The sequence below is a fragment of the Bos indicus genome, chromosome 27, assembly GCF_029378745.1.
Source record: "Bos indicus isolate NIAB-ARS_2022 breed Sahiwal x Tharparkar chromosome 27, NIAB-ARS_B.indTharparkar_mat_pri_1.0, whole genome shotgun sequence".
NCBI classification, from domain to species: Eukaryota; Metazoa; Chordata; class Mammalia; order Artiodactyla; family Bovidae; genus Bos; species Bos indicus.
The window spans coordinates 37145560-37206507 of record NC_091786.1 but is presented as its reverse complement, the minus strand read 5'-3'; the positions used below and the strand labels follow the sequence as shown (position 1 = coordinate 37206507).

Here is a 60948-nt window from a genome sequence, read left to right as displayed (position 1 = left end):
TCAAAATTCTTCAGTGACTTCCAGCTGCCATTAAAATCGGCCCCTGACTCTTAGCTCAACATTCATTCCCTCCCTAATCTGACCCCACCCCAGCCTACCATTCAGGTCTAAATTCCCACTGTGTTCCTCACCAGTGTTTTCTAAATCATGCTTTATCACTCTCCAGTTCTTTGGGCCATTCATCAATATTACATGCACACGAGAGAAAAATAAAAGGTGTCATTGTCAAGTGAGTTGGGGAAACAGCGGATTTAGGCGGAATTAACCCAGTTTATTATCAAGGGACTTTCCTTCCTTCAGTAAACCAGTGCATAATGTGAATTTCTAAGAGGCACTTAAAGCATGAACCGTTGTTCCCCAAACTTCCTGTACATGGAACCCACGGTACTGCCTCCACGGAAGGCACTCTGTGAAACTTCTCGTCTGGCTTTCTTCTCCAACCAAACTTGCCTGCCTGGGATCATCCAAGCTCACCGTGCTGTCCTTCTGTTACACAGAGAAGCTTTTGTGAGACGGCAGAGAGGCAGCACGGGCTCTAGCACCGTTCGATTTCATCAAACGTTCCATTGCAGTTGGGTTTTTGAGTTTGTTAAGTCCTAACCAGAGGTATTATAAAAATAGACAGTGGGGTCTGAGTCATGTTGCAAAATAGAGAATCTGTTTTTTAAATACATTCACTAAATAATACCGTGAGAGGATACGAGGGGCGGGACCTCTCCCGTGCCCCCATGGCCGCACACGGGGCAGGGCTGTGGGCACAGGGGGTCAGCAGGCTCGTGGGTGACAGACACTCTTTCCGTCTTTCCTTCTTCTCCAAGGCAGCTCGCTCCCAGGACTCTTTGGGACCCGGAGGAAGGGAGATGCTGTTCCCTCCTGGCTCCAGACAGTCAGGCTGGATGGAAGGACCGCAGCCTGGCTGCAGGTTGCAGGTGGAAGGACGAATGTTAGCAGCAGTGAGATCAGAGGAGAAAGGAGGATGGGGCAGGGTGGGGTCCGGGGTTTCGAGGTCTGCTCAAGAGAAGCTGGATCCAGAAACTCGAGCTACACAGACAGACCTCCTTTGGAGAGCAGGAGGGGTCAGGAGGAGACAGCTGGCACAGAGCGCCACTCAGACTGCGTCCTGGGAGCCAGTTGGGTGCAGCCACTGAGCCTGGAGCACTCCTTTCCCCTCACGGGGGCAGCGGTGGCCCTGGTGACATCTCCTACATGCCGCCCCCCCGCATCCACGTCCTCTGGGCCTCTGCAGCGGAGGAAATCCAGCAAGTGGACGAGCTGCTGGCTATGCCCATGGAGGGCCACGCCTTCGGTCCACGGTGACCGTAACGGCTGCTGGAGGAGCGCGATCCCTGTCTGGGTGCCGAGGATGCCGGCGCGATGATGCTGGGGCCTCGGGCCAGGCGGCCCATGAGGGCCAGGGCCGCCCACCGTCACGAGGCCCGCTCCAGGCTCTGCTGTTCCTCCTCCTCCGACTGCAACCAGCTCCAGTCTAGAGACTGAAAGTCAACGGGCTCATTAACAACCCCGTGGCCACCCAGGTACCTGGTTTTCTTCTTTGGGAGGCAACCAGCGCAATTTAGAAGGAAGGCTAGAGCCTTTCACTGACAGTCAAGTTTCTGCAAGGGACCCCAGAGCCGGAGCTACGTCTTCAAGATCGTGCAGGAGCTTATCTTCAGATGGGCGTGGAGCCCCTCAGACTCTGGCCAGGCGATTTAAGTGTTATTCCTGCAGCTCACAGCACTGACCTATGCTCACTGCATGCCCAGGTGCCCAGGGCTCGTCTCAGCTCTCCACCTCCAGGCTAACCAGGTGGAACCGCCTGGCCAGACTTCCTTTCCCTCCGGCAGAAGCAAATAGGCAGTGCAAGGATCAAATCATACAGGGCCCAGAGGAGGAAGAGCAGCAAGAAGGAGACACAGAAAGCCCCAAACCGGAGAAGGACACTTGAAGAAATAAGAGGTGATTACCATTGGCAGTGACCTCTCCGATCCTTCCCCAAACCGAGAAGTTCCGGAAACACTATCACGGGACTGTATTGGCAGGAAATGGCCATTAAAAGACCCCAGTGAACGAATAAGCATCGTCTCAGCAACCCACTCCAGTACTCTTGCCTGGAAAATCCCATGGACGGAGGAGCCTGTAGGCTGCAGTCCACGGGGTTGCTAAGAGTCAGACACGACTGAACGACTTCACTTTCACTTTTCACTTTCATGCACTGGAGAAGGAAATGGCAACCCACTCCAGTGTTCTTGCCTGGAGAATCCCAGGGACGGGGGAGCCTGGTGGGCCACAGTCTATGGGGTCGCACAGAGTCGGACACGACTGAATCGACTTAGCAGCAGCAGCAGCAGCAGCAGCGGCGGCAAGTTCAGCTTTGCCTCGATGTCTCTGCACCTGGACTCATTTTTCTTTAGATCAGCTTCCCTAGAGCTAGGCTTGCTGAGTCCCTAAGCTCTGAGTCCCTGAGAGAGGGGGTGGTGACGGCTTTGTCCCTGGAGCCCAGCACCGCACCTCTGACGTGCATGCCCAGCAACTGCACAGAAGGCAAGAGCGGGAGAGAAGCCTTCCCACAGGGATGCTACCGGCCTCATAAGGACCATGTGCAGTGCGGATGAGAGGAGATAGAGCACGTAAGGTACCTGTGCTCGTTCAACAGTCGTCAGCCCTGTTATCACGATGAATAAGAAGGTTGTACCAGAAAATCGCAAGTGTACACTGAGATCAAGGCGGCAGGGCGTCACCTCTCTCTCAGCTTCTCCTCGTTTGCTGCAGAAAAGAAAAGGTGTGGAGCAGCAGGGGTCCCCGTGGGCCATTACCCTCAAACTCTGGTCCTGCTCCTTCATGGTGTCCTGCAGGGCGTTCTCCAGCTGGGTGCACAGGGTGTGAGCTTCAGCCACCAGGTCCTCACTGAAGAAAACAACTGGACTATTAGAATGCGGTCAGTGTGAATATACTTTTTCAAAAGTAATATATTACTGTGTACAAATATGCTAAAGGGCTTCTGGAAAGACTTTAAAAATTGAACGAATATTCTGAGTGTCTTAAAATACACGACACTGCCTCGCGATTTCATCTGTTCTTCTTGAGTGCTGTTACGGAAGCTCGAACCCAGCCGTGAGCATCGCCATTCACAACATGAGAAAGCAGAGGTCTGGCCTAATAAGAAAGCTCAGAGCCGAAGAGATTTCTTAGGCTCTCCCTAAACTGCCACCATCTGAAAATCTCTCCCAGATCACCCGTTTCACGGTTTTTGAAACTGACAAAGGCGTACAGACCACGAGACTTCCCCAGGTGTCCTCAGCTCTCTGAGACTGGGAGCGGCGTGTTCTAGGGACTGATTCATCTGCTGCGCTCTGGCCTTTCCTATGATGAGAAATGCACACGTCCCGAGAACAGGCCATGGCTGAGAAAGGCGAGACCAAAGCAAGCCATCTGTCCTGTTCTAACCTCGGCTCCAGGTGGGCAGACAGACGGCAGCCTGGGCCCCCAGGACACCTTTCCTAGAGCTTTGAGGATCTCGTGGAGGAACAGGACAAACCCAACAGAAAGGGCCTGCAGTTCCTCCTCTCACCGCAAAGGGGGCGCTGGTGAGAGGAGCAGAGCCCAGACTCATCCACCGGCGGCCACTGCCCAGGCCCCAGAGGCCCCGGACCTGGATACCACACTCAAGGAGCTAACTGGAAGTTGGGGAGAGAACTAAGAATCCGACACGGGGAATTCTCTGGTGGTCCAGTGGTTAGGACTCTGCACTTTCACTGCCGAGGGCCCAGGTTCAGTATCTGCTTAGGGAAATACATTCTGCAAGCCAAGAGGCCAAAAAGAGAAATAGAGAAAAAAAAAAAAAAAAAAACCCCAAAACAGTACAGGTTACAAACTCCCTAAGTACAGGAACAGGACTTCTTGAAAACAGCTTTACTGAGATATATTCACAAACCATAAAATTCACCTGTTTAAGGTGCACGACTACACCCTTCTGGTGCACTTACGGCGCTGTGCAACCACCGCAGAGGTCTAGTCCTTGACCGTTTTCATCACCCAAGGGGAAACCCTGTACCCGGTGTCAGTCATTCCTCTCCCTCAGCAATCAAGTCTCCTCTCTAGTCTGTAGATCTGCCCTTAGGAATCAATTTTCACTATCTCCAGTGCCTGGGGCCCAGCAAGGCTCTGAAGAAATGGGTGTGAGGCTGAACCAGAAACAAAAAAACCGCACAGGTGTCTCAGAAGACGGCGATCTGTGTGTATGTGTCCGGGCCGCAGAGAGGGTGGGAGGCAGGGCTGGGGTGGAGGGAAGACACTCCGGGGAGGGCTTCAGCAGAGCCGAGGACCCGGGGCTCCAGGATGCAGGTGGGTCGGCCCGGCCTGGTTACCCAGGGCTGCCGATCCCGAACCGCATGTCCAGTGAGAGCCCAGAACCCACTGATGCTGCTGGTCTGGACCAGGCTCCAAGACCCCCGGGCAGAGCCAGGAGCTTCCTGGGAGCAGGGGTGAGCCTGGAGAGAACGCTTGGAGGCTGGAAAAGGCTCAGCCTTGGCCCTGAGGCAGCTGGCTGCCATGGCTGGTCCCTGAATATCCGGAAGAATAACTCAATCAAAACAGTCTCCCATGAAGACGGATTTGACCAGAGAGGTCCTGGGGGCAGCACTGGGCTGGAAGCAGAGAGGGAAAGCCTCACGGGAAGGGCTCTGAGGCTGCACTCCCAGCTCTGCAGCAGCGAAGTACGCAGCAGGCAGGGAGGGGTGAATGGGGGCTGGGGGGAGGAGGGGCCACAGGAGGGACCAGCAGTGCGTGGCTGGGGCGCGGTGACCAGCAAACACCCTCAGGGACCTGCTTCTGTGAGCAAATAGCGAGGGACGGATGAGGGGACGGCACAGGACTGGCCAGCACTGGACGGAAGGTTCCCATCCAGTGAGAGCAACTCGGCCTCAGGTAAGGACGCCTGGCTGGGCAGGTCACAAGCAGCACTGTGAGCAACACACCACATCCACGCCCACAGTGCCCGGCACGGGGGACAGACACCAAGGGGCGTGCACGGCACCACTGATGGGAGACGCCGGCCGCCACCAAGAGACCCACGCTTCTGTGCCCAGAACCTCCTGATGCGCCCCGGACTTTGGTACTGGGCGCCGTGGATGAGGACTGACCTCTTCTCGGCGGCCTCGGGCAAGCTGTCGGGAGCCGTGCAGGGCTGTGACATCAGCTGGCAGGGGTGACTCAGGCGGGAGGCGTTCATACTGTCCGGGCTTCCGCTGACGGGACCCCGGACCTTGCTCTAGAGGGCAAAACCGGAAAGAGAATCAGTGGTCTGGGGGCAGAGGGATGACTGAAATTCTGCTTTCACGGCAGGGTGTTTTCTCGTGAAGACACCTGGCCACGAGACACATGCTCTTCCTGCAGAAATCAGGCAACATTGCCGTCTCACGGTTTGCATTTCGGCTTAGAAACTGCTTCTGCATCTGCAGGTGTAACTTTTTGATTGAGGGTTCTAAATACAGAGAGATCTGAGGGTTCTATTTCTTTTTTTTTTTTTTTAATCAACCATTGGCCATTTAATTTTAAATTTTGGGGGTTCTAAATACAGAAAGATTTGAGAGCTCTATTTCTTTTTTAAAAAAATCAACCATTGGCCATTTAATTTTAAATTCTGGGGGTTCTAAATACAGAGAGATTTGAGGATTCTATCTCTTTTTTTTTAAATCAACCATTGGCCATTTAATTCTGTGTTTTTTTGGCTCTGCAGGCTCTTGACTGCAGTCATAGGCTTCTCCAGTTGTGGCCTGAGGGCTGAGTTGCCCCGTGGCACGTGGGATCTTAAGTGTCCTGACCAGTGAACAAACCCTCGTCCCGTGTTGGAAGGTGGATTCTCTACCGCTGGACTGCCAGGGAAGGCCCTGAGGCTTCTCTTTCATTAGCTGGATTGCTTAACAAACCCTTACAAGGAAATGAGAAGGAAGGCGCGTTTACTCTTCCCAAGGAGAAGAGAAACACACGGAGGTCCTAGGTGACTTCCCGTGACTTGCGCCACATGGGGAGCAAGAGGCTGAGGTGTTTCCTGGGCTGCGGCAGCCGGCGCACCTGGAGCAGCGGGCCTCCCCGGCCCGTGGCCGAGTGGCTCTGCCATCAGCCTCCTCAGCCTTCCCGCCGCCTGCCAGCTCGATTCCAAGTTTTTCTCGGCTCTTCTCCAGTTTCTGTCCTGGGCTCTCTTCTGTGCTGCGGTTTCTCTCTGAGCAGCACTCAGTGGGATCACAGCTACACTGGGATGGTGGGCACACGCAGAGCGGGCCGAGTGCTGCACTGCACAGGCCTGGCTCAGGGCCCAGCAGGCACGCCCCTCGGGGGCTGCACGCAGGTCTCCAGGAACCCGGGGTGTGACCTCATTTGGAGAAAGCATCTTTGCAGATGTAGCTAAAGATCCTGTGATGAGAACACTCTGGATTATCTGGGTGGGACCTACACCCAGGGACAAGTGTTTTTACACACTCGACACAGAAAAGGATTTCTTTGGTGGTACAGCGGATGATAGTCCACCTCCCTACGCAAGGGACACGGGTTCGATCCCTGGTCCAGGAAGATTCTACGTGTGGCAGAGTGGCTAAGCCCAAGCACCCTGGAGCCTGTGCTCTACAACCAGAGAAGCCGTCTCAGTGAGAAGCCTGCACATCGCCAACTCGAGAGCATCCCCCACTCACGGCAACTAGAGAAAGCTTGACTGCAGCAACAGAGACCCAGTGCCGCCAACAAGAAACCAATTTTAAAAAGAGAGAGACGTAGAGAAGAGGGCCACACTGAGTCAGAGGCAGAGACTGAAGTGATGCTGCCTCAAGCCAAGGAGTGCTGGAGCCAGTGGCGTCTGAGAAGCGGCGAGGAGGGATTCTCCCCTTGAGCCTCCCAAGGGGGCCCGGCCCAGCTGATGCGTGGACACCGACCCTGCCGTCTCCAGGACGGGCCCGCCCGGGCTCACTCACACACGCAATCTTCAGGAGGTTCCAGAGCTCCTTCTGCCGCTTCTCCTGCAGCCGCACCACCATCTTCTCGTCCTCGCTCATCAGGCTGACCACCTCCTCCACCTTGGGCAGCAGTTCCAGGGCCTTCTGCTTGCAGACCACGGTCTTACTGTGAAGACCAAGTGCGATGAGCTCCAGCGCGCCCGGTTTGGGGGGAGCAGGACGCGGCCCCGGCGGGGATGACTCAGCTTGGCCACTGCGGGTGGGAGCTCCTACGGGGCCCAGGGGAGGGGACGGGGCCTCTCCTCGCTCCACCCTCTGAGGGGACAGCGGCCTGATACCTGAGCTGCGTATAAATCACTCGCACTTTCTTCTCAAAGCCTTGGATTGCCTGGAGGAGCAGCCGCACCATTTCCTGACTGTCACCATCAGTCCGCTGGTCTGCAAAGCGGGACGGAGACGCATGGTCTGTGGGGGGACCAGCCTGGTGCCCGGGCAGCGGGGGACCCGGGAGGGGGCCCACTCACCTCTGGGCTTCTCCCTCAGCCTGCGGTAAAGCTCCCGCGCCTGCTCTTCCCTGAAACACACAAGGCAGAGGCTCTGTCAGCGCCCGAGCCCTGCCAGCAGCAGCACCGCCTTCTGGAAACTGGGCGGGCAGTATGTCCCGGCCGGAGGCAAGCACGCTCCCTGGGGATGTCACTGGCAAAACCCATGACAGAGGAAGACCCGGCTCACTGTCGAAATGCCAACTCAAAGCTCACAGTCAAGACTTCCTGAGAGTCCTCAGGACAGAAGCCTCCTCTGTCCCTCAGCGTTCCCCACCAACCTGGCCCCTGCAATTCAGAGGTGCGGGTCCTGAGTTCAGAGAACATGGCCTCTGAAACTCAAGCCAGGAGCAGACATGCCCTCCCCAGGGCCCGAACACAGTGAGACAGGCTGACGTTTCCAGGGGTTGACTTTTGTTTGAAAACCAGAGTAAAATAAAACACTGAATAACTTGACGAAATATAGGCTACAAATAATCACATTTCAAAGACTGGAGCCTCCGGTCCTAAGAGTCCTGGCAGAAGCATCAGAGGCCTGGCTGAGCCCCAGGGAGGCTCTCCTGGCGCCCCTGTCTGCTCCCGGAATGCAGGAGGGGCTGCTCTGCCCAGGGAGGGTCCCTGTAGCTGAGGCCAAGTCCTGATCATGACTCAAATGAAGAGTCAAGGTCCCACCTTCTAAGACTTACCCGACTCCTTCCCTTCCTACTTCCTGCTTCTCAGGCCACACCCAGGTTGGGATATGCTGGGCAGCCAGGCATCTAACCTGATGCTTTGGAGTTCACGAACCATGGCTCGGGGCGTTATCTGAACTGGTCCCCACAACTGTGAGGTCAGACAGCTCTTCTGTATCAGATGAGGCTCAGAGGGACGGAGGTTTGCCCGGGCCCAGCTTCTAGACGTGCCGAGAGGCCCTCCCCGGGACCGGGCTGCACGGGAGGGCGTGCTCCAGGGGAACTTCGCTTGAACAGCCCACCCGCCCGCCCGCGCACAGACACACACACACACTCACAGATCATCCAGCGTCCCGCCCTGCTTCCGGCCCATGGGGCTGCGCTGCAGGTCCACGATGTCCGTCTGCAGGGCCATCATCCGCTCCACCAAGTGCTTCACCTCGTTCTCCTGGAGACAGTGCTGCGCTGAGACTGAGCCCCGACGGACTCGGCCAGGGACACCCGAGCCTCACCATGGACCTTCAGCTGCCCGGCTAGAAGGGACACGGCCTTGGGAGTCTGCGGCTGGGATCTGGGCCTGCCACCCGCCAGCTCTGTGGCCCTGGGGCAGGTCACCCTGGCCCCAAGCTGCAGTCTCCCCCACTGGAAACTGGGGCGAGATGCGACGGGGCCCAAGAGGACCCGGCCTGGCCCCGGTGTGGAGACGAGCTGGGGCACACTCCCCTCTCCTAATTCGTCCTTGATCTCAAGGGTTACGCCCACGAGGACAGAGATCGGGGGGAGCGGTGGGGTGGCGTGGTGGCTCACGTCCCTGCGCCCGAACAAGGGGTCACCCACCTCGAACGAGGGGTATCGGCACCGATTTATAGAAACAGACACTTCGACACGGAGGGGAGGCTCCCTGCCCGAGTTCACTGGGCAGATAAATGGTGGAAAAGTCCAGGAAAAGGCCTTGGGGCCCAGGCTTCCCCCTGAGCAAGGTCCACCGGGGCACCCCGCCTCCCTGCCTGGCCTCACGATCAACACTTCAGCAACACTTCAGCGGCATCTGATTCACAGCCCTCAGACTTGCCCCTTCAGGCCCGTTCCTTCCTACAGGCTCAGTGTCCCGAGGAGGAAGTCAGGGCAACTTCTGACATGGCGGAGTGCTGCTCCTTTATGCAAAGGCCCTTCTCGCGGGAAGAGGTCTGCACTCCCCGGGACGTGTCACGTCGTAAGCCTGACTCAGATCTGTGTGGCTCCTGGACCAGACACACTGGGGACCTCTGCCTGGCACCCCCTACCTTCCAGCAAGTGCTAGCTGAGGGCAGAGAGCCTGGAGAGGAAAATGTGATTTTTGACACAGAAGCTGGACCGAGCACTCAGTGAGAAAGGGGAAAGATGGCAGGGAAGAGGGTGCCCTTGGCCAGGCTGGGGACCCCAGGGAGCCTCCTACCCGTCCGCAGAGCTCCACGGCCTGCTCCATCTCCCTCCAGGCTAGCAGCAGCTTGTCCGACGCTGGAGGAAAAACACGGAGGTGAAAACAAAAGTTAAAAATAAAATGAAAACACCCCAAAACCAAGAAAGTAAAAAGGAATTCCGTTATAAGAGGACCAAAAAAAATACTTGAGAAAGAAGAGTTTAATGGTCTCTCCAGACTGATTGCTAAGGACACACTCACTGATCCCAAACTCCGTCTGCTCCCTGTACTTCTCCAGGTCAATCTGGATACTGGTCTTAAAGAAGTCCAGCTTGGCCTTGAGCTGCTGAGACATGGAGGCCATGGAGTTCTTCATCTTGGACAGACAGCTGTTGTTCCGCAGCAGATTCATCCTGCAGGGGCCCCCGAGAGACACACCGCGGGCATGTTTGGGATCCAGGTACCACTTCCTGGACAATAATAAAAGTGGCCTCCAACACCTTGGCAGGCCCCTGCTGTAATTAGTATAATCATAACAAGAGCAGCCACTTATATCCATCACGACAATTTCCTGGCCCGTGGCGATGGGTGAGGCTCTGCTTCGAAACTAGAATTAGGTGAAGTGCCACGCAAAGGAACCCAGAGCAGCCACAACCTGGGGAAGGAGTCAGCCTGGCCCGGCAGGGTGGCCTACCCGCAATGGAGCCAGGCCAGCCCTCCAGCCGGCTGCCCCCGCCCTGTCCACACCCCTGGCCTGTGCACTGACCACATGTGCCTGTTGGGTATAACAGGCCCTCCCTCCGTCCCGCCCACCGACGGCTTCCCGCCCTTCCACAGCAGCGTCTTCCCTCCTGCCCCTCCCGACGGTGGCTGACCCTGGGCCCCCGCCTCGGCCCCCGCCCCATGGCCAGGCACTGGGCACTCGGTACGCGGTGTCCTGCAGCTGGGCACCTACATGGCCGCGCGCTGGCCCTGCTGCAGGCGGCTGCAGTCTTCCTTCAGGGCCTGGATGCTGTGCCAGACTTGGCCCCACACCTTCCGCAGCTGGAAGAACGGGAGGTTCCTCTTGGGCTCTTGCACTGAACAGAAACACAGGCGACCGTCAGGGCGCAGTGCCTGCGGTGGACGACAGCATCCCACCCCTGGAGCCCGCTGGCTCTGTAACGGCTCGGCTATTACACAACTGCCTTGGGTGTTGAGCCTGCTTCCTGTTGCTCACATTTGCGCCCCGGGGTACACACACGTCCAAATTTACAGATACACAGAACACGTTGGAAGGAAGACTCAGGAGTCTGGTGGCAGTTTTCCCTGGGAAACTGGGGACATGGAGGGGCTTACTCTTCACCGTGTTATTCTATTGTAACCTTTTGCTATCTTGTGCATATATCAATTACTAACGTACAAAGACAACTTCACAAATAAGATGGTTTTGCGATTCAAGGTCAACAGCCTGTGGGCCATCTTCTCTGTCCTTTGTTTAGATGAGGATGAAATTAACTGAAGATGTCCTGTCCTGCCTCCGGCAGGGCTGCTCCTCACATGTGCGACTGAAGACAGCTGTCTGAGGACCGGGTGGACTCGCCTGCTTGGTGGGGACCCCTCGCTTGGGCCAGGGCTCTCCCCCAGCTTTGTCCCAAGAGCTATAAGTGATCATCTTTTTAAAAGAATAGGCCGTGCTTACAGATGCAGCTGACGCTTTCAGGCTGGGGCTGTGGGGAGACCTGGCTTTCATAGGTGACCCTGCTGTTGTCAAAGAGGAAAACGAGGTCCATGTCCAGCGTGCGGCCCTCGTTCAGCTGCAAAGGGACCAGAGGCAAAATAAGGTCTCGCGGCCCCCACCACACCGTCCCCCAAGAAACGGGAGACTACAGAGCATGCTCGGCCAGGACGCGCCAGGAGCCCACCAGGCCTCTCCCAGTGCCTCTGGCCTCTACTGCCCTCGGCTGCTCCCTTTACGCTTATTACCTGATGCACACCTCATCTACAGCAGTACCTCCTGCTCTATCCTCTGTCTTTACCGCGTAACTCAGATGCCTGCCATCTCCTTTACTGTCCAGTGCCTCTTCCCCTGTGTTAAATCTGCAGCTCATTTTGTGCGGTGGTCAGCACAGCACCGCACATGACAGGGGGGTCAAAAACAGTTTCGGCTGACGTGGAAGAATGAAGCGTCGCTTTGGCAGTAAGGGCAAAAGGCACTCCCAGTGGTCTGGAAGGTACAGCTAAAGCGTGGGGCGATCCGTGTCTCCTACCAAGCCCGCGGGATCTCGCGTTCCCACCTCGGAACGGGCAGGCGCCTGCCCAGTGGTGTGGCAGACGGGCCACCTGCCGCCTGCAGGAGGCCGGGCTCACCTTGCCGTCCGAGAGGCACTGGGCGGCAGGCTTGTCGGGGATCAGGGCCAGCCCTGCCTCCTGCAGCAGCTCCTGGTCCTCCTCGAGGATGCCTGTGTCCTGGCGGATGCGGGCCTTCAGGCTCTGCAGGCTCTCGTCCTCGGTCACGGGGTAGGTGTGCAGGGTGCCCGTGACCATGTTCAGGACATGAAGCAGCTGCAAAAACCCGGGGGGTCACGGGAGGGTCACAGGAGACACGGCTCAACGGGGACGCCTTCCTGCTGGCCCGGCTTCTCAGAGGCCCCGCTTGGGGTCCGCACGCCAGAATCTTTCCCTTCCTGTGGGTCCCCGGCAACGGCCTCACGACCCATCAGTCAGCAAGGGTCCCATCACACCCTCACAGGGGTCAGGGGGCCCATGGCCTGGGGCAGACTGGGCGCAGGCTCACCTTCAAGTTCAAGATGTCGTCCAGGGCCTTGAAGCAGCCGTTGGGCCCGTAGACAGGGTCGGTGCCCCTCTGGCGCGGGTGCCACATCAGCATCAGCTGCAGCCACTTCTCCAGCCGCTGGGCCAGGACGCTGAGGGGGCGGGGGTGTGTGTGTGCACCTGCGCACGTGTGCGAGGCCCAGCACCAGCTTCGCATCCCACGTGTGTGCGTGCACGTGCATGAGGCCCACCGCCAGCTTACCGGCGCACATGGGGACCGAAAAGCACACACGCTTCTCACGCCCCATGTGACCATCGCGAGACGGGGCCAAAGTGGTCCCTGAGGCTGAACCACCCTGAGGAAGGGTGAGCCTTCCCTTAACAAAATGAATCGCTCGGGGGCTCGACCTCTCCCCCCCACCCCCGCCATCGGATCTGCACAAACACCCTCCCGTCGGGGGCCTCTGGGCAGAGGGCCATGCGAGACCCTCCAGGCAGCTTTCCAGGTGCTGAGCAGCCCTGTCCCCCATCAGGAGCACTGCCCAACGATCTGGCCCCACACCGCCGGTTCGATCCATGTTGTCAGTCGCTCCCTGGAAAGCGTCTGAGGAGTTCACGCCGCACTGCTGGGCACCCCCAGCACCCCTCCCTGCCCCCCAACAGAAGCCCTCCAGAGGCCAACATCACCACCCGCTGCCTCTCCCTGGCCGCCCCCGAGGCTTTTCCCCTTGAAGAGCCTTCCTCTTCATCAACCTGCCCTGCCTATTGGTCCAGATCCTTCCAGGAAGTTCCAGCTCAGCTCCTCCACAGGGGACCCCCCTCCCCATCCTCCACAGACTCATGGAAACTGAGCCGCGTGCCTCGACATGGGGCTGCTGGCTGCTGTCTCCTGAACCATCTCCCGGTTCTGATAAGATGACCTGATGGCTCATATTCTGGTTCTGAGACCAGACTGCTATGCTGTTCAAATGCAAAGGTTTATTTATTGGCAGTAACACAGTGCCAGGCTGCAGAAGGATGGGCAAAGAGCATAAGGGGCAATTCCCTACCCTTCAGAGCTTACAGCTGACCAGGAAGTAAGCCCTCTGCCAGACCAAACGCCTGCAAGGCAGAGCCACCACGGCTGAGGAGGGCGACAAGCGGTGCTGGGAACCCAGGAGGTGACTCCAGACGGGTGGGGTGGGGACGGCGTGCTAAGACCGAGATGGACGATGGCAGGACCTGGGGTCAGAGCTGCCGGGGACGTCGGCCCCAACCCCCGTCTTTAGAAAGGAAGGACAGGCCGCAGAGGAGGAGGAAGAGAGGCCGGGGGCGTACCTGTTGAGGTTGTTGGGGTGCGGCAGTGAGCTGGAGAACTTCACGGCCCCGTTCAGGTCCTCGCTTACCACGATGTCCATCTCGCTCTTCTGCCGGACTTTGGAGTGCCTGTGGACGTGGGGGGACTGTCACGCTGCGTGTAGCCTTCACGCTGCGTGTACCGTCACGCTGCGTGCAGTGACCCTGATGTAAGCGGGTGCCCAACAGCCCCTTACATGGGTGACCTTCCATTTGACAACCAGAGAGGATCCCCCTGGGGGGCTATTGAACCACTTGTGAGGCCCAGCAACCCACTGGGATGCTTCTTTGGGAGGTTAAGGGCAGCGGTACTGCCCGGTGAGAGTCAGGAACCTGCGGGCTTGTACCGCTGTCTCCTGACCGCACCCCGGCCCATCTGGCTTGTTCTTTTACTTTCCATCTAACACAGAGAATGAAGACAGGACATCTGCACCACGGTTCCTTCACGTGCCATCTGCACACACCACGCACTTCCCTCTAAATGCAATGGCTATGCCTGACTTCTAAAGGCAAGTGAAGCACTAACGTCTTCCAACTAGGAGACCCTTTAGATGTATCTGAAGTAGTGTTTAAGAAAAAAGATTTTAAACTGGCTTCACATGTTCTCTGCGACGCTTCACAGAGAATCAAGAGCTGACAGTGAATGCAGCCTTCTCCACCCGAGACCTCTGTGGGGTAGGCAGTTTTCAGTCCCCCACCCCCCACCCTCACCAGGTCAGGAAACGACCTGCCCAAGGTCACACACTAGAGAAAGAACCAGGGACTTGGAGCCAAGGACAGGTGCTCCTCCTACTCCGTCTGAATGTCCGCGTCCTTCCTTTCCAGAAAGACACGGAAGATTCAGTTGGAAAATGCTTTAGCCTGAAATCTCATTGGCAGGGGGGGTAAACTGAGCCACGTGGAGAACACAGAGCCTGGAAGAGCCAGGGTGTGGCTTGAACCTGCCTGCTGGAATCAGGCTGTCATGACACACGGTGGGATGGTGTTCTGATAGAAACTCAAGTCTGTCCACGGGAAATCACACAGATAAATGAAAGGACGCCGAGTGAAACGCTCACTGCTTAGGCTGGTCCTAAAATGTATTTTCAAGACTGGTCCTTCAAAGCAGCTTTATGATAGAATAATAAAGCTCAAATTGCATTTGTTCTGAAATTACTATCTACCTGCCGTTTGAGATGAGACTGAAATTGTTAAAAGTTGCCTAAGGCATTACAGGCAGACCAGACAGGCACGTCTCACAAACTCGGGTTTCAGAGATGCGTGCTTGGAAGTGGTCACCTGGCCTCCCAGCAACGTGAGGGAGGCTGGCTCTGCAGACAGCCGGGCCATCAGGGATGGTTTCAAATGGCATTTCCTCTAGTTCTGACGGCTTCTGATTCACCTTGCTATAAATAATGGAAACGCTCAACATTTGAACAGAACTGCAGTCGTCCCTTGGTGAGTTAAAAACAGAATGCATGTATAGACAGTTTAAAGTGACTGTCGTGACGGTCGCATGATGCGGTGTGACTGTTAACGCAAGGAGCTAAGTCAGTGCCACGGAGCCCAGCTCAGGGCGCTGCTTGTGCTAACGTCAGTCCCCACGGGAGGGCGCCCTCCGCCACGTCAGCAGGCCCCTCGGGCATGGAGACCGAGCCTGGGTCATCCTTTCCTGTGTTTGGTGTGTAAACGGTGACGGAACTGGACTGCGTCACAGAAAGCTACTCTTCTTGAACCGATTTCAAAGGCTACGTCTTGGTCTTACAAATAAACATTCTCATGATGTAAGTACCTGTGTCCTTTGAGAAAGTCTGTGTTTTTGGTACTCCCAGGAAGATACTGAGAAACGTGACATCAGCCAGTGCTGCCCCACAAAGGGCGCAGGGGGAGAGGACCTTTGCATGTTCCTGGTGGAAATGTTATTCACACAAACTTTCTGTGGAGCACGTTGTTAGTACAAACCAAAAACCTTGAACACGTGCACAATCTGGTATGTTGATCCCATTTCTAGGAACTTAACCCAGGGAAATACCTGTGGATAGACCAGGATTTCCCTGAGCTATTTGAGTTAAGTGTGAAAGGCAGGTTCTGTGAGAGCACGTATGGTAACCTACTTTGTTTTTTGAACAAACACAGGCACACAGGAGAAGAGTCTGGAGACGGAGGAATGTTAGTGGCGGCGGGAGGAAATTCTCAGTGTAAAAACCCTGGACAAGTACTCACAGGGCAGCGTGCCTGCGATGTCATCAAGAGGCGAGAAGGGGTGAAATCCACAAATGAGCCAGCGGGCAGATCCATGCCGCTCACTTGTGGATGTACAAAACAGCCCTGAGGTGGGCCCAAAGCCAACAGTGCCAGGCGTGCGTGGGGGGGCGGATACCAAGCAAGTGGCGTGGGATGACTTTTCCCTCTTCTGCTTTCTGAAGGATGAACCCCGAGAACTTAGCACTGCTCCAAACACTAAAACTGGAGATAAAAAATTCTGGACAATGGTCCTATCGTTTCAGTGTGTGGTCCCTCAAGGAATCACTGTGAATGAACCCTAATGGGTTCAAGGGAACATGAACTTTTAAATGATGCATTTCAGTAATGATTAACTTTTATGTATATAATGAACCACATATTAGTATTACAATTAGAAGAAAAGTTTAAAAATACAGAGTAGTTTTTAAAACCTTGATCATATTCCTTATTAGAAAATACCTTTTCAGCAGTGTACCAGGTCCACTGTCTGATGCTTTTAAATCCAAATTTCATAGTTTCTGGTCTTTCGTTTAGATCTCTAATCCACTTTATTTTTGTGTACAGTGTTAGAAAGTGTTCTAGTTTCATTCTTTTACCAATACAGTATATTAATGCATATAAATGGAATTTACAATGATGGTAACAATGATTCTATATGCAAAGCACCAAAAGAAACACAGATGTGAAGAACAGACCATTGGACTACGTGGGAGAAGGCAAGGGTGGGATGATATCAGAGAACAGCCCTGAAACGTGTATACTGCCGTATGTAAAAAAAAAATTTGTACTGAGGTGCAGTAATATTTGTCCACAATAAACTTCCATGTACATACGTCCCGTTATTTGTCCTGTGAACATGCCCTTTGCTTGTTTACCACACACACACACACACACACACACACACACTCTGTAAACACACTGGCTTCCTGCCCTGCACAGAGCAGTCATTTACAGGATGGGATTTGGGCTGTTAAGGTTCAGAATCCAGGGCTCTTGGAGCTCAGGCTGTGCTCACGCCGGGTCGCAACAGGACTTCCTTGGGGTCACAGGTCACAGGGGTCTCAGGCCCGGACTGGGGCGCCCCACGAGACCGGGAAGGGGAGGCGGCATCTGGCAAAGGCAGGGGACACCCTCCCGGGGGGCGGGCCCGGGGCTCACTCACCACTGCACGGGCTGCCAGTTGGGCAGGAAAGGCCGGAAGCCGGTGATGCACTCGAAGGCCAAGGTGCCGAAGCTCCAGTAGTCCACGGTCACCGTGTACTTCTGCTGCTCCAGCAGCTCGGGGGCCTGCGGGGACGGGGGGCACACACCTGAGCTGAGCCCGCGCTGAGGGGCCACCACGGGGGAGCACCCAGCACCCTGCCCTGCCCCACGCTTCCCGGAGGCGCCCGGCACCCTGGCCTGCCCCACGCTCCCCGGACCCCGCGCTGAGGGGCCACCATGGGGGGGTGCCCAGCACCCTGGCCTGCCCCACGCTCCTTGGACCCCGCTCTGAGGGAAGAGGTGGCCACGAATCGGAGGGTAGAATCTAGACTCTCTGATCTCATCCCATCCCAGGGCTGAAAGAAGGGCCTGCGGCAGGGGCAGGGGGGTTTTGGTGTGCTGTGCACCCTTCTCCCGGGTGCCGTGCAGGGCCACAAAGGGAAGTGATCCAGGCCACACAAACCCAGGCACAGCGTATGCAACGAATGCCGGCCAACCCCCTAACGCGGTTCACGATGGGACAGAATGTCACAGTCGAGCAGGGAAGGCCAGCTGCCCAAGCAGTCAGGCTAGGGTGACAGGAAGCTTCCCAGCACAGGCGGGGCGGGGCCGGCTCAGGGTGCCTGAGGGCAGACGTTCCGGAAAGGACCCTGAGGCGTGCAGGCAGGACTGAGCCCAGGCTGGGGGCAGGCAGGACACGAAGGACCACAAGCCAAGACGAAACGCGTGGGACGGTCAGGTCGGCCTCTGTGTCTGGTTCTGGACAGAAGTTTTGGCCCTGCGAATGGTCAGAGCTCAGGCCCCACATTCACTGGCACTGAGCCGACAAGGGGTCCAGAGGACACAGGGCAGGACCCTCAGGACCCCGCTCCATGGGCACAGGTACTGAGTCACAGCCCCAGGTCCCCACCCTGAAACCTCTACCCACCAGAGCAGGGGATGAAAGGACAGCGTCCACTGCCCAGCGGGGGTTAATGGGAGTGTGGATGCACTCACAAGGACCTTCTCTTTTTTATGTAAGACCCAAGTAGGCTATTTAAGCTCACGGAGCCCAGGGGCTTTCAACTTTCTTTCATTTTTCTTTTATAAACCGCAGACTCCGTTATTCAGTCCACATTTCCTGGTCATCACTTACATGCAATCTACCACTAAGTCCTGCTGAACCTGTTCCGGCCTTTCTTGTTTTTTTTGTTATTTGTTTGTTTGCTGGTGTTTTGTTTTGTTTTTGCCGCACTGCGTGGCTTGTGGGATCTTAGTTCCCTGACCAGGGATCAAACTCTTGCTCTTGGCGGTGAAAGCGCGGAGTCCTAACCTCCCCAGGGAGGCCCCTCTCTCAGGCACTTCTTGAGCCGTCCTCCACATCCTGACGCTGCCCACCGGCTCAGACTAGCCCGCCCCAACGGCCTCCATACCACTCGCCCGCTACCTGCAGCTCACCCTCCACATTGTGCCAAGTGTGGTCTCTTCTGAAGGTAAACCTGACTCCTCTCATGCCCAAGACCCTTCACCGTCCCTCCAGAGGTTTCAGGATCAAGTCTGGAGTCTCTAACGCAGCCAGCGAGGCTCTGAATGACCTGTCCCCCGCCTCCCTCTCCAGCCTCAACCCGAGATGGCCTCCTCCTCCTCTGGTTCCGGCCGTGCCTTCTGGGCGCCTCCTGCTGCCCCACTGCCTGGAGCTCCCTCTTCGCACCCCCAGTCCCTGGACGTGCAGGCCCAGCACAGGGTCCCCCTAATGTGTCACAACATCCCGCGCTCTCCCTTCGCAGTCCTTATCACAAGTCCAACCGCTTCATCATCTGTGTACCGGGGCCTCGTCCACCTTCTTCCTAAACTCTAAAACGACGCTTGCAGCTTGTCTGCAGGACGTGAGGAAGAGCTTCCAGGAAAAACAGGTTTGGGAAGCACTGGGTTCCAAGAAAAGTGGCTTTCTTGGTATAAGAAAGAAATACATTTAAGTGCAAGTTTGATGTATGAAGCAGGGCACCCAGAGCCAGCGCCCTGTGACGACCTGGAAGGATGAGGTGGGGAGGCCAGCAGGTGGCGGGGGACTCAGGATGTGGGCGCACACATGTATGCCTGTGGCTGATTCATACTGATGTGCGACAAAAACCATCACACTATTGTAAAGCAATTATCCTCCAATTAAAATGAATAATTTTTTTAAAAAAGCCTTAAATATATGCATGTGCAATGTGGCTTCCCCCCACAAAAAAAAAATAAAACATAAAAAGGAAAAACTACAGGTGGTCAGTATTTCTTGGATGAATGGGGGACTCAAATAGAGCCACAACATTCAGACCAAATAAGAAGAAGAAAGGGTTGGAGCTGGAAGCCAGCCCTCTGCCCTTGGCCCCCGTGATGTGGCGTGGGAACGGAGAGCCCTTTGGAGCAGCGGGAGCCTGGTTTAAACTCTCTGGGCTAGAACACCGCAGCATGGGGGGTCACGGGACGCGCGCAGGCCCAGGAGCAGAGCCCTTTAGACGTGAGAGGATGACTGCGCCCGCCTGGGCCTCTGGGAGGACGAGGAGTCTGACCTCACACACCAGTGTTTCCTGTGCCTCCAGGAGTCATCCAGAGAGCCGGCAAGCTCAGACGGCAGAAGGTGAGGGAGGAAGCAGAGCCCTGCGGCCATGGCCTCCAGAGAGAGGCTGATGCGCAGACCTGGGAACCCGCCTCTTACCAGGTACTGCAGGGTCCCCACGAAGGACGTGCAGAGGCTGCCCTGGTCCAGCTCCTTGGCGTATCCCAGGTCAATAATTTTGTGTATTAACTGGAAGAAAAATCAAGGAGGGGGAGACATCTGAGGGCTCCGCGAGTCCGCTGTCCTTCAAGAATCCTGAGCACCTCTGCTGGTGCAGAGGGTGTATCTCTGGATTCCCAGTCCTAAGACCCCAAGCGCCTAAGGACCGCCAAATAGGCAGGAGAATGCCCTAGACGCGGTAGGTTCAGGCAAAAGAAACAACGTAGAAACGCCAGGCGCGTGTCCCCCCTTGCCTGGTGAACACCTGCTGGAGGAAGGTCAGAATTCGGTGACCACGCACCCCGAATTCGGGACTGCGAACCCTGGACTTGCCGTGACGCGAAGGACCAGGTGGGCTTCCTTCTCAGTAAACACCTTAAATTCTCCAACCTCCGATAGACTGCCGGGAATGGGTGTGAACAGGGACAGAGGTGAGGGCCAGGACGGGCGTGGGTTACGCTGACGGAAGCCGCGGGGGAGAGATCAGACGGCCCACGGCTGAGCGGCTGCATTCCACTCATCTGAGCCCTGCTCGCCACCCAGCTGAACAAACATGGCCCAGCCCTGCAGGGAGGTGATCCCACACCTGAGCGGGGGGGCCCCTGAGAGCTCTGGGGAAACTGCAGGCTGGACCAGGCCAGCTCCAAATACATCCTTTCGGCCACGTCCAGAACCCACCTACAGCTGGATTCTCTGTGAGCTTCAAAAGCTGAGGCTCCCAAACAAACGGAAAACAAAAAACATGTTTCCAAGAAGTGCAAGGCCCCAAGGCTGGAGGGGGTGGCAGGTGGAAGACAAACACTATTTTTCTTATCGGATTCCTGCATCTTGGGATGGTTAACAATGTGGTCTGTTCAAACTGGCGTCAACCTGCGAGCCAGAACTTGGTGCTGGATTTTGTTTCGATTCAAAGAGCACTCCCAGAGAATCAAAGCAAACGCATGAGCAAGGAAACCCAAACATAAGCAGGCACGCAAAGCGCATTCCTCGCCCCCACTGCCTGCCCCCAGCTGCTCAGCCCACGCTCCCCCGCCCCTCCCCGAGGCTGGCCCGCAGGGTCACTCACTCTCTGTTCCCCTTGCTGCAGGACAATGTTTTCTGGCTTCAGATCCCGATGGATGATTCTGTTCTCATGAAGGTATCGAAGTGCAGAGGCTGAGAGGGTGGAAAGGGGAGTGAGTTCCCGTTAAGCCTGGACGATGCCTTTTACTCGGCATTGCCTTCCCAGTGAAAGATGGTTATTGCGTGTCCCGGACACACACCCCGACTCCGTGCAGGGGCTCACAGCGGGGGCGGTGGGGGACAGGCCCACAGACGCCCAGCCAGTGAAGGGAGGGAGACCTGGCTACGTGAGCAGAACTTGGGCCAGCACCAGAATCTGCCTGGTTCGGGTAAAGAACTCCGAGCCTTCCATCCACGAGGTCACCACCTCCCGTTTCGAGCAGCGGTTCTCAAACAGCACAGCCCAGTCCGGCAGCATCAGACTTGGTACACAGAAACGCCAAACCCTCGGGTCCCGCCCCAGGTGGAGTGAATCAGAAACTGGGGGGGGGACCCAGCAGTCTGCTCTCTATCAAGCCCTCCAGGAGGTGCTGATTAACTTTGAGACGGGGACCTTCTCTGGTCTAGAGGCTCGAAAAGTAAATTCTGCAGGGTGGGCAAGGGAGACGGGCCCTCTGGGCAGACAGCACTTGGTCATCAGATGCAGAGGATGCAGGGCAGAGCTGCCTCCAGGGAGGAAGCGGGGTAGGGTGCCTAGAAGGGGAGAATGGGGGGCGCCTTCAATACACCTGCCGGTCCAGCGTGCGTCTGCCATGTGCCCCGTCCTCTGCTGGGCTCTGAGGGCCGTGAAATAAGGGAGGACGTGGTTCCCAACTTTAAAGCGCTCAGACTCTAGCTGACAAGGAAGCAGCCCGCACCACCCGGCTCACTCGCTACCGCAGCGTCTGCTGTGAAGAACAAACGTGACCACGTGAGCCAGGACGGCCAAGGCTCAGACCATCAGGATGTGGCTTTTACCCCTAAGAGAGGTTTTAACAGAAGTCCTAACAACCTGGATGTACCACAGATGAAAGAAACAAGAAGTATTAGAAAGAGATAAAATGATCTTTATCTGGAAATGATCTGACTCTAAGCGTAGAAGACTCAATAGACTAAAAACTGGGGGAAATGTAGTAAGTTGTCTGCAAGCAAAACAAGTAGATACAAATCAACAGTTTTTGCCCTGTCATAGATCCAGTTGAAAGGAAAAAAAAAAATCCCATTCACACTAACAGCAAAAATTCTAAAGTACCACAGGATAAATTTAGCAAAAAAAAAAAGAAAAAAAAAGCGTCATGGGAGGAAAACTATATGGCATTAAAAAAAAGCTAAACAAATAACACAAAGAGGTTTTAAAAGTTTGTGGCAACTAGAGAAAAGAGTACTGAGGGTCCTTAAACAGCTAAAAATAAAGTTACCAGATGAATCGTATATTACTATCTCTAATAAAACTCTAATTCAAAAAGATACACGCACCACTGCATTCACTGAAGTGCTATTTACAACAGCCAAACACGGAAGCGACCTAAACATCCATCAACAGATGAATGATGAAGAAGATATGGTACACGCACGATGGAGTATCACTCAGCCGTGAAAAAGAACGCAACAATGCCTTGCAGCCACATGGATGGACCCTGAGATTATCACAGTAAGTGAAACAAACCAGACAGACAAAGATGAGTATCACATGGTATCACTTACCTGTGGAATCTAAAAGAAAACGATACAAATGAACTTACATACCAACAGAAACAGACTCACAGAGGCGGAAAACAAACTTAACCGTCACCAAAGGGGAAGAAGCGGGAGGGATAAACTAGGAGTCTGAGATGAATAAACACCCACTACAGAACATAAAATAATCAACAAGGCCCTACTGTATAGCGCACAGAACTATACTCAACAGCTTATAATAAACTATAATGGAAAAGAATGAAAACTACATACACACACACATTCTATAACCAAATCACTTTGCTGTACACTTGAAATATTGTAAATCAACTACACTTCACTTAAAAAGAAAGAAAGAAAAATTTATGGCAAAAGATACTATACAAAGAGCAAAAGACCAAAAAAGGGGGAAAAAAATATCTGTAACACATATGCCAAAAACATGCATCTACAGACAAAAACTCCTACAAGCCAGTAAGAAAGCAACGCAGGTGTTAGGGAAGCGACACTACTATTTTCAGAATCATAATGTTATGTTACTTTTCTAAATTAAAAAAAAAAGCTTTTTTTTTTTTTTTTTTTACTTTAAAGGAACATAAAAAAACCCAAAGAAGTGGGTTAGACAGGTGCTTCCCAGGATTTTAGATTCAGGCCAGAAGGATTAAGGATAAAGACTGAGGATGGGGTTCAAGAGAAAATGACCATGTTTTTATTTTCCGAGCTTAGGCACATTTAAAAATAATATTATCTACTATCAATAGAACTAAGCAATTAGTGATTTACTAAAGAAAAGACCATTCTAATAACAAAGAAAGAAAGCAAACCAGTAGAAAAACTGGCAAAGAACACATGAAAGGGGAGCTTATAGTAGAAATGAAACACGGACCGCAAGCAATTACGCGGTTGCGTACGAAGTCGCTCAGGCTCACTGGCCGTCCACAAAGCACGCGTGAAGGGAACAACATGCTTTTTCACTTCTTCAAGCAGAAGGAATTTCAGATGAGATGCGAAAGGCACTCCCTACATCGCTGGAAGGAGTAATAACTGCTGTGCAATTGGGGGAAAGAAACATGGCAAAAGCTATTCCATTTTAAGACGTACGTATCGTCTGACCCTTTGCTTCTGCCTCTGGCAATCCAGCTTACAAAGCCAACAGCAGCATCACCTACAAACCCGGGTGCGGACTGCGCGGTGTCAAGTGAGATCACTAGAGACGAATGAAAAGTCACCCATCACGGAAGGGCTAAAGGAATCACGGGAAATCCACAGTATAACTGGCAATTATTAAAAATTATCTACGCTTATATTACCTGACTCAGAGGGATGTCCATGCTGTAATGGCGTGAACCTCTTTTTTTTTTATTAGAGGCAAAAAAAGGTCAAAAGCAAAAGCGATAACCACACTAAGAAAAGTTTACTAAAGGGTCTGGGCCAGGGCATAGCAGGGAAGGGGTGCACCCCAAGGGGGAGGAGACACCCTTCGCAGAGCCCAAGGGGCCAGACATGCTGTGTGAAGACCTCGTGCTGAGTGTTTTCTGAAAACACAGGGAAACCCCTGACACACAGGGAAACCCCTGACAGTTAAACACCCACCTTCCACCTTCTCGGGGGCATTCCAGCCACACATTAGGTGAAATCGCAAAACCTCTCACTGAGTCTGCCCTTAAATCCAGCCTTTGACCGTAGAGTTTCAACATTTCACACTTGTTCCCTCTTCTTTGCTTTCACAACTGGGCACAGCAGATTGGCTTAGGCCCAACAAACGTCCAGATGAAGCAACATGCCCACTGCTCTCAGACGGTACACCCCATATGCCACCCACCTTGTCTGCTGGGGGACTTCCCTGGCCATCATGGTCACGGTTCAGATGCCTGTCCACTGCAGGGGGTGCGGGTCCATCCCTGGTCGGGGAACTGAGATCGCACATACCATGGGGCGTGGCAAAAAAAAAAAGCCTGGTGATTCTCACCAGCAGTTTCATTTTGGTTTTATTGACTTTTACTAGGGTCAAAGCGCAGTGTGAAAACAGGCTCTGATAACCGTCTGGGCACGACCCTGCACACGGGGACACGGCCTCCCCTCACGTGAACTCACGCCAGCGGGGAGCACCTGCGGGGAGGATGGGGTGTGTCTGCTCAGCCCCCGAGTCCCCAGGGCCCGTGCAGCTGTGTGACATGAGCGTCAGGGGTTCTAACACAAAGGCGGGGCTCCGTTTGTCCAAGGCCAGGGTACGTGAACGTTGAGACTCACTGTAGTTTGAACAAGTAGGAACGCCCAGGCTAAGGCAAGGCCTGTGACGTAGACGTGAATGTCCCACTGAGAGTGACGTGGGGGAGGACGAGCGGGGAGGTGCCCTGAGAAGCCCCTGGGATGCAGAGCGCTCACATTAGATGGAGGGCACAGCTCAGTGCCACGACGCTCGAGAGCCGTGCCCGGGTCTTTAGGAAGACGGAGGCCAAGCCGGTGACCCAGCCGGTGACCCTGTTAACAGCGGGCTCTGCTTATGCTGAAGCCACTGCTAGTAACACATCTGAGCTCTCATTTCAGGAAGTCCCTCGTTTTCAATACTTTTTGTCAACCTAGTCAAACCTGGAATTAGACAGTCCTATATATAGTGTGTGTGTGATATACACACACTGCATACGTATACACGCTATTACTGTACACACACGCACACTATATACGCATATTGACAATCCTGTGTATGTTGTAATACACGGTTTCTTACACTGAGTGAAATGGTCAAAACGCTGACGGGCAAGGGCTCGGTGGCAGCGCCCCTTCCAGGATCAGTCCCTGAGAGGCTCAGTTCGGTCTGACTATGCCTTATTTAACAGAACGGGACCACGGCGGGGGCGGGGGGGAGGCCCGTGTCATGAATCAGAATTTTCTCAAGGCGAGAGAACTTAATTTGACTTAAATTAGATGGAACATGAGAATTTGAGATGGAAAAAAGAAATACCTGTGTGTCTGAAACTTTCTTAAAAGTCAAAGCCCCTAACAACAGGGATACTGCAAGCGCATAAAACTGGAGAAGTGGCCCACAAGCATGAAAGCCTGCAGGCTGCACACTCCCACGGTCCCGTGACAGGAAAGAGGTGCCGAGTGGCGCTCTGTGTGGACTTTACCCCATGCAGCGGCGCCTCCTCAGACAGACGCTGCCCCGGGGGGTCTGCATCAAGCACCGCGGCCTCCTGGGGCCTTGGCAGGAGCGGCACCCAGGTCTTGGACTCCAGCTTCCCGCCGGCTCGTGAGGGAGACACAGACATACAACTGCAGACTGTGCCGCTCCGGAGTTCTCACTGATGAGCCAGAATCCCAAACCACGCTCCAGAGATGAGGGAACAGACAGGACCAGCTAGACTCCCATGCAGAGAAGCGGCTGTGTGAGGACTGTCCACGAAGCCTACTGACCACACCCTGAGCTGAAAGGGACCACTGAGCTCTCCTGAGGGTACACTTGCTCGGGATACACGCCACGGGGAGGAAATGCAAAGATTGATGGACCAGGGACGCTCCAGGTGGTCCAGCGGTTAAAGAATCCGCTTGCCAGTACAGGGGACACAGGGTCGATCCCTGGTCCAGGAAGATTCCACGTGCTGTGGAGCAACCGAGCCCGTGAGCCACAGCTACTAGAGGCCACACTCTGCAACAAGAGAAGCCCCCGCAGTGACAAGCCCACGCACCCCACTGCAGAGGAGCGCGACTCGCTGCAACTGGAGAAAAGCCCGCACACAGCAACAGACCCTGCGCAGCCAAAAACAAACAAATAAATAAATTAAACAGTTCATAAGACTTAAAGATCACAGACCAGCAAGCTGACACACAGGTTAGAAGAGACAGAAGAGACAGTCACCAGTCGGTGGTTTAAGTCACCATGACGGAGAAGGGCAAGAGGACATCTGTTCACTCAGTAAAAGTTGGCTGTGAGCCTACTAAGTGCCAGTCGCTCTGATGTCACTGGGCTTTCCAAGCAAGACGGGCTGGTAGGCCAAGTGCGGAGGTGTGGAGAAAGATCCAGTCCCTCTAATGGGTTCTTGGCTAAAGGAGAGCCTGTGACTCACGAGCGAGGTGGCAGGGCGGTGTTGCCAGTGCTGAGAGGGAAGCGCAGAGTCACCCTCTCTTCATCCTGCCGTCCTGAACAAGTGTCTTCTGTGTGGCTGCAGCTGTCGAAAATGTGCCGCTGGATCGAACCATTTCCGTCACTTACTGCGCAAATAATCTGGTCTACACGGCATGGCTCATATCCTAAAGGAATCCTAAGGAAATCAGTCCTGAATATTCATTGGAAGGACTGATGCTGAAGCTGAAACTCCAATACTTTGGCCACCTGACACGAAGAACTGACTCCTTGGAAAAGACCCTGACGCTGGGAAACATTGAAGGCGGGAGGAGAAGGGGACAACAGAGGATGAGATGGTCGGATGGCATCACCGACTCGATGGACATGAGTTTAAGTAAGCTTGGGGAGTTGGTAATGGACAGGGAGGCCTGGCGTGCTGCAGCCCGTGGGGTCACAGAGAGTCAGACATGACTGAGAGACTGAATGGAACTGAACTGAACTGAATCTGGTCTACAGGCCTCAAACCCAGGGTCAGTCCTTACTGTCGAGGACAGGCAGAGGTCATGCAACAAGAGTACTGGGTGGAGGAGGCCACGAGGGCAGCAGAATCCGAGAGGGAGGCCCGCTATGCTCGCTGGGCCAGGGCGGTCCCCACGGAGGGGCAGGCCAGGGGAGGGGCCGGCGCAGCATTCTGAAAGCTGTGCATGGGCAGAGGCTCACGAGGGGATTGAAGGGCAGGTTTTGAAATGGGCTGCAGCGAATCAGGAGAGACGGGAGGCTACGAGCTTTGGCCTCGACCTAGCGGGGGACGGGGACGGACGTGTCCTCTCAGAAGCACAAGGGAGTGATCAGTCAGTGGGAATGGGCGCCCAGGACAGTGAGGTGCTAGAACGACTCTGAATGAGTGGAGGCAGTGGGCACAGGAAGGGAAAGCAGGGTGTACACACGAAGGAAAAGACTGGAGACTTCAAACAGGGGGTGGGGGCGCGGGGTGGGAAGAGGGGCAGATCCTAAGAAGAGACGAGATTCAAAGTCGGCACCCATGTCCGGGTGACTGGCAGAAGACGGGGCCAGGGATGAGACAGAGGACGTCAGGAAGGGATCGGGTTTAAGGAAGACGTCGAGGACTTCACCTTGGAAGTGACTTAGGGAGAAGCACCAAGGAGACGTGGATTCGGAGCTGAGGATGGAGGTCAGGGTTGAAAACAGACTTGGGAGAAGATGCAGTTGGATTGAGATGTCGTGAGAAAGACCCGGCACACAGATACTGGAAGCAGCGGGCGGTCACCAGGTGCAGAGAGGGACACACAGGTGGGGGAAAGAACAGACAGACAGACAGACAGCATCGAGACGAAGCTCCAAGAAGAGGATGCAGGAAGGGAGAGGCCAGGGGACCCCGGGGAGCCGTCAGGCTGGGGCAGCACAGCGAACGTCAGAGACATTCTGGGCGGCCTTTCTGAAAACCAAAACCCAAACAGTGACGATGCAATACTCAGAGTTAGAAGGGACCCTGGGGCTCACCCAGTCCACGTGCTCATTTCAAGCTGAGGACACGCAGGCCCAGAAAGTCACCTTGGTTTTCTAGAGAGGAAAGGCCCCTGAACGAGGAGGCAGAGCTGGGGGAGTGGGGAAGGCCAGGTCTGAGAGCAGCTCTTTCATTCTGATTATGTTTGTTAAACCTGGTTACTTACGATTTTCCAGGTACTCTATATAGAAATAATCTGAATTTCTGAGATGCGGTAGTCACCTTTCATGACAATCAGCAGTGCAGTCAGAACGTAGGTATTCAACAGAACAAGCAAGAAAAGCCACAATGAAAGGAAACAGAGCAGAAAGCCAGGGCTCTGAGTCCCGAAAGCCCTGCGCTCCCTCTGGAACCCTCCCTGTCCTGTGAGGTGGACAGACTGGACACCTGCTTGGAGACGCTTCGACGGGGACAGACAGTGACTCAGAGAGCAAAGCACAGACGGGACAGCGAGCAGGGGCCCTGGAGGCTCAAGGACAGGGCAGTGGGTCACCACCACTCCCCGGCCGCCTGGAGAACCAAGATCGGTGCAGAGCCAAGGTCCAGGAGGGCCCCAGGGATCGCTTACTGTCCCATCCGGCTGGCCTGGGCGTGGGCAGTCCACACCCGAGGCAGCAGAGACCCCGGCCTCCAGAGCAAGCAGGAGTTTGCTGTCAGCCGGCAGAAGGAAACATATGGCAATGTTTTCCAGAGGATAATGAGTCCACTGAGTTACAACTTCCTTGAGCTATTTTAAGGTCGCTTTATGTGGAAGACAGATCACTTTCAGCTGCCTCAGCACCTGTCTCCAGACCTCTCAGCAGCATAAGCGCAATGTTCTAACAGGCTCGCCTGTCCTGGCGCAGGAAATGGGCTCACCCACAGGCTTCCTGGGCGTCTGCTCACTTGCTCATGTGCACTCTGCAAGATCTTCTCGGGCAACATGAAGCTCCCTGGGAAATGCCTGTGTCTATCATCCTGATGCTGCTCTGTGTGGGCATCTCTGGGAGACAAGTGGCACCGGAGAGGTTAAAGCTAAGTAGGGGTCACCGGCCAGTCAGAGCTATGGTGTTTCCAGTAGTCATGTACGGATGTGAGAGCTGGACTGTACAGGAGGCTGAGCACCAAAGAATTGATGCTTTTGAACTGTGGTGTTGGAGAAGACTCTTGAGAGTCCCTTGGACTGCAAGGAGATCCAACCAGTCCATTCTAAAGATCAATCCTGAGTGTTCACTGGAAGGACTGATGTTGAAGCTGAAACTCCAATCCTTTGGCCACCTGATACAAAGAACTGACTCATTTGAAAAGACCCTGATGCTGGGAAAGACTGAAGGTCAAATGAGAAGGGGCTGGCAGAGGATGAGGTGGTTAGATAGTATTACCCACTCAGTGGACATGAATCTGAGCAAAATCTGGGAGATACTGAAGGACAGAAGAGACTGGCGTACTGCAGTCCATGGGGTCACAAAGAGTTGAACACGACTGAGAGACTGAACAAGAAGAACAAGGAGTCCTCCAGAGAGGGCCACGTACCCACCCCGGGGCAGGGGTGGGCTCTGGCCATATCTGCGGTCAGCCTGGCAGGGGCCAGCTGGGCAGCTCCACAGAGGGACGTGGGTCGGCCCTTGGGACTAACTGGAACAAAACAGGCTCAGGAAACGTTCCAGAATACAAAAGAGTTATGTGGGAGGAACTCCCAGAAACCCTTTGAACTTGGGCTCCGTGACGACATTGTGCAAGAGAAATAAACTTTATGAATCTCGTACACAAATCAGAAAAGGGACTGAAAGGACAATCTGAGCTTATCAGCAACCCCCCAGCCAGGTGGCCGGACGGCATCCAGGAGGCGGCAAGGGCGGTGGTCTGAGCAAGGTCGGCCACTTCCGGGGAGGGACATCCCGGAAGACGGCCACCCGCCCGGCTCACCGGACCTCAGCCCTGGGTCACAGCCCAACTGAGGACAGCGGAGGTTTTCCAAAAGGGGAGGCTGGGGGGCCGGGGGAAGGACAGGAGGGACCAGCACATGGCAACTGCCCTACCTCCTGACGGTTCTCACAAGGCGAGCCATGTGTCCGTCTCTCAGCAAATAAAGCTGCTACCCTTAAGAAGTAACAGGGGACTCCCTGATGGCCTAGTGCTTAAGAGTCTGCCGGCCAATCCAGGGGACCTGGGTTTGATCCCACGAGCCTCAGGGCAATGAAGCCTGTGAGCCACAGTTACTGAGCCTGAGTGCCGCAGCCGCTGAAGCCTGTCCACACGAGAGCCTGTGCTCCGCAACAAGTGAAGATGCTGCAGTGGAAAGCCCACGGATCGCAACGGGGAACAGTCCTGACTTGCCGCAGCTAGAGGAAGCCTGAGTGCGGCAATGGAGACCCGGCACAGCTCAACACAGATCCATTAAAGGAAATAAGCAATGTGCCGAAGGCCACGCTGCTAACAGGCGGCAAGAGCTGCTATCTGACCCCCGATGGCTCATTTAATCTTATGTGAACAGCTGTTCTTTTAAATAAAAAGTAGGTCCTTCTTCTAATTTCCTTTGGGATTTATTTCATTCACTGACAAGTATGTATAAAGCAGCTGCTACGCAAGGTACTACTGTTCCAATTGTGGGAGACACAGCGTTGACAAAGTCTTGGCCTTTGTGAGTTTAATTCTAGCAGACCAGCACTTCAGAGAAAGCCTCATTATTTCCAACTTGGGGCCACAGAGAGGAAGACAGGGAACCAGCGACCTAACGACCTTTGATACTCATCCACAGACAGGAGAATGGAGCCACTTAAGCTTCCCCAGGGCTTACCTGTCCTCACTATTCTGACTTACGTGTAACTTACACACACACACACTTCGAATACATAAGAGAAAGCTACCACAGGAGGCAGTGGTACCTGGACACATGTAGCCACACCAAAAACGAGACCCGCAGAGGCTCCGTAAATATCGTAAGGGTCACTGGAGGATGCTAAATGTACATGAGGGAGTAGACAGTTTTGTGTGCCTGAGACAATCACTCAGAGACTATCATAACAACAATTTCCTGAATGCACAAACAACCTACTAAGTGAAAACACATTTGAAGAAATAACATACAGAAAAGACTTGAAGCTCTAACCAGAAACAAAAGCTGTCCACGAAGAGCAAAAGATCATGCTCCAACCTTCTAACCTGCCTTCGACTCAAGAGAATGAACTGATGTGGCCACCGGCGCAGAAGACAGGTGAACATCCATGCACAGCACGGACGGGCCAGCGTGGGCAGGGGTCCGGGGAGCAGGTGGGATACTGGCTGAAGGACTGGACTCTCTAGGGAATCAGAGAGGGCGCCTCCCTCTCTGAAGCAGCCTGGCTGGTGATGGACGCACACTCAGGTCACGTGAAACGGCTGCAGCGTCCTGACGCTGCACATCTGAAACTCACACGTGTCCAACGTCAACTACGCCTCAACAGAGCTGGAAAAGAAACCCCCGACTGGTGCCACGTCATCCTGTCCTCACTGTGAACCCCATCCACAGGACAGACGGAATTTTCCACGTCCCACTGCTCGGATCCTAACCGTAAGCACGTCATCATTCCATTCCCCCTCACTTCCTTCTCGCCCAGAGTGAAGAGGCGGCAGGGGCAAGGCCAAAGCCTGGGCACTGCAAGCCCCCTACCCCCCCAGGCCAAGCATCAGCAACGCGGCTTTACAGACGGGGCGAGGTGGCAATAACTGGTGAACCTGGGTGACGAGCCTGTGGGCTTCACTGCACTGCCCTTCCAACTTTCCTATATGCTTGGTATTTTCCTAAACAGAAAGTCTGAACACACCAAAACAAAAAACACACAGCTTCCGAGAGGGCGCGGTGGGCGAGGGGTGAAAACAGTGTCGCTCCCCAAACTGGGGGCAAACGTTGAGTGACGAACCCTGGGTACCTCTCAACTCTCGATCTCGGACTGTCACCTTGCACCATCAACCTTGCAGATTTGCCCCCAAAAGAGCAGGTGCCAGGGCCGGGGAGGTGGTATCTGAGCCCTGCACGCCGAGGTCGGGCTCCTGCTGCTCAGGCCAGCCAGGCCTTCTCAGAGGGCCGTCAACACCCTCCTCAGAGGACGCCAAGGGTTAAACGGGGTTTAAAGGAGCACCGTTTTTTCCTATGGCTTCAGCCAGCAAGAAAACTACCAACGAGGAAGTGGAAAAATTCACTGCCAAGGGATGAGATGCATTCAAAGGACAACCAACTCCATCACTGGCTGTTACGGGAAAGCTGGGAGTGGAGCTCTTTAATGGGAAAGGAAACTCGCTCTTCTGTGCACACGACTTAGTCCGGAAGGAAGGGAAATCTATCTGAGTTCAGCGCCCGCCTGACTAGGCCCTGTCGACCGATCCATCACCAGCCCCCGCCACCGTCTGTCCCTGCCAACCCACCTCCGCAGAGACCGGCGGACCTGTCACCTCCCCTCCGCGCCCTCAAGGCCCCTCCCTGGCGGGCACGGCCAGACATCCGGGGCTGGGGTTTACCAATGTCGCTCAGCAAGGTGAGGATGGCTCCTTCCCGCAGGCCGCAGCAGTTCTCAAACTGGTTCAGGTACTGTTGAGAAGGGGGGAGAGGCGTCAGGAGAGCGGTCACCAGCCACCAATGCACTGTCCACCAGGGTCCTCCGCCAGCCGAGGCCGTCTGAGTGCTCCCCGGGTCCTGGGCGGGCAGGCCGCTGGGCGGCAGGACTGGCCGGGGCAGGGCCCGGGCAGGGATGGAGGAAAGAGACCTGCGAGCTCCTGGAGGTGCTCACGTGTGCGACCCTGAAGCCGTTCTCGGAGCCTCACCTGAGCCACGGTCCTGGGGAAATGGGCGCAGCCGGAGCTCAGCCACTGCTGATCCACTGCTCCCAAGAGCCCTGAGGACCCACTGAATCCCTCCTTCCGACCCCTTCCCCTTGCCCTGGGTGGGGATGACAGCAGGGGCCACGTGGCAAGCACTCACCACGGGCCAGCACCACGACGGAGCCAGGAGAGCAACAGGAAGCACACGACGCTGGGTCCAGGGACGGCTGAGCGTGGACACAGTGCCACCTGGCTGTCCTGCCCCCCAAGCCCCAAAGCTGCCCCAAATCTGTGCACCTTCTTCCCTAGGGAGGAGTGAGGGGGTGTGGATGGAGGTACAAAGCTAGCTTGCACCCAGAGCCCACATAGCCCTTGAGCTCTTTGCGGATGGAGACCTACGTGGATGTGCTCCCTGGAGCCTTCCTGCCCCATCTCACTGCATCCCACCCTGCCCTCCTCTGAGGCCAGCATCGGCGGCCTTCCCAGCTCACGGGTGAGATGCCGGACCGAAGGGGTCCAGGAGTCTGTCCACCCCTAAGGCTGCCGCAGGAAGGAGCTGCCCCAGGACGCGAGTCCACCTGAGGCTCAGGCCCTCCTGGCCCTGGTGGCCTATCGAGGGTCTCAGTCTGCTGCGAGAAGCCAGCCTCGACTTCAGAAAGCAATTTCCCGACAAGAGGGGCACCGATGCGAAGTAACCCCCACCCCCACGTGTGTCCATGAGTTGTTCCAATATCGGGCACACGCGCCTCACTCCTCTGATCAGCTCTGGCTTTTAGATTCACTCAGGCATTGGCCACTGAGAAGGCAATGGCACTCCACTCCAGTACTCTTGCCTGGAAAATCCCATGGACAGAGGAGCCTGGTAGGCTGCAGTCCATGGGGTTGCTAAGAGTCAGAAACGACTGAGCGACTTCACTTTCACTTTTCACTTTCATGCATTGGAGAAGGAAATGGCAACCCACTCCACTGTTCTTGCCTGGAGAATCCCAGGGACAGGGGAGCCTGGTGGGCTGCCGTCTATGGGGTCGCAGAGTCGGACACGACTGAAATGACTTAGCAGCAGCAGCACGCATTGGCCAAGCATGTCTCCCCGCCCAGGAGTGTGAATTTTGAACATTCAGGAGCAGGGAAAGACAGGCCACTCCACTTGGAACTGAGATGACGGACCCTGGGCGCCGGGGCAGCAGTGCCCCCCCTCCCTGATCTCCCCTGGTGACCACGTGGATGCAGGCCCTGTGGGGCGCCACCCTACCTCTGCCGCACCACCCGGCACCCCTGGCCGGGTCAATCATGCCCCAGTCTGTATCACTCTCTTCCCCAGCGGCCTGGCTCCCCGCTGCCCATGAGATGACGTTGGAGGTCCTCCGCTGACGTAAGCTGGTTGCCTCCCACCTACCGCCCACGCTGCCCGCCAAGGAGTATCCTCTTGGCTACAGGAACATGGCTTTATCTCCCTAAATAGCTGCAGTTAGTAATCCAGTGGCTGTCAAAGGTTAGGAAAATAAAAGAGGAAAATGGAAGTTCTGTTGAGTCCCTGTATCGCCTCTGTTATCAGTCCCTGCTCGTGGGCCGTGCCAGCAACTGTGCTCATATCCTGCCCTGACAACCCCAGACGGGCCACCCCTCGGGCGGGAGACGGCCACTCGGGCACATGGGCCTCATGGAAAGTCCCTCTGGAGAGGGACAGTGGCAGGGGCCAGGAGAGCAGTGGGAAAGCAGGCAGCGCTGGCTCTGGGAATGGCCGAGGGGGCACGAGGCACCTGCTGGCTGTCCTGCCCGCCACCCTGCACCTTCTTCTGGGGGGAGGAGTCGGGGGATATGGACGGAGAGGCAAGCTCTCTGCAATATAAAGCCACCTTCTGCCCAGAGCCTGCACGGTCTTCGTGCTCTGTCTTCACACTTCTGTCCTCACAGACGAAGCGGGGCCCACGGCTGGAACCCGCAGGTGAGCCCCAGGCTCTGCCGCTGCGGCTGTGGCGGCCCAGCCCCCCACCCAGCCCCTCTGGGCCAGGAGGTGCCCCCCTTCACTCGGGATCCCATCTGTTTCCCCTGCATCGCAGGGCTGCTCACCAGGCTATGAGTAAGAGCAGGTCGTGGTACCATTTCCGAGATGGGACACACAAGGCCCCCAGGACCCACCCCGCAGCCCGTGTTCTGATACAGAGACGTGAGGACATGGCGGGAAGGCAGGCAGGGAGCACAGCCCAGAAGCTGTGTCAGTGGCGGCTCTGGGTCCCAGCCCGGCTGGCTGGAGCCAAGTCAGTCCCTTCCTGCCCCGCTCTGTGACCCCGGGCAGCCATGGCTGGGAGAAGCTGTGCTCACAGGGACGGTGGCCACGGGGCACCAAAGGGCTGACACAGCCGTGCTGGGGGAGGAAGGTCTGTCTGGGGCTGGTCCAGCCCTGCCCTGGACATGACCGGGTGGTGTTCCCTCATCACTCGAGGGACAGCCAGAGAGTGCACAGCAAGCCCCCCCCCGACCTCCGTGTCCCCCCCGAGTGCCCCCTGCCCCAGGCCCTGCAGCCTCACCTTGCCCCTCTAGGGTGCCCCCGCTCAGGGCCACCCGCAGCCTCCCCTTGCCCCCGCGCAGGCACCCCCCGCCCCGGGCCCCGCCCCAGGCCCTGCAGCCTCACCTTGCGCAGGTCCCCGCCCTGGCAGTACTCCATGGCCAGCAGGGGCAGGTCGTTGGGAGCCAGGCTCTGCATGCCTTCAGGGACGTCCCGGGCGGCCACCACATTGGGGTGGTTCAGCCTAGAGGGGAAGCGGAACGGGTGAGGGGGGCAGACACCAGGCTCACCCCTGCTCCCCAGAGCCTCGAGGTGCCGGGGCCTGGAGCGTGCAGGGGCGAGGGCAGGGCAGCGCTCGGTCTGCGCCATGAGCCCTGGTCATGCGAGGGCCCGGGGAGCTTGGTTCTCCTCAGAGGCCCACGGCACGCCCCCCGCGCTTCCCAACTGTTCTAAAGCAGAGAAAGCGGAGGGACTGCGGACAGCACGCCACTGCGTGGGGATGGGGTGTGTGTGGGGTGTGTGTCTGTGTGTGGAGTGTTGGTGTGTTCATGGTGTGTGTGTGGATGGCATGTGTGTGTGGTGTGTGTATGTGGTGTGTGGGGGGTGTTGTCTATATGTGGAGTGTGGGTGGTTTGTGGCGTGTGTGTATGTCTGTATGGCATGTGTGTGTGGTGTGTCTGTGTGTGTTTGCTCGTGTGGTGTGTTTGTGGTGTGTGTGTGCGTGTGCATGTGGGGTGTGTGTGGGGTATCTGTGTGTGGTTTGTGTGTGTGTATGTGGAGTGTGAGTGGTGTGTTTGTGGCGTGTGTGTGTGTATAGCGTGTGTGTGGTGTGTCTGTGTCTGCTCGTGTGGTGTGTGTGCGTGTGGGGTGTGTGTGGGGTGTCTGTGTGTGGTTTGTGTGTCTGTATGTGGAGTGTGGGTGGTGTGTCTGTGCATGTGGCATGTGTGTTATGTGTGTGGGGTGTGGGGTGTGTGTCTGAGTGTGGAGTGTGGGCAGTGTGTTTGTGTGTGGTGTATGTGTGCGGTGTATACAGTGTGTGTCATATGTGTGGTGTGTATCTGTGTGTGGAGTGTTGGTGGGTTCGTGGTGTGTGTGTAGAGTGTTGGTGTGTTCATGGTGTGTGTGGTATGTGTATGTGGTGTGTGTGGGTGGTGTGTGTTTGTGGCATGTGTGTGTGTCTGTATGGCATGTGTGTGTGGTGTGTCTGTGTCTGCTCGTGTGGTGTGTGTGCGTGTGCATGTGGGGTGCGTGTGGGGTGTCTGTATGTGGTTTGTGTCTGTGGAGTGTGGGTGGTGTGTTTGTGGCATGTCTGTGCATGTGGCATGTGTGTGTGTCATGTGTGTGAAGGTGTGTCTGCTTGTAGAGTGTGCGGTGTATGTGCACGTGCTCACATCTCACAAGAAGACACCCCCTTCCCCGGGGTCGGGAGGGAGCCCCTGCTGGGCTGTAACTCCTCCGCGCCTTCCCAGCTGGGAGGGCAGCCCCCCAGCTCCCCCACCCCGGCCCCCTGGAGGAACAGACTCTGCCAAAAGGTTCACAGCAGGGACACTCACCTACCAGCTCAGAAGTGGAAACACTGGGGAAAAAGGATCTTTCCTGACAGAAAACTCAGCGTAATGGCTGCTTTATATCATATAACAAAGGAAGCCCACTCAGAACCCTTGGCGGGGCCGGGGCGTGGGCTGTCACTGCCGCTGCCCCGGCGGCCACCGGCCTGGACAGTCTGGCTGGGGCCCTGACACCTCTATCAGGGTATCAGCGCTGGGCCTCACGCCTCTTTCCAGAGAGCTGGGCTGCGGCTCCAGATCCTGAGGCCCTCCTCCAGAGTCACTGTAGTGTCCCCTGAGCCCTGAGGTCCCCCACCCCAGGGTTGCTGGCGCCCAGGCCCTCACCTCCTCATGATCTGGATCTCCAGGCACCAGCGCTCGCGGTTCCGGGGACTGAGCTCTTGCCGGCACTGCTTGATGGCGATCTGCTCGCCCGTCTCCTGCAGAGGATGCACAGGACGATTAGAGACAGCCAAGGGTCAAACCCACAGCTGTCGCCTCCGGGCCCAGAACACAGCCCGCGCTCAGCTCCAGGCCCCCAAGGCCGGCAGCGTGCCCCTTAACGGATGGCCCCAAGTTCCCTCCAGCCCACCTCCCGGCCCTGCCCCCTGGTCATCTCTATCCACCCCACATCTGCACCCAGGCCTTGCTCTGTCCCCACCTCCCCCTTGAGACCTCTTTGGAACACTTCTGCCCAAGAGAACCCTCATTCCTTGAACCCTGGTACCACCGGACTTGATCTTGGACCCAAGCAAAAGGCACTTCCCTGTGCTTCAGCCTAACAGTTAACGCCCTGGCTCCAGGTTTCATGTTTCTCTCGCTGGGGGGGTCTCTCTCTCCAGAGAGAAGGCAAGCACAGTATAGGAGATGGAACACAGGCTGATTCAAATCCCAACACAGCCATTTCCCAGCTCTGTGATGCTGGGTGGACCACGGGCTCTGGCTTGGTTTCTCTATCTGTAAAGTGGGAACACTGACATCCACCTGCCTTTCAGGGGTGCCTCAAGGCTGAGCCCCTGGCAGCGTCCAGCCCTTAGCAGGCATTGGGCAACACTCCTGATGGCAGACCCACGCAGGCGCCGCTGGCATTTAAAACTCTCTGAAGCTGGGCTCTAACCCACCTCTCCATCCTCCTCCTGCGACTCCACCTCGGGCCTCCAATGCCCAGTCAGGGTCAGACCACTGGCCCAGCCTGTGCCCTCTGGTCTCTGCTCCGGGACAAGGCCTGGGTGTCCCCCACAGCAGGGGCTCCTGCCCTCCTGTCTCAACAGGGCACTCCTTCCCAGCACTTACTCACCAAAGACTTATTTTCTGCAGGGTCACAGGGTTACTTTCTCTTTTCTCTGTTACACTATAGGCCTGTCCATCCTTAGGAGTTTAACCTCTAATGCGATATCTGACATAGTGCCCTCCATGGAAGCTTCATGAATGGGAATGAGGGAATTGCTACAATTCTTGTGAACGACAGACAGCCTGGGTCCCGAGGATTAACTCTTCCCTCCCCCCGGGTGTCCAGGCAGCACCGAGGTCAGCGCTCAGCCGCCCCTTCCCAGGCCCCCAGGCCCCTGCAGTGAGAGCCCCCTTAAGAGCCCACATGCCCTGGGACTAGCCCTGACCTGCAGGGCAGGCAGAGGAGAAATCCAGCAAGAAAAGGCTTCAGAATGGTACCAAAATTCCACTGGGGCCCAAACGAAAGATGGGTGTCCTAGAGGCCCCACTGGACCATTTTTTCTGTTTATGAAAATGTGTGTTACGAGGAATCCTAAGTCTTATAAGTGCAGAAATTCATTCGGTCCAAACTGGGACTCAACGGATGCATGTCGAGGTCGTGGCAAGGCCCCCAGGGACACATGCTTCCTCAGGGCAGCAGACACGCATCGAGTCACAGGTCCACCAATCCAGCCACGATCCCTGCAGATCAAGGGCCCACCCGGGAGGAAAAGGACAATGGGAATCAGGGCTCCCCAGGTGGCGCTAGTGATAAAGAACCCACCTGCCAATGCAGGAGACGGAAGAGACTTGGGTTCGATCCCTGGGTGGGGAAGATCCCCTGGAGGAGGAGATGGCAACCCACTCTGGCGTTCTTGCCTGGGAAATAACTCGGACAGAGGAGGCTGGCGGGCTGCTGCGCACAGGGTCGCAGAGAGTTGGACACAACTGAAGCGACTTAGCACACACGCACGCAGACAAGAAACAGACAGTGTCCCCTGGGACGCATTACTCGCTGGTCAGCAGACCCGTCCCTAAAATCGACATTCATGAATGAAAGCTTCAGGAATGAGGTGGAGGCATCCTTTGACTGTGACAGCTCCAAGGCCAGAAGCAGATACTTCCAGCAGCCCCACCCAGGGCACTCTCCCAAGTGGCTTCTATCAAGTCCCCACACGGCTGTCATTAAGCCTCGGTCACACAGTCACCTTATATGCTTTTTTTTTTTTCTTTCAATAGCTCTGAGATATCACTCACACGCCATTCAACTCAGCCATGGAAGGCACACACACTGATGGTCCGGGGTACATTCAGAGTAACGTGGCAAAGCCACAGTCCGTTTTAGGGCGCGCTCACCAGGGCCTCCCTGGTGCTCCAGGGGCAGGGACTCGGTGCTCGTGGTGTGGGGGTGCCAAGGTTCGAACCCCGGTCGGGGGGTCTAGACCCCACATGCCGCAACTAACAGCTTTACATGCTGCAATTAAAGGTCCCGCACACCACACCAAGACTGAAGATCTCAGTCCCGCAGCTAAGACCCAGAGCATCTTCATTTCAGTTCAGTCACTCAGTCGTGTCTGACTCTGCGACCCCAAGGACTGCAGCACGCCAGGCCTCCCTGTCCATCACCAACTCCTGGAATTTACTCAAACTCATGTCCATTGAGTTGGTGATGCCATCCAACCATCTCATCTTCTGTCGTCCCCTTCTCCTCCAGCCTTCAATCTTTCCCAGCATCAGGGTCTTTTCCAATGAGTCAGTTCTTCGCATCAGGTGGCCAAAGTATTGGAGCTTCAGCTTTAGCATCAGTCCTTTCAGTGAACATTCAGGACTGATTTACTTTAGGATGGACTGGTTGGATCTCCTCGCAGTCCAAGGGACTAATTAGTTAATTATTTTAAACGAGAACATACTCATCACCTCCCAAAGAAATCTCCACCCCCAGGCCTAGACAAGCACTCATCTACATGCTGCCTCTACAGATTTAGCCGTCTGGATACTTCACATAAAGAGGATCGTACAAGATGTGCCGTTATCAGGCCCCCGCCCAGCAGTATTTCAAAGGCTCACCTCTGGCGGCCCAGGCTGCTCCGAGCCACGCTGCCCGGCACCGCCCACGGCAGCAGCTGCTGACGGCCAGGCTCCGCCACTCTGTCCACTTACTGCGCGGTTAGAACCCCGACCTCTGGCCAGGATTCGGAGGTGCCCTTGAAGAAGAGCTGACCTCTTTCAAAAACTGGCAGTTCTGCTGCTCTTGAACCCACCAGGACAGCTGGACAAGCGACCTTGGATGGACATCCAGCTAGCACTGCTCAAGAGTTAGGGTGTGTGTCCAGAAGCCACGATTTGTTTCATTGATGAACAACCAGACTGCGTTACATTGCACGAGACTTTCCACCCTCTGCGTGGTGAACTTCCCAAATCCCCTGCTCTCAAAGTGATTCGAATCTGCTTTCAAGTTTCACTTCCCGTTAGGGTTCAGACTCGTTTTTTTGCTCAGTTCTCTGGTAACTCCACCAACAGCCATTCCAATACGTGTCTAGAAGCTTGTTTGTAGGTGGGCGGGATCGCGCAGAAACCCAAGCTCCAGCAATGAGAGATGGATGGCCACACTGCAGAGGGAGGTCAGGCCGCCAGGAGTGTCCGCTGAGCACGTGATGTTGAGACGGACGGTTGTTTTAAGCAACCATTCAGTAGAAGATACTGCAACTCGTGGTTTGTTACTGCAGAACGTCTCCTCGAGTTTAAAAATCTGCACCTAATTTAATATACACGACAGTGCATTCGTTTTCTATCACTGCTACAAGAAACTGCCACCAGCTCGCTGGCTTAAAACAACACCAATTTACTTCCCGATGGTTCTGGCAGTTCAGAAGTCTGGCGAGGGTCTCACGGGACTGAAATCAAGCTGTTGGCAGGCCATGTCCTCTTCAGAGGCCCTAGAGAAGAATGCCCTTCATGTCCGCCCTAGAAACTAGGGTCTGCCTGCAACCTGTGGCCCACGGCCCCTTCCTCCAGCTCCAGGCCAGCAGTGACCAGCGCAGCCTCTGTGGGTGCACTGCTGACACTGACTCTCCAGTCTCCCTCGTCACTTTCCGTGACCCCTGTGGTTACACTGGGCCCACCCAGGTGGTCCAGGATGACTTCCCAACTAAGGTCAGCTGATGAGCAACGTTGATTCCCTCTGCAGCGCAACCTAACCTTCACAGGCTCAGGGGGTTAGGACGCAGACATTTGGGGAGGGGGTCACTATTCTCCTGAGCATCAACAGTACGCTTCCTTCATGAAGATGACGGACAGGGCTTCTCTGGTGGACCAGTGGTTAAGGATCTGCCTTGCAATGTAGGGGACACCAGGTTCGATCCCTGGTCCCACAAGATCCCACATGCTGTGGAGCAACTAAGCCAGTGCACCGCAACTACTGAGCCCGTGCTCTAGAGCCCACGAGGCGCAATTACTGAAGCCCACGTGCCCAGAGCCTGTGCTCTGCAACAAGAAAAGCTACTGCAACGAGAAGCCCAGGCACCGCAATGAAGAGCAGCCCGTACTTGCTGCAACGAGAAAAGGCCGAGCAGCAGCAAAGACACAGCACAGCCGAAATAAGTAAGAAAATAAATGAATCTTAAAAAAAAAAATGACAGATAAGTCAAACCCAAAGGGTAGATGTTACGTGCCTTAGGAAATGTTTTATAGAATCCATCTGCATATACACTGGGTGATTGCAGATAGCTGTAATGTCCTGCCCAACACAAACACCGGAACTCACACACAGCCGTCACCTGGCCCATCCCAGAATCCACTAATAGACCCTGATACTGAAGACTGATGTTAAAGACTGATGAACAGTCAAACTCAACCTATAGAGTGAATTTTGTGACGCGAACACAGAACACACCATGGGGTTAAGTGGGCACAGGCCCCAACACTGAGTGGGCAGCTCAGCCTGGTCCTGCGGTGCCAGGGGAAACCCTGCCTTCCCAAGCCTGAGGGTCCCACACAGACACCTCTTACCCTGCGACCCTCTAGGAAGCACTCTAAAACATTCCCGTCTTTCCACGATTAATCTTTCACTTGAAACAGAAACCCAGGTAGAAGGACCTTCTGTAGCTAAACACATACTTTCTCTGGAAAGCAAAATTCAATTAATCATGAACAGACTGTGAAGATGGTTTTTAAACTCTGGGGGTGTCTGTCCCCAAGCTGCAATGACACACCAGGGCATGGACGACTGACTCTATTTGGCCTGGAACCTCCCAGTCTCGGCTCAGTTCTCTGGAATCCCAGACTTGGCCCAAACCATCTCAGTACCCAACTCCTAGGAAGTTGGGACAAAATTTAAAAGCGGTGTATCTGGAGAAAATGGAGAAAGGGGCCTAGGATGGTGTCTCCATTGAAGGCAGCTGATTACGAAGGTCCTTCAAGTCTCTGCGATCTTTTCGCCTTTTGTGAACAAAGGTGAGTGTACTCCAAAGTGGGGGCAGCTTGCGGGGACAGGCTCCCCCAGACTCCTGGGACCCCTGGATGGCACTACAGGAGAAGCGAGCTGAAGGCCAGCCTCTGAAGGAGCCGCTGGCCTCCCTGGTAGCCTTTTTCTAATGGCTGGAGGGCCACGAACAGGAAGCCAAGGGGTCTGTCCACACCCTCAGGTCATGAAGTCACCTCCTGTTACCAAAGCAACCACTCAACAGGCCTCTGTGGTCTAAGAGGGGGGCTGGAAACACCTTCCGTGTTCCTTCTCGGATCCTCCCTCCCAGATGAGTGTTTCTGGAAGGAGGGCCCAGAGTCAGAAGGCTGAGGTCAGCTGGCTGACCCCGCCCACTCCCTTCGCCTCCAGACCCACCCACAGGAGCTCGGGAGGAAGCAGGTCAGATCACCGGTGATCCCTCACGCCTCACCTGGTGAATGTGTGACCTCGAGCTCATCACCTAAGCCTCTGGGTCTTTATCCACAAGGTGGGGGTGACCATACCTTTTCTGGTGCTGTCGGTCAAATGAGACGGAGTGTGGGGCCCTCGGGGGCTTGGAGCATGTTCCTACTTCCTCTCCCCAAGCCACCTGCCACCCCTGCCCCCTAACACTCCGTGCAACCCGCGCTCTGTGCCAAGGACCTTCAGGTGCGTCCAGCTCTGCGTGACCCCATGAACTGTGGCCTGCCAGGCTCCTCTGCCCACGGGATTCTCCAGGCAGGAATACCCCACCTCCCATCAAATCCTGCCTGATGATCCTCCTATCACACCTGAGCATGCAGGAAGCGGTATGGATAAGGCACCCATCACACCTGGCGATGACACCCTCGCTGAACAGGAGCCATGATGATTTCTGCACGATCTGGTGCTCGTATTTACACCTATTTGATATATTCCTGAGTAGTCATTTCACTTCCTTGACTAGAGCGTGAGTATAGTAAGTCAGGATCATCAAAAAGATGGTCCCCTGATGGCTCAGTCCAGGGCTCAAAGCCTGTAAGATTTGAAGACACACAGACAGGTTACAGCGAGTGTAGTGTCGTCCAGTGAGGGGACAGGGAGAGCTGGCCCTACTTCTCGAGCGGTGACCAGTGTGTCCACAGGGATCAGGCAGCACTTTCCAGCCTTCTCCATCACAGCGCGGAGGATGTGACATTAGCAAGGCGCCCTGGGGCGTCTCACTCGTCCAAGACCCAGGATGCCAGTGCTTATATCTGCAAGGCGCTCTGGAGGCTTTCAGCCCAGACAGACTGACAGCAGAAGGGATCAGCATCTTCAGTTCAGTTCAGTCGCTCAGTCGGGTCCGACTCTTTGCAACCCCATGAATCGCAGCATGCCAGGCCTCCCTGTCCATCACCAATTCCTGGAGTTCACTCAGACTCATGTCCATTGAGTCAGTGACGCCATCCAGCCATCTCATCCTCTGTCGTCCCCTTCTCCTCCTGCCCCCAATCCCTCCCAGCATCAGAGTCTTTTCCAGTGAGTCAACTCTTCGAATGAGGTGGCCAAAGTACTGGAGTTTCAGCTTCAGCATCATTCCTTCCAAAGAAATCCCAGGGCTGATCTCCTTCAGAATGGACTGGTTGGATCTCCTTGCAGTCCAAGGGACTCTCAAGAGTCTTCTCCAGCACCACAGTTCAAAAGCATCAATTCTTCGGCACACAGCCTTCTTCACAGTCCAACTCTCACACCCATACATGACCACAGGAAAAACCATAGCCTTGACTAGACGGACCTTTGTCGGCAAAGTAATGTCTCTGCTTCTGAATATGCTATCTAGGTTGGACATAACTTTCCTTCCAAGGAGTAAGCATCTTTTAATTTCATGGCTGCAGTCACCATCTGCAGTGATTTTGGAGCCCAAAAAAATAAAGTCTGACACTGTTTCCATTGTTTCCCCATCTATTTCCCATGAAGTGATCGGACCGGAGCTATGATCTTCATTTTCTGAATGTTGAGCTTTAAGCCAACGTTTTCACTCTCCACTTTCACTTTCATCAAGAGGCTTTTTAGTTCTTCTTCACTTTCTGCCATAAGGGTGTGTCATCTGCATATCTGAGGTTATTGATATTTCTCCCAGTAATCTTGATTCCAGCTTGTGTTTCTTCCAGTCCAGCGTTTCTCAGGATGTACTCTGCATGTAAGTTAAATAAACAGGGTGACAATATACAGCCTTGACGTACTCCTTTTCCTATTTGGAACCAGTCTGTTGTTCCATGTCCAGTTCTAACTGTTGCTTCCTGACCTGCATACAGATTTCTCAAGAGGCAGATCAGGTGGTCTGGTATTCCCATCTCTTTCAGAATTTTCCACAGTTTATTGTGATCCACACAGCCAAAGGCTTTGGCATAGTCAATAAAGCAGAAATAGATGTTTTTCTGGAACTCTCTTGCTTTTTCCATGATCCAGCGGACGTTGGCAATTTGATCTCAGGTTCCTCTGCCTTTTCTAAAACCAGCTTGAACATCAGGAAGTTCACGGTTCACATATTGCTGAAGCCTGGCTTGGAGAATTTTGAGCATTACTTTACTAGCATATGAGATGAGTACAATTGTGCGGTAGTTTGAGCATTCTTTGGCATTGCCTTTCTTTGGGATCGGAATGAAAACTGACCTTTTCCAGTCCTGTGGCCACTGCTGAGTTTTCCAAATTTGCTGGCATATTGAGTGCAGCACTTTCACAGCATCATCTTTCAGTATTTGAAAGAGCTCAACTGGAATTCCATCACCTCCACTAGCTTTGTTTGTAGTGATGCTTTCTAAGGCCCACTTGACTTCACATTCCAGGATGTCTGGCTCTAGGTCAGTGATCACACCATCGTGATTATCTAGGACGTGAAGATCTTTTTTGTACAGTTCTTCTGTGTATTCTTGCCACCTCTTCTTGGTATCTTCTGCTTCTGTTAGGTCCATACCATTTCTGTCCTTTACCGAGCCCATCTTTGCATGAAATGTTCCTTTGGTATCTCTAATTTTCTTGAAGAGATCTCTAGTCTTTCCCATTCTGTTGTTTTCCTCTATTTCTTTGCATTGATCGCCGAGGAAGGCTTTCTTATCTCTTCTTGCTATTCTTTGGAACTCTGCATTCAGATGCTCATATCTTTCCTTTTCTCCTTTGCTTTTCCCTTCTCTTCTTTTCACAGCTATTTGTAAGGCCTCCCCAGACAGCCATTTTGCTTTTTTGCATTTCTTTTCCATGGGGATGGTCTTGATCCCTGTCTCCTGTACAATGTCACGAACCTCATTCCATAGTTCATCAGGCACTCTACCTATCAGATCTAGGCCCTTAAATCTATTCCTCACTTCCACTGTATAATCATAAGGGATTTGATTTAGGTCATACCCGAATGGTCTAGTGGTTTTCCCTACTTTCTTCAATTTAAGTCTGAATTTGGTAATAAGGAGTTCATGATCTGAGCCACAGTCAGCTCCTGGTCTTGTTTTTGTTGACAGTATAGAGCTTCTCCATCTTTGGCTGCAAAGAATATAATCAATCTGATTTCGGTGTTGACCATCTGGTGAGGTTAGCTTCTTCCAAATCCACGTGGGAGGCTGTGGCGCAAAGCCCCAAAGCTGCCCACACCATAGCTGGGACCCAAGCCCGGGTCTGTGTGATGCAAGCTCTCAGTCCTGGAAGGGGTTGCAGCTGAGGTCACTGAGGTCACCTCATCTTCTCCTTCTCCCTTTGTGTCTAACAAAACATCCTGTTGAAAATGCCAGCCCTTCTAGACAGTACTTGAGCTGAAGATTTAAGAGAGTATCCACACAGCAGGGACTGTCGAAGCCCACGCTTGGTAAGAAAAGCAAAAAACACTCAGGGAGGCGGGTGGGGTCATTTGTTCCACTGCCCTTCCTCCCTCGGAGATACTCATTTTTGGCGTCTCTGCTTAGCAAGGAAGACCTACATATTTTGTCTTCCAAAGTGCGGGTTTTCACTATAGTGCTTCAAAACAGTTTAGACTGATGGTGGACAAAACTGAGCTTTCCCGGGAGTGTCCCTGACCTTGGATCCCCACCTTGGAGAAGCCACAAGCCAGTGGACGAGGCGTGAGGCTGGGATTCAAAGAGGAACAGGTCCAGAAGATTCCGGCTCCTTTACCTACTAGCTCAGCCTCTCTGGGAAGGGGTTAACCTCCCTACAATTCAGTTTCCTTGGATACGAAATGGGAGTAAGAACAACAGTACTCCTGCTGGGGGCTGCCGTGCAGACTGGAGACAAAGCAGGTGAAATGTCTCACCCATGCGGGCGTGCAGTGCTTTTTCCACAAACGTGGGTCTGATCATTAGGTGTCTTTCATCCGAATGAGGGTGCCGATGCTTGGGCTCTCTCATGTGACTCCTCCTCTGAGGAAGCAGAAGTATTCTCTCTTATGGACAAGGCACGTGGAGTGTTAGGAAAACATGCATGGCTGTCACGTCCAGTAGAATCCGTGACTCTGCCCGACTGGAGTTACATAGCCACCCCTCTCCTGGGTGCCTTCCTCCAGAGGCTCGGAACGCAAGGGGGTCTCCCAGAGAACACACCGCTCATGTTCTGATCGTGGACGCTGATGAAAGACCCTCCCCTGCGTACCCAGAGCAGCCCAGGGATTTCCCTGAAAGGGGGGAGTAGCCTGGGGGGACCTGGACCACTTCCTGGACTAAGCCAGGTCACGGCCAAGTGCTCACCACACACCAGCAAACGCTGGATGCCTCCCCCCAGCCCCTCACGTCCACCCCACCCCTACCTCCTGCCGCTTGTCACCGTGAAAACAGCTCTTAAATCTGCCTGCCTCCACAACCATCAGCCCCGTCCAGTCTCACGCGTGGAGTACTCCAGAAACCTCATAACTGGTCTCTCCAGTGGATGAGGCAGGGCCAGCGGGGTCCCAGTACCACATCCCAAGAGCTGATGGCTAATATCCAGGAATTTGGTGAGAAAGGTGGTCAAGCTGCCAGTGGTTTGAAATAAGCCAGGTGGGAGTTGTTACCCTGTAGAAATCAGGACGTCTTTGGGGAGAGCTGACTGCCCCGCCCAGCACTGCCTGGGCCCCTTCCCATGGGTCCCCCCTACCCAAAGCAGGGCTCCCGGCAGCAGCGCCCACCTTCTGCACATTAGCTTCCCTTGCACCCAGCTCCCCTGTCAGCCCACTCGCTCACACCCGCTGGCCAAGGCCCACCCTTGGCAGGGGCTCTGAACAGGCTGCCCCTCAGCCTGGACCCTCTTCCCACTCTCCCCACCTGGCCAGCGCCCACCAACCCTCAGGTTCCTTGTTCCTCCTGCCTGGCGATGCCCCCCGGGGCAGCCTTCCAGACCCCCAGTGTAAGGTCTCAGCGCCCTGGGGTCCCTCTCCTAGGCTGTGATGACCATAGTTGGGAGCTTACATTTATAATACTTGATTAGCGGTGCTTTCCTTTTTCCAAAAAGGCCTTCATCAAACAGTGGCTGACTCTTGGGCACCCAATACACACACAACATAGAGTTTCCGTGAGGGAACTGGAAGAGGCCCAAAGGCAGACAGGGTCCGGGCTGACGAGAGCCCTCCTCTGCAGACACACGGGCTGCGAGGGAGGCTGAGGAGCTCAGGGAGAACTGACCCCAGACTCCACCGGGTGGGCCTCGCTGACTGACCTGCTGGAGCCCAGAGGGCAGAGGCAGGGAGGGCAGGGGCCCCAGATGGCAGAAGGAGAGCTTGGCTTTCGGCTTTTTTGTTAAATAAGGTTTTTGAACAGGAGAAGAAACTTGAAATAGAAGACACAAACACACACATTCTCTCTCTCTCGGGCTCACAGCTAGAAAGCCAAAAACAGCCTCCATCTGACAACTGTATCCCAAGCCCAGAGAGCACATAGGGGCCCCCGGGGGTGGAGACAGCAGACAGTGGCCCATCCTGACAGAACTCTCTCTCAAGGAAGCTGAGATGTGGCTGCAGCGGGATGCGGGCTGGAGCCAAGACTCTGAAGGCCCCGGCCCAGGTCTGTGTGGGGCTGAGCAAGGAGCTGAGCTCCGGGAGTTGGTGATGGACAGGGAGGCCCGGTGTGCTGCAGTCCATGGGGTCACAAAGAGTCGGACACGACTGAGTGACTGAACTGAACTGGGGAAGGAGCTAGCTCTTCCGTCCTGATGCCAGGGCTCTGTTGCACCCCGCTTGCACCCCAGCCACGGGGTTTGCTGGAATCAAGAGTTTCCCGGGTGACTTTGAGTAACTACCGCCTGCAGGACTGTCCTCTGGCCCCCACGCTCCTCCAGGGGTCGCTCCACTCACTGGGAGCCGCTCCACCCATTCAGAGCTCCACGTCTTCCAGCTGATAGGGGAGGCTGGGGGTCTGAGATGATCTCTGCTGTGACTGGCCGGAGGCCGGGATGACTCTCCCTGCTGGCTGCAGCCAGGCTCCTGGGAATCCACCATCTCTTCAAGTCCAGAAAGATGCTGGAGACCCTTCATTAAAAAGTGGGTACCTTCCCTCAAGGGCTTCAGTATGTCTGAATTTTGGGTCAAGAAGCTAGTATTAGCTATAGGGTAAGTGAGGGTTCCCCCGAGCAGAGATCTCCAAACTGGGTATAGGCAGGGGTTACTCAAAACAGGAATCCAAAAAAAACACACAGGAAATGAAGCTTTCCTGCTATTAACCATGCAGCACCATGCTCAGAGGATCTGTCAGGTCGCGCGCCACTTCTAACACTCGGGGGATCCCGAGGACAATGGGGTTTCCACCATCAGGGGCGGACAGGAGCTGGTGGGGACAGGCCGGAGGCTCCGAGCGCCCCACTTACGTAGAATTACGGACAGTATCATCCAATTTTAATACGTTCAGTTCAGCCACTCAGTCGTGCCCAACTCTTTGCAACCCCATGGACTGCAGCATGCCAGGGTTCCCTGTCCATCACCAACTCCCAGAGTTTACTCAAAGTCATGTCCATTGAGTCGGTGATGCCATCCAACCATCTCATCCTCTGGTATCCCCTTGTCCTCCTGCCTTCAATCTTTCCCAGCATAAGGGTCTTTTCCAATGAGTCAGTTCTTCGCATCAGGTGGCCAAAGTATTGGAATTTCAGCTTCAGGATCGGTCCTTCCAATGAACATTCAGGACTGATCTCCTTTAGGATGGACTGGTTGGATCTCCTTGAAGTCCAAGGGACTCTGAAGAGTCTTCTCCAACACCCGGTCCAAAAACATCAGTTCTTTGGCGCTCAGCTTTCTTTATGGTCCAACTCTCATATCCATACATGGCTACTGGAAAAACCATAGCTTTGACTAGACGGACCTTTGTTGGCAAAGTAATGTCTCTGCTTTTGAATATGCTGTCTAGGTTGGTCATAACTTTTCTTCCAAGGAGCAAGCATCTTTTAATATCATGGCTGCAGTCACCATCTGCAGTGATTTTGAAGCCCCCCAAAATAAAGTCTGACACTGTTTCTGCTGTTTCCTCATCTATTTGCCATGAAGTGATGGACAGGATGCCATGATCTTCATTTTCTGAATGCTGGGCTTTAGGGCAACTTTTTCACTCTCTTCTCTCACTTTCATCAACAGGCTTTTTAGTTCTTCTTTTTAGTTCTTCTGCCATAAAGGTGGTGTCATTTGCATATCTGAGGTTATTGCTATTTCTCCCAGCAATCTTGATTCCAGCTTGTGATTCATCCAGCCCAGCGTTTCTCATGATGTACTCTGCATATAAGTTAAATAAGCAGGGTGACAATATACAGCCTTGACGTACTCCCTTCCGGATTCGGAACTAGTCTGCTGTTCCATGTCCAGTTCTAACTGTTGCTTCCTGATCTGCATACAGATTTCTCAGGAGGCAGGTCAGGTGGTCTGGTATTCCCATCTCTTTCAGAATTTTCCACAGTTTATTGTGATCCACACAGTCAAAGGCTTTGGCATAGTCAATAAAGCAGAAGTAGATGTTTTTCTGGAATTCTCTTGCTTTTTCCATGATCCAATGGATGTTGGCAATTTGATCTCAGGTTCCTCTGCCTTTTCTAAATCCAGCTTGAACATCTGCAAGTTCATGGTTCACGTACTGTTGAAGCCTGACTTGGAGGATTTTGAGCATTATTTTGCTAGCGTGTGAGATGAGTGTAGTTCTGCAGTAGTTTGAATATTTTTTGGCATTGCCTTTCTTTGGGATTGGAATGAAAAGTGACTTTTCCCAGCCCTGTGGCCACTGCTGAGTTTTCCAAATTTGCTGGCATATTGAGTGCAGCACTTTCACAGCATCTTCTTTTAGCTCAACTGGAATTCCATCACCTCCACTAGCTTTGTTCGTAGTGATGCTTCCTAAGGCCCACTTGACTTTGCATTCCAGGATTTTAATAAAAGGACTCTCATAAAATGGATGAGTGGCTTAAAGAGATTCTTGTGGAGAATTTCAGTGCACGGACAAACAGGAATATGGAAGCCGTAATGCTTGTGGGGTGAAAAATTCATGTGTCAAAGACATTAAGAGAACAATGAGGATCTATGAGATGTAAAATCAGCCCAAAGAATTCAAAATTATAAAAATTACTTGAAACGCGCATGTTCACCCACCATCCTCAACGATAATTCTCATTTTCGTGTGCCTCTGTATAATTCTCGCTGTGAGATATTGCAAACAACACTGGGAAGACACCAGAACTGGTAAGTATTTAAAATGCTTTTTAAATTAACTTTTAAAACATTTAAAAATGTTTTATTATTTTCACACTTCAGATTTTTCTTAAGTGTGAAAACATGTTTGCATGTTTCATAACATCTAATACATTCAGTTCAGTTCAGTTCAGTCACGTCCGACTCTTCAAGACCCCCTGAACTGCAGCACGCCAGGCCTCCCTGTCCATTACCAGCTCCCGGCGTTCACCCAAACTCATGTCCATCAAGTCAGTGATGCCATCCAGCCATCTCATCCTTTGTCATCCCCTTCTCCTCCTGCCCCCAATCCCTCCCAGCATCCCAGTCTTTTCCAATGAGTCAACTACACAATATATTAGTAGGTGATAATATTAGGTTAGCAAAGATATGTAATTTTTAAAATCTATATTTGAAGCTGAAAGCTTAAATTTTTTTTTTTTTTTTTTTTTACTATTTATTTAGGTGACATAGTCAGTAAAGCTTGGAGACCACTAACCTAGAGTCAGCTTAGGGGACCTGAGGCTGCCTTCCCAGGCCCTTTCTCTCCCAAGAAGCCCACCCAGGGCCAAGGTGAGCCCCATTCACAGGGTGGGTGGGGGGTGAGACTTAGTCTGCACCCTCTAACCCTGCCGGCCCCTCCCCCGCCCCCGGGTCCTCCCAGCAGCACAGAGCCTACCTGATTGTGCCATCGGATGACGTTCCCAAATCCCCCTGTCCCAAGACGCTCTTTCATTTCCCAGGCCCCACATGTCTGGGTTGGCAGGGAAGGTGACCAGCTCATACTGAAGTCCTGCTAACGCTGCAAACAATGTGGGGGACGGGGGGGAGGGGGGGGGGACAAAAGGTGATGGTTAAGGAAAAGTGGGAAGATGGACAAGGTTAAGAGATGCCACAGCGCTTCGATGGGAAAGAAAAATCGGAACTGATTTTTCATCTCCGTACATAAAAGCAGGTGGCTGGGTCTGGTTTTCGTTTGGGGAGCAAAGTCCTGTCTTTCGCAGCCCCCCACCCACCCCACCCCGAAACTGTATGGAAGCAGCAGGGGGTGGCGTGGGGGTCCCGCCCAGGACAGAACGCCCCCGCGCCCAGGACCTGCCAGGGGATCCCCGGGCTGCGCCCCCGCTCGGGCGCCTCCCGGCTCAGCCCCCCGTGGCCCCGACGAATCACCGCCGCGTCCCGGGCCCCCGCCCGGCACCACCCCGCCGGGGCCTCCCAGCCCTCCGCGCCCGGGAAGCCCCGGACTCGGGGCCGGTCACGCGCGTCTCTGGGAGCCTCGGAGACGGGGGGGCGGGTGACACCGGGGGCGCCCGCCCGAGGCACTCACCTGGCGGCGGGGCGCGGGTGCCGCCCCGAAGACATGAACTCGCGGGGCCCTCAGAGCCGCCAGACAGGCGCCACTTCCTCAAACACTTCCTGCTCTGACGTCACGGGGCACGTGGGTCGCGGCCTTAAAGGGGCCGCCGGCCCAGACTTCCCCAACGCCCCCCTCGCCCTGTGACCAACCCTGGGGAAAACGGCCCCGTGCGCTTTAGACGTGCGACTTCTACCTGAGCGCTTTCTGAGACGGGGAAGATGGGGATTTCCTCACCTGCCCCCCACCCCCGCCCCGGGGTCAGCCTGACCAGGCTTCCTAGACTTTGAAGTAGGGGAATTTCCCGCTCCTCCCCCCCCACCCCGCTCCCCGCTCCCCCCCCAGGATGGATTTAGGGACGGTTTACAAGAATTACCCTGGGCCTCTAACTTTTCCGGCTGTTATCCCTCACCTGGTCTGGAAACTCCTGGGCTCAGATCGAGAATGATAAATCACACCTGTAGTCCCTAGGCGTGACAACCTCCTCTTCCCCCTTAAAAAAAAATTAAGAAGAAGAGGAGAGAATCTAATACTGTAACTCGAAACTACAGGTTCAGCCCCAGTAACGGGCGGAAATTGTGAGACTAGCTCTCAGCCTGTTAATCCTTCATCTCCTACCTCCTTGGCATCATGATTTGAGTTTATTATTGAGTTTCTCAGTTCGGGGGCAACATATTAGCAGACAAAGATTGTGTGTGTGTGTGTATTATTACTCAAGCAGGGATAAAGTATCAAAGGCAATCGGAAGATAATAGCTCACTTTACAGAGTGATAGAGTGCTTAATAAGTCAGTTCAGTTCAGTCGTGTCCAACTCTGTGACCCCATGGACTGCAGGACGCTAGACTTCCCTGTTCATCACCAATTCCCGGAGCTTGCTCAAACTCACTTCCATCGAGTCAGTGATGCCATCCACCCATCTCATCTTCTGTCATCCCCTTCTCCTCCTGCCTTCAATCTTTCCCAGCATCTGGGTCTTTTCCAGTGAGTCAGTTCTTCACATCAGGTGGCCAAAGTATTGGAGCTTCAGCTTCAACCATCAGTCCTTCCAATGAATATTCAGGACTGATCTCCTTTAGGATGAACTGGTTGGATCTCCTTGTAGTCCAAGGGACTCTGAAGAGTCTTCTCCAACACCACAGTTCAAAAGCATCAATTCTTCAGTGCTCAGCTTTCTTTATGGTCCAACTCTCACATCCATACATGACTACTGGAAAAACCATAGTCTTGACTGCTGCTGCTGCTACTGCTAAGTCACTTCAGTCCTGTCTGACTCTGTGCAACCCCAGAGACGGTGGCCCACCAGGATCCCCTGTCCCTGGGATTCTCCAGGCAAGAACACTGGAGTAGGTTGCCATTTCCTTCTCCAATGCATGAAAGTGAAAAGTGAAAGTGAAGTCGCTCAGTCATGTCCATCTCCTAGCAACCCTATGGACTGTAGCCTACCAGGCTCCTCGGTCCATGGGATTTGCCAGGCAAGAGGACTGGAGTGGGGTGCCATTGCCTTCTCCGATAATCTTGACTAGACCAACCTTTGTAAGTGCCCAACACTAAATCTGTACTTACGTTTCCTCATCCAGTCCTCAAGGCCACCCTACAAATTGAACAGTACTGTATTATTATTATCTCCGCTTTACAGATGAGAAGACTGAAGCCCAGAGAGAAAGTCTTCATCTCAAAGTCACAGGCTTTTAAGTGGATAATGATCTGATGTTCAAACCCCAGCAGCTGTTTTTGAGTGCAAGGTTTTAATACGTAGCTACAAGTAGCATACTAGTAAGTTCAGAAGGATTTTAAATCCAGGTACTGCTGTTGACTACCTCTGGGACTTTAGGTACTCAGGTACCCAAAGACTTTAGATACTTCAAGTTACTCGACCACTCTAAGCAGCCCGTTGCTCTTTAAAATGTAGGCAACATTGATGGATGCACTTGGAGTGCGTTATGCTTAGTGAAATACATCAGAGAAAGGCAAATAGAGTATATCACTTATATGAGGAATCTAAAAAAATACAACAAACTAGTGAATATAACAAAAAACAGCAGAATCACAGATACAGAGAACAACTCGTGTTTAGCAGTAGGAAGGAGGAAGACGGGAGGGACATGATAGGGGTAGAATTAACAAACTACTATGTAGAGGATAAATAAGTTATGAGGATACACTGTATAGCATGGGGAATATATCTAATATTTTGTAATAACTATGAAAAAAGTGAAAGTCAGTCATGTCCGACTCTCAGTGACCCCGTGGACTATACAGTCCATGGGATTCTCCAGGCCAGAATACTGGAGTGGGTAGCCTTTCCCTTCTCCAGGGGATCTTCCCAACCCAGGGATCGAATCTAGGTCTCCCACATTGCCCGCAGATTCTTTACCAGCTGAGCCACAAAGGGAAGCTCAAGAATACCGGAGTGGGTAGCCTATCCTTTCTCCAGTGGATCTTCCTGACCCAGGAATCAAACCAGGGTCTCCTGCCGTACAGGTGGATTCTTCACCAACTGAGCTAGGGGATAAGCTGTAAAAGTCTTGAATCACTATGTTGTGTACCTGAAACTAATATTGTAAATCAACTATGGTGCTTGGTGCTAAGTTGCTTCTGTCATGTCTGACTCTTTGTGCCCCCATGGACTGTACCCCGCCAGGCTCCTCTGTCCATGGGATTCTCCAGGCAAGAATACTGGAGTGGATTGCCATGCCCTCCTCCAGGGCATCTTTCAGAGCCAGGGATCAAACCTACGTTTCCCGTGGCTCCTGCATTGCAGGAAGATTCTTCACTGCTGAGCCACTGGGAAGCCCCCAGATCAACTGTACCTCGATTTTTAAAAATGTAGACAGCATAAGGTTGAATTGCATGAAATTATCATTTTTTAAAAATGAAACGAAACCAGTTGAAACGTCAGCAACAAAGATTAGCAGTTTTATGTGGTTCAGCCTGAAAGCAACAGAGGGCACAAGTCAGAGATGGGAGGGGCTGGGGAGCTTGTTATGAAGGACAGATGATGAGATGGTAAAAGCCGTGCCTGACAGAGGAACTCTGACCTGAACACAGCCTGAGTCTGAAGTTAACGCTTAGGAACAGACATCAACACAAGCAGAGGGGTCAGTGCCACCAGGGTTGACGCAGATGTGCCAGGATGCTCAGAGTTTCTTCATTTAAGCTATAGCCTCTACTAAACACCACACTTGACCTCAAAGCAGAAAGAGAAAGGAACATGAGTAAATAGTTGTAAAACACTTAGAATAGTGCCTGACATGTTTTCAGTGCAATATGTTTCTTTAATAAATCAATTTTAAAAATAAATTTATTTTCATAAGTAAAATTTGAACTCCTATGGTTGCTGGGCCCTATGTAGAGTCTGTTTTCTGTGCGACATCACAAAAGATTTCCTTTTAATCCTGTCCTCAGAAAATCACTGTCCCTGAGAAACTTAATGAGACATCCATTGATATGCTAAAAGTTCATTCTGTGCCACCGTAATTTAAGCATTTTCATTTACTCAGCTCAAAATAACTATTTTCAACTGAATATAAATCTCTCTGATAAGTCACATATTGCTGGGTTAAAAAAAATAATAATGACAGCCCAGGAAGGAGTCTCTGGGTTTTATCACATCCCAAGATGTTCATCTTGTTAAACTCCTTATTCCCTCCACATAAGATGTACTCACTGCCTACATCTTTTCTTTATCCTCTTCTAGAGATGAGTGCGGAGAAGGCAATGGCAACCCACTCCAGTCCTCTTGCCTGGCAAATCCCATGGACGGAGGAGCCTGGTAGGCTGCAGTCCATGGGGTCGCTAGGAGTCGGACAAGACTGAGCGACTTCACTTTCACTTATCACTTTCACGTATTGGAGAAGGAAATGGCAACCCACTCCAGTGTTCTTGCCTGGAGAATCCCAGGGACAGGGAAGCCTCATGGGCTGCTGTCTCTGGGGTCACACAGAGTCAGACATGATTGAAGCGACTTAGCAGCAGCAGCAGAGATGAGTGAGCTGATTGTTTACACAAAATTATGTTCAGGTGCAGAGGAAAAATCTTTCTTTTTCTTCCTGTTTTGAGTCTGAATATGCTATTTTGGATAATCCAGAAGCACTGAGCAGCCTGAGTGCCTGGCACAACCCTGGGTACCACTGTACCAGGGGCTCCAGCTCCCGTCAGAGGTATCTGGAATCTTACTGGAGGCATGCGACTCCCTGAGAGTTACCATGATGAGAGATGGGGACCAAGCCATACAGAGTCCAGTGCTAATTTGTTCTGCTGTAGAGGCCGTACAGCACTGCTGATAAGGATACCGTTTCCGAGGGGGTTATTTTAAAATAAAAATCTTCTTCAGAGGGTAAGTCAAAGAGAACTATCCTCTTGCTCCATCTTTGAGAACCAAGCAGAACTGACCTCCTTTGAGTAAGGAAAGGACTGTTTTCTGAGCAATCTGGCAATCTGGAAGCTGACTCATACATAGTAAAAAAAAAAAAAAAAAAAAAGTCAGATTGAAAGATAGGAAGACGATAAAACAGACCCCTGGGGAGACGGAGGAATTCCCCAGGCCCCCAGCCCCGGAGTCAGCTCTGGTTCAGTGATTTCAACAATTCTTTCGTTATAGTTCCAAGTTTGTTTTATCCCAGCCTTGCAGGGAGAGGACTCTGCAAGTCAGGACCCGTTCCTGCAACAAACAAAAATTCTCTTGTCACAAAGGTTGGAAAACGTGTTTAGTTGGAGGGCGTGAAAACATCTGCCTTTCTTCTAGGGAAGACGGTGAGAGGCGAGGGTGGGCTGACAGAGACTGACGGTGAGAATGAACTTGGGTCCATCCTTAGCACAGAGCCGGCTGCAGTGAGGAAGGGAAGAACGTGCAGTCAACATCATCTTCTGTGAATGAGACCCGGGCCAGCTGGCCATCGTGCCTCAAAGCTTGGGTAAAACAGACAGAGCTGGGATTAGGGGCCCTGAGTCACCCTTCTTGGAGGGACGATACTGGGGGAGGAAATCAGTTTGTAAGCTCCCTCCATTTTTACATGCATAGGTTTTTATTCCAGTAAATTGAAATGAAAGAGGAAGCAGAGGCCCATCCCTTGGCCGCGGTGGTGGGGAAACCATGAATGTGGGTGTGTGTGTTCTTCCTGGTAGGATGTTTCTCAGTACACCTTAGTTCTGAGGTCTTAACCTGTACTCCATGGAGGCAGAGATGTGGTTCACTGCTGCATTCCCAGTGCCTGGAACATCATAGGTGCTCAATAAAAAATGTACTGAATGAATGGGGAATTGGCCAAGGCAGGCTGGTGATACTGCACTGTACCCTTCAACATTTGATTAGAAGTGGTCTCTGGAGTCGGAGATGTGATTGTAACCCTGTCTCTGTATTTTTTTGGTTTTGTGAAGAGGCAGTTTACTGGACCTCACTGAGCTTTACTTTTCTTATCTCTAAATTGCTGTTGTTGCTAAATTGCTCAGTCATGTCTGACTCTTTGCAACCCCTTGGACTGCAGCAGGCCAGGCTTCCCTGTCCTTCACTATCTCTCAGAGTTTGCTGAAACTCATGTGTTGGACAGTCTCCTACGGAGGCACGGGTCAGCAGTGGCCCCCTCTGCGGACAGGGGCTCTGGCTGCCGCAGACCTGGAAGGCGTGGCATGTGGCTTAAGTCCTCTAGGTTGACATTAGCCCCACTACAGAGCTGCCGGGTGGGCAATCCACAATTATATCAAAGAAGTTTTCGAGCTGTTGCGAAAGTTTGAGGCCCCACAACAGACGTCCTAACCTGACAATCTGGTAGAAGGACTGGGAATCCCCAGGGAATCTGACTTTGAAGGTCAGCAGGATTTTATTACAGAACTTCCCTAGGACTGGGAAAACACAGACTCTTAGAGGGCACAAACAAAACCTTGTGTGCACCAGCACCCAAGAGCAAGGAGCACTGACCCCCCAAAAGACTGAGCCTGACTCTCCTGTGAGTGTTTGGGAGTCTCTGGCGGAAGCCTGGGTCAACAGTGGCCTGCGACGGGGTCAGGGTCACAAACAGCAGCAGTCTGGGGAGGTGCAGCATGATGGTATAAGTCCTTTTGGAGGAGGTTGCCGTTATCCCATAGAAAGTGAAAGCGAAGTCACTCAGTCATGCCCAACTCTTTGTGACCCCATGGACTGTAGCCTACCTAGCCTACCAGGCTCCTCCATCCATGGAATTTTCCAGGCAAGAGTACTGGAGTGGGTTGCCATTTCCTTCTCCAGGGGGTCTTCCCAACCCAGGGATCCAACCTGGTTTCCCACATTGTAGGCAAACACTTTTACTACTTTCTGAGCCACCAGGGAAGTCATCCTATAGAACCTATAGCCCACTATAGAGACTGGAGCTCCTAGGACTGGGCCCCTCGGGCCAAAATACAGGGAGGGAGCACAGCCTAACCCATCAGCAGAAAATTGGATTAAAGATTTACCCAGCATGGCCCTGCCCACCAGAGCAAGACCCAGTTTCCCCCATAGCCAGTCCCCACATCAGGAAGCTTGCACAAGCCTCTTATCCTCATCCATCAGAGGGCAGACAGAATGAAAACCACAATCTCTAAAGTGGGGGCTAGTAATCATTAAAAAGTCTACAAATAACAGATGCTGGAGAGGCTGTGGAAAAAAGGGAACCTTCTTACAGAGTTGGTGGAAATGTAAATTAATGCAACAGCTATGGAGGGCTTTCAAAAAACTAAAAATAGAGTTACCATATGATCCTGCAATCCTACTCCTGGGACTCTATCTGGAGAAAACCGTAATTTAAAAAGATACATGTACCCCTATGTTCATTGCAGCACTATTTACAGTAATCAGGACATGGAAGCTACCTAAATGTCCATTGACAGATGAACAGGTAAAGATGGGGTACATATATACAATGGAATACTACTGTGCCATAAAAAAGAATGAAATAATGCCATTTGCATCAACATGAATGGACCTAGAGATCATCATACTAAGCCAAATAAGTCAGATAAAGACAAATACCACATCAGTTCAGTTCAGTTCAGTTCAGTCTCTCAGTCGTGTCCAACTCTTTGTGACCCCCATGAATTGCAGCACACCAGGCCTCCCTGCCCATCACCAACTCCCGGAGTTCACTCAGACTCACGTCCATCGAGTCAGTGATGCCATCCAGCCATCTCATCCTCTGTCGTCCCCTTCTCCTCCTGCCCCCAATCCCTCCCAGCATCAGAGTCTTTTCCGATAAGTCAACTCTTTGCATGATGTGGCCAAAGTACTGGAGTTTCAGCTTCAGCATCATTCCCTCCAAAGAAATCCCAGGGCTGATCTCCTTCAGAATGGACTGGTTGGATCTCCTTGCAGTCCAAGGGACTCTCAAGAGTCTTCTCCAACACCACAGTTCAAAAGCATCAATTCTTCAGTGCTCAGCTTTGTTCACAGTCCAACTCTCACATCCATACATGACCACTGGAAAAACCATAGCCTTGACTACACGGACCTTTGTTGGCAAAGTAATGTCTCTGCTTTTGAATATGCTATCTAGGTTGGTCATAACTTTTCTTCCAAGGAGTAAGCGTCTTTTAATTTCATGGCTGCAGTCACCATCTGCAGTGATTTTGGAACCCAAAAAAATAAAGTCTGACACTGTTTCCACTGTTTCCCCAACTATTTCCCATGAAGTGATGGGACCAGATGCCATGATCTTTGTTTTCTGAATGTTGAGGTTTAAGCCAACTTTTTCACTCTCCACTTTCACCTTCATCAAGAGGCTTTTTAGTTTCTCTTCACTTTCTGCCATAAGGGTGGTGTCATCTGAATATCTGAGGTTATTGATATTTCTCCCGGAAATCTTGATTCCAGCTTGTGTTTCTTCCAGCCCAGCATTTCTCATGATGTACTCTGCATATAAGTTAAATAAGCAGGGTGACAATATACAGCCTTGACGTACTCCTTTTCCTATTTGGAACCAGTCTGTTATTCCATACGATTTCACTTAAATGTGGAATCTAAAATATGACATAAATGAATATATGTATGAAATGGAAACGCAGACACAGAGAACAGGCTGTTGGTTGTTAAGGGAGAAGGAGGTAGGGAGGTATGAAGTGGAAGTTTGGGATTAACAGATGCAAACTATTGTATAGAGACTGGACAAACAACAAGGTCCTATGTATAGCTCAGGGAACTACACTCCATGTCCTGTGATAAACCATAATGGCAAAGAACATGAAAAAGAATATATATATATATATGTATATAACTGAATCAGTTTGTTACATAGCAGAAATTAGCACAACTTTTAAAATCAACTATATTTCAATAAAATTAAACAAATAAATTAGGGGCTAATAAAACCTACTCCTTGTGGTTGTATGGTTTAAGTGAGATAATATATATAAAGTGCCTAATACAGAGCTTGGTTCTTATTAGGAC

The 60948-nt window shown here is 53.4% G+C and overlaps 1 protein-coding gene across 3 annotated transcripts; it reads right to left on the bottom strand.

Moving 5' to 3' along the window:
• Positions 1–250: 250 nt before the first annotated feature.
• On the bottom strand, positions 251–52687 carry IKBKB (inhibitor of nuclear factor kappa B kinase subunit beta). Of its 3 annotated transcripts, none has more exons than XM_070781490.1 (22): positions 52529–52687; positions 51881–52003; positions 37286–37380; positions 35520–35637; positions 32588–32657; positions 20875–20963; positions 19749–19838; positions 17028–17152; positions 13625–13732; positions 12330–12459; positions 11903–12097; positions 11235–11349; positions 10509–10632; positions 9815–9966; positions 9590–9651; positions 8493–8602; positions 7466–7515; positions 7280–7379; positions 6960–7107; positions 5139–5266; positions 2637–2904; positions 251–1493 (listed from the first exon to the last, which is right to left on the bottom strand). In XM_070781490.1, exons 2-22 carry the CDS (start codon positions 51983–51985, stop codon positions 1428–1430), a joined length of 2448 nt encoding a protein of 815 aa, XP_070637591.1. In that variant the 5' UTR covers positions 51986–52003; positions 52529–52687; the 3' UTR covers positions 251–1427. The 3 variants fall into 3 exon arrangements, with proteins under 3 accessions (XP_070637591.1, XP_070637592.1, XP_070637590.1); XM_070781491.1 differs by having other exon boundaries at positions 2814–2904; XM_070781489.1 differs by having other exon boundaries at positions 251–2904.
• Positions 52688–60948: the final 8261 nt, after the last annotated feature.

Coding starts and splice junctions, on each gene's coding strand:
- IKBKB (XM_070781489.1), bottom strand. CDS start 51,985: ATGAGCTGGTCACCTTCCCTGCCAACCCAGACATGTGGGGCCTGGGAA. Junction 35,638..37,285: donor GAGATCCAGATCATGAGGAG/GTGAGGGCCTGG, acceptor CTTCCCCTCTAG/GCTGAACCACCCCAATGTGG. Junction 7,380..7,465: donor GCTGAGGGAGAAGCCCAGAG/GTGAGTGGGCCC, acceptor CCCGCTTTGCAG/ACCAGCGGACTGATGGTGAC.